The following is a 69,875-nucleotide window of genomic DNA, read 5'->3' on the forward strand; positions in this document are numbered from 1 at the left end:
ACAAATGAGGCTGAGTCCCAATCTTGTCGGCTTCAGGTGGTTTTGAGCAATGTATTTTGTCATTTTATGACAAGGGTGTTAGTCAACTAGATGGAGTTGGACCCATAGTAATAATTAAAAAAGTTGTACCTAGTTACTGTTGGTAAATATAGTACTGGGAATATTAATTATTTAATCTTTTTAGTTTTTTATTTTTTAAAAATTTTAAAATTGAAAAAACTCGACATATTTAATCTTGTATTTTACGAGATTTCCATGGACCTAAAATTGACAAAATGTGATATATTTGGTCCTGTAAATTCCGTGAAGTAGAGGACTAAACGTGCCGAGCCTTCTCAATTTTGGGATTATTTTTGAAAATACTGTAAAATAAAGGACTAAAGGCATCGAGTTTTTAAAATTTCGAGATCGTTTTAAAATTTTTGTATAGTTTAAAGAATTAAATACGTTGAACGCCCTATTTTATAAGATTAAGAATGTAATTTTCGCATATAGTAAACTTGGGCAGGTTGGGTGGGAGTAAAATATATTTATAGTTGGGTGGTAGGGTACAAGGACCCAAGTATTTTTCATGGGCCAAATGTGTAATTTAAGATATTTTATGTTCTTTTTTAATTATTTTTTATTCAATTGTACTCCGATTTGATACAAATGACCAGTTATACCCTTATAGGACGAGCGACGATCTAACAAAATCAGACATAAATAATTCAAATGAGATCGGAGGTTGAGCACGATCTAACAGCAAACCAAGTTTGTCGTGATTTAATTATACAATATATACCTATAATGTCTTACCCTAATGGTTAAAGTAGAGGTTCCACGATCAAGTGATGAGATCGTGGGTTTGAAATCCCATCAAATATATTACATTATGTAAATTTATTATAACTTATTTCACAATTTTTAATTATAATAATGATGTATTACATAATTTATTAAAATATTAATGTAATAACATAATTACCACTTGTATTTACACAAAATGTATAAGGACAAAAAACGAATGATGGTATATTGAGGTAGTGAATGAATGAGTATAGCATTTAAGTTTACATGGTTGGTGATGGTGACAATGTGAGTGTGTCCACATCAACCAGGTTGGCTGAGGATGGGGCATTTGTTTTTGGCTATGTGAATTATTGTCTTACCTAGTCACACTAACATTATTAGCTTATATATATGTTCAACCAAAAAATTTCATTCTACCTAACTCATAAATTATATGTATTTTTTTGAATTTAATTTGCAGAACTGTATATATAAATAGGGGTAATATAGACAGAAACTTAACAACTCATGGGGTCTATGTATTTAATACCATAGAACAATCAATTGCCAACTCTATTCAACAAGTACAATCACTCTATCATCTACAATTCCTCTACACTATGAAAATAAAAATCTAAGGATGGAAAGCAAGACCCTCAAAATTTCAGAACCAAATTATTATTGACCAAATTATTTTTCGTACTTCTTTTACATGCTAATATATGTGAAAATGTATATCGTCACATTTATAAGGGTTGGTTATAAAATTATTGTTTGACGTGTAATAAGTCAATTGAAGATAGATATGAATTTTTAGTTAACTCATTTGTAAATACCAATAAATTTAATAAATTCTAATTAACGAAAAGATCTGTTTGTTACATAAAACAAATATTACGAATGCTAGATATAAATTTTCAAATTAAAAGAAATTTACGTGTAATATGACGTGAGGGCAGTGCACTGCAATGATCCCATTTTGTAAATGTATAGCAACTGGGTTTTGTGGGGTTGTAGAATTAAGATGTGTGAAGCCTAAAAGGCTGTTGGAAGTGGGGGAGAGTGGTTTGTGTAGCCCCTGGGATTGATCTCCGCCTTCTGTTTCTTCCTTTGTGCATCATTGCACATTTTTCTTTTTCCTTTTTTTAAAGTAAATTAATTCAATTTATTGGAATATTAATGATGTAATTTCTCATTTAGTATATGAAATTCTTTTTCAATAAATTTGTAGTTACTATAATTGAAAAATTGAAGGGAGATAGGAAGTTGAATGTTTTGTGCAATTAATGAGATGTGAGACAGAGCAATTAATCACTTACTTAAAATAATAAACATAATTGATTGTAGGTCAGAAAATAAGAGATTAGGGTGGCAATTAATTAATTAGAGGCTAAGCTGCAGTGAGTGAGGCTACTGGCATTTATTATTTAATTAATTAATTTAAATATATAATAAGTTGGTGGTTAAAAGTTGACAATAGGGACAGTTAACTAAAGTAATCTGACATGGAAGCTAATTGAAAAAACTCAATTAGAAAAACACCCAAAAACACAGAACCAAACCCCAACTAACGCCCGTTAACAAGTGGACTAACGGCCGTTTCCTTGCACGGGCTCGGCGGCAGGCTGCTCCTCCCTGTCACCACCAGTCGTTGCACGAACCCACTCACCCTCTCTCCATTGCTCTCCGCCAGCAACCGCTTCCCGCCAAACGGCAGCGATTCTACTCCTTTCTCCGCCAGCACCTCCTCCGCTCTCTCCGCCGTGCCGTTGGCCTGCGGAGTAATGTTGTTAAGCTACTGATCGCATTCACATCACGGTATTAGTAGATTGTTTTTGTGATTGTAATGTAGTGAAATTACCTGAATTCTGACGTAATCGTTGGGGTTCCAGCAGAAGGCGTTGCCGAGCATTTGGTCGATGGTTTCGGAAACGCCGTCGAGGACAATGCCGATGGCTGATGCGGTCGAGAGGTCGCCGCTGCGGTTGAGCTTCATCCTCGACGGACTGCTCGATGGTCCATTGCCGATTGACAGCACCAGCAGATCATCTACAGAGGTTACAGACGGAAAATCTCGTTTGTTGTGCAGAACGTGAGTAACGGCGGCGGCGGTAGGGTTGTTCATTACGAGTCCGCCGTCCACTGCCAAGCAGGAGGTCTTTCCATCGGTGGAGGTCAGCTTATATGGCTTGAACATCGACGGCGTCGCCGACGTGGCTCGAATGACTTTCCAGAGCTCGAAGTCGAAGCTCGGCGTCTCGGAAGCGTCTGCTCGAGAGAAAACAAACGGCGCCGAGCTGTTCAAGTCGAAGCAGGGGACAAGGAGAGGCTTACACGTGTCCTTTAGGGTTAAAAACTTGCCGTCATCTCTCCGGAACGCCTCCTTCAACACTTTGTCCATGCCCTTGCCAGAAAACCTCATTCGCCGGCGGAAAACGCCGACACTTTTGAGTTTGAACAGCTCCATTTGATTTTCCGATAGGAACTTAACAGCGTCTCTTGCGGAGAAGAGCGGGCGCCCAGAGCCGTCATCAGCGACGAGCATTGCGGCGAGGAGGGCGCCGATTCCAGTGCCGACAACAATATCGAAAAAATCAGCGATTCGAGCGTTGGAATCGGCAGTTTTGGCTTGGATCTGGTCCTCCAGATGTACCAAGGCAGCTCCTGCAACAATGCCGGTAGTTCCACCACCGTCAATGCTCAAAACACGTGTTTTCTTACCTTCACAGTGGTACAGCCACTTCTGCTCCAGCTTGGAGAAAATCTCCAGCGTCACCTTGCTCAACTCCATTGACACGTCTCTGACTCCCACAACACCTCGTTCACGGAGAATACCTAAACAGCAAAAAAAGGTGCGGGGCCAATATCTTCAGGGCAATATGAAGAATTAGGAAGAGGGGTTCTGCAACAGAGTAGTAGAGTAGGAGTACATAGGCAGCTCCAGCTATAGGTAGGGGAGAGGATTACTGGGAGAAAATCCGTGAAAAAGCGAAATGTCACGCTTTATCACTGAAGCACATTAATGGCGTGGAAGTGCAAGGAAGAGCACGCAGCAAGTGTATAACTGCGCATTCTCTGTGCAGTGTGGGAGGGGGGAAGAAGAGTAAGGGAAAGGGCAGGTTACGTGTGCTCTATATATACGCGGCTGCTTTTTAGCTTAACGGGATTCTATATTTATATATATATAATAATTGGGAATGGGGTTGGGGGGTTAAGTGTAGTGTACTTACATTATGGTGTGCTGTGTTGTACTTGATTTCTTGGTTTTTTAATTTTTTTATTTTTTAATTTTTTGCGCTGTTTTGTTTTTATTCAATTAATTACACGCGTTTTTACTGTTTGGTATTTTTACTACCAAGACCAAGTGACTCCAGCCTCCAGGTACGGCGTTTGTTTTTCTGGGTATGCACGTGCCATCCTCCCACTTCCCCACTTTCAGAGGAAACCCCACCAAAATTATTTTATTATACACTTCATTTTAACTTACATTCCTTAAGAATTTTCTAATAGTATTAGGGTAAATCATAATCAACTTATTTAAAATTTATCATAATTATAAATACTTTATTCAATCGTTCGAAAAATATGTATAATAAATTATAATGGGCTATCTTGAAAATTTATAATAGTTATAAATACCTCACTAAAATTAATTTTCGTTCAACAAATATTCCTTTGTGACAACGCGTTATAAGAGTATTTGTTATACGATCGTTAATCCCAGAAAATATTTGTGATTTTTGAACAACAAAAATATATTTATAATTATGAAAAATCTCATTAGAGTTTGATGTAATTTATTCTATATTATTTTATAAAACTTTAAAAATGGGAAATAAGAGAAAAAAAAATAAATTCACTTAAATTGAGCAGCACAGGGAGTGTGAGTGTGAAAAAGCTTTTCAAATCAAAGCCATAAAATCACAAACTATAACAATGTAAATTGTGTCACTGTAACAAATCACAAACAAGGCAATGATAGAATCGTAAGCATCCCAAGAGAAGGTGCATCTAAAATATAGGCAGAAGGAAATTAGGTGAAACATTGCAAAATGTCATTTTCTTGGCCTCTTACTGTATCCGCTTACTTAGAGGTTTAGCATGACTTTGCCTTTCACAGTTTGGTAAAACAACACGCCTGACAAGATACAGCAGAACTGGCAACGATCCAAGCATACGAGCAGCCATGCAGATCTCAGCACATGTGTTAATTCCTTGCCCAATAATTCTTCCTTTCTGAAGCAGATTTATCACAAACATTGCAGAAAAGTAGAATCTAATAGTTGATGCATTTTCACATTTCATCTTCATTGTACCCAATGTCTAATACAATCATAACGATTGCAAAAAGATAATCTGTTACAGACCACCTATATCAGTTTTATCATACAAGTAAAACATTTTAAAGTCATCGCGAGCAGGGACTTCACTGATAAATACGTTCCTTGCACCTTAGGAGAGGCTCAGCACATCAGGAGTCGGTAAGTCATGTCCTCACAAACAAAATCAACTCAACTTGCAGTAATTTTCATTATGTAAAAGCTATGCTGGTAACTTTGTAAGTGCAAGCCAGTAGTTCTTTTAAACTCACATAAGCTTTCTTGGCGGCAGGCTACAATACTTTGATGTTGAGGTTCAAACATTATAATTGAAAAATGGTGCACCTGCCTCCTGCATTATATGCCTATTGTCCCAGGTTAGAGTTAGCAGCTCTTGTGTTCCCATGCAATGCTTACTTTCACCTCTCGTTCCTAGTAGGAGGAAACACAAAAATAGGGATTTCCATGTCAGAATATCATAAGTAAGAGAAACAGAAAACACAGGTAATCACATCAACTTACTATTTGCAGAATAGAGCATATCCAAGATTTATCATTTTCCTTACTCAAGAGGTTGGAGGTTTGGCCTTGTTGGCATACTTTCCGAATCTTTTGACAACCTCAGCATCAGATAATAAATCCCACACCTGGAAATAATTAGTCAAGATGGTATAATTCTTCATGTGCTTTTCATAAGAGAGGAGCAAATAGCACTTCTAGAAAGGGAAAAGGAAAACAATGAAAACAAGAAACCTCGCTCACCTCCAATTTTCCTTTGGAGCCTCCAATTGCTAGAGTAAAAGGGCAATCTTCGGAGAAGGAAATGGAAAAAACAGCTCCCTAACAATCATTATGCTATTATCAGTTCACAAGCAATTTAAAAATCATTCATTAATCTTTCACTATTATCATTCCTCCATGTCCATCCATCGACAGAAACGCAAGCAACCAAGGAAACTGCCCCTTAAAGCGTTAATAATCTCACATGCATATTAAAGAAGATATGCTCACACCTTGTGAACTATTATCAATGCCATATTCATCAATGGAATGTAAGTAAGCAATATAATACTAAAAAGTAACAACATACAGCTTTTGGATTTTTGGAAGCAATGCATGATGGCTGGTTCGATAGGTCCCAGAGCTTTATCTGCAGTGAAGGGAAGGGTCAAATGACAAAATCACCTGAACTTGTGTAGAAAACACATTAAGATGGATGCGACTAATAACTGAAAGAAACTGAAGAGAAATAGGAGATTACCATCTTATCCATGGAACCAGTAGCGAGAAGCTGCAATAAATTTACAGTCCCAAGTGAGCACAGAATATAGTATAAAACGTTCAAAGATAAGAGATGAGAAATAGATTCATACATTTGGGACTGAGCTATTATATGCAATAGTGCTAACTGCTTTGTCATGTGCATGGAGAGTGAAACTTGGCTTAGGTGGAGATGATAAATCAGAACTTGCAGTACGGATATCAAAACCAGTAACCATGCCGTTTTCCAGACTGACCTGAGAATACAATTAGAGCAACACCACTTGTTCAATACTTTACCCATGACACATGAAAATGTCTGCGCATTTGGGAACTTCCACTTTGATAGAGCTCCAGGTCTTGCTCATTCAGCAATAAATTAGTCAAAATTGACAAAAGGTAAAGCACAAACCACAAATGAATGCTCTGTGTGAGGATCCCACGCCAGGCTTTCAACATCAGCTGCAACTGACCATTTAAATCCACTATGTGAAGGTAACCTGCCATCTTTCTGTAATGACAATAAAATTTGCTATTTAATAGATTTAAGAGAAAGTAGATGTAGAAAACAAAGAAGGCGTGTCAAACTGTACAAGTAACAAGAGCAAGATGAAGGCCGAGTACCATAACAACAGAGTGATCAAAAGACCCACTGAGAAGAACTTGGGGTGCGAAATGATTCCAGGCAACTGCTTGGACCTGATGTATGCATAAATGATAGTTCTATCACATCACTGAAACACGGACTCACAGAGTCTTAAAAACATAAGTTACTGGGTAAACCAGATTTACACGTGTTGCTTTTGCAAACCTATTCAATGAAGATATATCTTTACGTGCCAGCTTACATACCAATTTCCCGTGTATTCTTGTAAACTTAATAGAAATGACTGATAAGTATATTTTTCAAAGCCTTATTGCATCTCTTCAATGTGAGATCTGGATCCATGCTATCGGCATGAAAGCCTGAATCTGAACAATTTTGTCTTATCTATGCCTCTAGCACAAGTCTACCACATACATCCTTCTTAGCTCAAGTCTAATCTCACATGAACGTAAAATTCAAAATTTTGTTATTGTGTGGGTGTTGGGGGGGGGGGGGAATACATTTCGCACAATAATGAATAATCCAATTATATGATATGGATACAATATTTAGATGTAACTTCATGCAAGATACCACAGATCAGTCTCTCAAACAAATCTTACCTTGTCTGTATGGTTCTCCAGCGTTATATTACATGTTTCAGTTGCCACATCCCAAATCTTAACCAACTTGTCTGCACTTGCACTTGCGAGTATATTCCTGAGCAAAGTCATAATAGAAGCAAGAAGAGAGAACATTAATTTCAAAACCTCCTCTGAGCAATTTATAGAACATCTAAAGAATTCATTTTACCTGTACTCTTTGTTCCAATCAAGTCCAAGAACTGAATCAGTGTGACTACCGTCCTTGTATTTAACAGATCTCTATTTATAAAGAAAGAAAAAGAGCATGTAACAAGAAGAATATACATTGTAAACTTTCTGAGATATATTTCAACTTGCAATACTGGAAGTAGACAAAAGTTACATTATCATGTTATCAAGCAAATTACCAAGCATAGAAATCATTATTATCCATAATATCCTCAAGATGAATACTCTCTCAAACACCATAAGACACCCAAGCTCCCTTCTGAACCAAAATACACGACTCAAGAAACAAATGTCATTCATTCTGTAACAAGCTAAGTATGTAGTAAAATACAATGACTGTAATTATTAAGAAACCGGTGTCGATTGAGAAGCAGAAAACCCTAAATAAACACCCTAAATGCATGGAATGCTATACCGGAACAGCTTAGCTGCAAGGCATAAGACTAATATTAGGATTTTAACCAATGTTTACAACACAACTAAAAATTAGAGAAGCAAACCTTCTTTCCCTTTTTCTTCTTCTCAATAATGCCACCCAATGTAGCAGATGGCTGGACTTCATCCATCTGAAAGCATCAAATTTTGGAGATCAAAAGTTCATCTCATGCAGAAACAATCATCAAATAATAAAAAAAGGCCATAAACTACATACAATGTCAAGATCCCATATCTCAATTGCTGGCTCCATTGAGCCAACAGCAATGAAGTTGCCTATTGACAAGGAAATATCACTTAATGAGATCACATCATTCAAAAAAAGAAAACATTAAAGATCATGTAAACCACATTGAAATAACACACATCTGCAAGCATGCCACTGAATGTATCTTGGCCAATTTTTTCAATTATTATCCTCAAAGTACCAGTACCAGAAGGGGGGGGGGGGCAGAAAAGAGGAAAAAAACAACTTCTTAAGCTGTGTGAGAGACCACCTATCTGAAAAGTTCAGAGTAAACATGCATTAACTTACCTCTTTCTCCACCTTTAAGAGGACAATCAAGCCATGCTGTGCAAAGCGGAAATGCTGGGATGACAATATCGTGATGTACATACATATTTGAATCGCCATCTGTAGGGTCTTCCAATATCCAAACCTGTTAATCGAGATTGACTTCAAAAATCAACAACGGGCTAATATTGAAAAGAACCTTGAACTAAGGGAGTAGAACTCCTTATTTATGCTTACCTCAATTTGAATGTAAGAGAGTATTACTTCTTATTAGGGAGTTAGAACTCCCCGTTGTACATATCCTTTGTTTTTCATTTAATGTAGAAGGGATGGGGACCCCAAAAAGCTTGCCCTACCTTTTAGTGGTTTTGTTAAAAAATAAAAAGAATACATAAACAATTACATGCCTCCAGATGGCTGACATCATCCTCATTCCGAGCACAAACTATGACTGCGTCCTCTGGTTTTATAGTGATATCCTCTTCCTCTTCAGAGTCATCCTGAAAGAGTTAAAGTGATGAACCAATTCACAATAAAAGCTCAAAAGACAGAAGGTCAAGAAAGAACAAAGGCAGCCAACACTATAACAATACATCTGAAAAATGATAACTATATTGATGCCAATATATGGTATGACTCAACTCACTTCCTGATCCTTCAAATAAGGGTCCATGTCATTACTGGGATAATATAAGTTGGCAAGACCTGAGCCAAACAACTCGACACCTGATTGCCATAAAAAAATTTCATTCAAGTTAAGAAATTCTCCACGCACTAAGTGAAAGATGTGTATAGGAAGGAGTGAAACAGAAATGAAATATACCATCATCCTCTTCATCATAACGATCCATGTCTAGCTCTCTCAACGTGTCTGTCAAGCTGTCAGTTTCAGCCATTGAACTCTTGGAAGTTTTTCCAAGTGCATCAGCAGCAGATAATGCACGAGCAAGTTCATCATCTTGCTTGAGTGCATCAACATTCATATCTTCACTATTTTCCTCATTTTCAGTGCCCTCACTGCAATTACAAGCCAATTACACTTCAATAACTCTTAAAACAAAGAAGCAGTCCAGCTCTTCATTTCCATGATTGACCATTTCTCCATGCTTGGCCTTTTCCACTAATGTTCTCAAAGATGTAAACATTAAAAAGACCTAAACGGTTATTGTTTAACATTAAAAATAGGGTAAATTACAACAACCTCCCTGAGGTTTGATATAATTACGAATACCCCTCGTTGTTTGAAAAATTACCAATACCCCATTGATTTTAACGACTGTCTAACAATTAGCCAAATCCATTAGGTTTCCATCAATTTCTTGTAGTGAACGACCAAAATACCATTGTGGATTAAAAAATTATAATTTTATTTATTTTTTAAATTTTTTTGATTTTTTTAATGGACTAAATGGTAATTTTTTATAATTTTTAAAATTTTTCCATCCCCCCCTCTTAATTTTTTTACAAGTTTTTAAATTTTTTTAAAAATAAAAATATACTGTAAGTGCAAAGTTGATAATTTCATACATCCATCCAAGAATTACATAATTTCATCAAACATCAGAGGGGGTATTTGTAATTTTTTAAAGAACGAGGGGATATTCGTAATTATGCAAACATTAGAGGAGGTTGTTGTAATTTACCCTTAAAAATAACATGCTAGAGTGTTCGTGATAAAAATAATAAAATAAGAAAGGGTCTATAGAATGATTGAAAAATATAATAAGCTCATGGCAAACTGGCCAGAGTACCTGAGCATAAACATTTTGAAGTAATTTATTTGGCTTCTAAACTTCTATACTAAAATCTCAGAATATAGACAAGATGTTGAGAATAGAAGAGCACCTAGATTCTAATACTCAAACCAGAAAAGCGCAATAAGAAAATGCAGGCCCAGTAGTAGTGCTAATAATTAGAAATAGCATCCAAGGACACTATGCTAATGAGACTTGAAAAAGAGGTTGATAAAGAAGGAAGGAAAGTATAGGGAGACTAAAGTCTAACTTTATCTCCAAGACGCCACTCTTTAAGATCTCTTCAATTTCTTCTTTTGATGGAGGCTCAGCTGCAATAGGTACCGACTTTGAGGCCCCTTTTGGAACCCAAGAAACGGCTGCTATCATTCTCGACAATGACGCCTATCAATAGGAAAACTGAAAGAGAACCATAACTTAGCAAAGCAGGAAGAAAAAAGAATCATACTGAAACCTGTACATACTCAAACTGCTAGCATAGGCACAGGTCATGAAAATGCACACATTGCCCACTAAATTTTACCTCCTAAACAGAATACTTCATCAAACAAAAAAAACAATTCCCTTAAACTACTCTATTAATGCTCTACAAAGTATATATTTAGGCATACTTGCATTGTAACAACATAACATTTAATTATTTCATTAATCTAAACGAATATCAAAGGACTAGAGAATTTCACGAAATGCAAGCACAAAGTCGCACATAATGAAAATTCATTTGAAGATGTGAGGATAAATTAAAGAAAAGCTAAGCTGCAAAGATTGAAAAGAATTACAGAACCTAACAACATAACCCCTCAGTTCCGTCTATGTAAGTTCAGGAATTGCTCAAACAGGCCCAAAAAGAAAAGAAACAAAATAATATTAAACATGGTCCCATTCGCGAATAAAAGGCTTCGTTACTACGATCAATATCCTGAAATAAGCAACCCACCGAGTATTTTTTTCACAGACAAGTGCATAAAATTTTTTGATATGTTTTATAAACATGTGAGAAGATGAATTCGCAGAATTTCATATCAATAGCGCATATTATATGATCATCAGCGTATATGACAGATAATCATACCGTAGGAATGCCTGCATAAAGCAGATAAAACGTTTTCAACCAAGAATTACAATGAATAACACAATCAGTCAATTCACTTGCAGCAATAAATACAGGAAAAATCGAAAGATTACCTTCAAATTACGAGGTCTTGAGAGATTTCAGCCAGAAACTGGAGTGGCCAAGCTCAAAAGCGCGGGTTTAACCGAATCAGTGAGCAGCTGATCCTTAAACCCTAGAGGAGTTAATCACCGAAAGTTGAAATTGGGCCGGGTGCGTGTTTGTACTCCAAGGAGAAGCCCAGCCCAATAGTTCCCAAGCCCAAAATAAAAAAATATTGAAGCTTAAAGTTGGACAGTCACATGTCGGGCTAAAATAGTTGGTTTCCGAAGAAAGCCCAGCCCATTTGTAATTGGGTTAATACATTTTGGGCTGTTCTATTCGATAGCTTAAACACCCCGTTTAAACATATTCATACCGAATTTGCCATAGAAGGCCTCGATCTCAGACCTGGGGCGAGAAATGCTTTTGATTGAACGAAGCCAAGGGGCGAATGGGAAATGCTTTAGGGAACAACCAAGTACCATCCGACAGCCTTAAAGAGTGAAAGAAGCTGGTATTCATAAGCGGGACGACAGCTCAAAATCGCACATTTAGCTTCTCAATTACATTTAAGTCCCAAGGAGCAGGAACTGTCATTCTAACTCTTCTTGGGGGATTCCATCCAGAAACACAAAGTTTATGGGTGAGTGATATGGCTCATCATCATTTAGCTATTGCATTTATTTTTCTTGATGCTGGTCATATCTATAGAACTAATTTTGGGATTGGACACAACATCAAGGATCTTTTAGATGCACATATTCCTCCGGGCGGGCGATTGGGATAATATAGATACATATTTTGTTCTTTGCAAAATTACATGTATACTCCTTGAAATTGTAATTATAATTATGAGGAGAAATTCTAACTCAGATCGGGACCTGCATTAATTATATAGCAAGTGCAATGTATTTGTATGGTTGGTACACATTTTAGGAAAAGTGATCAATCACGTGACAAATATATCACGCTTGCTCTTTGATTGATTTGATTTGGCTGAACCTGATTCGGGTAAGATAAATTAAGAGTACACTCTTTATTTAGTGGCAAAAGTTTATACAAGCACCCATTGAGATACATTATGCTAACACCTTCTCAAGGGGCAAACCTAAAATTTTGAAATAGACAAAGAACATTTGTATTTGTACATTTAAATCACGTATTCGATCTTTTCGATTCTCTCTTAGTTATCACTTCTCATTTGCAACCACGTCAAACACTCTGTCATCTCAAGTTTTAATGCAAACTAACATCATATCGTCCTTACCTTCTTGCACATCGACTTCAGCTCATGCGTATAATATATCATTCTCCATTACAATACATTCCATACCGATATAATCCCATCTAAAGAGACATGAAATATATAATTAGGAGCAATAAAATCAAGAACAAAGAAATCATTATACCATGCGAACAAATCAAAAGGCAAAATTAAAGTACTCGATGTTCCGATTCTCTCATAGATATCACGTCTCACAATCACAACTTCTCATCTAGTCTATAATGACATTAGAGTTTTGGTCGTCTCATGGTTGACATTCCATATCGATATAATCCCATGTAAAGGGACACGGGATAGATTAGAATATATTCCTAAATGGACACAAACTATGGATGAGGAATTTTGGGTAAGGGTAGGGTCAATACTATACCCAACCCTACGGCTATAAATACGAAACAAGGGAGACATCAAAATTCATAGAATGAGGAAGAGATGCTTTACATGAAGATGAAGAGTGTTGACTAGTAGCCAAGAATGACTTGCCTGAATTTTCACAAACCCTAAATGCATGTTTGATCTTCTTTTGTAGGAAAGTATAGGCAGTCATTACTTGGCTATGCTGACAACCTCTTCTCTATCATGTTATGTCCTTCTCTTCCATACCTTGATTACCTCTTACACATGTGGTAGAAGTGGCTGCAATTTGAAGAGAAGGCCTTCACAGTCAGAATGTGCTGCTGCTGCAAGAAGAGTTGCAGAAGAAATTGAAGAGATGAGTCATGCAGTTAATTAATTACTGCTGCCAAAAGGTTAGTTCATACATATGATTGGTAATATTGTTAGCGTGGTCTTAATTTTGCACATTTTGATTTCTATTATGAACTATTGATATGTTGTCTAATTCTATATTTCAAGTTGGATTATATACGTGGAGCGGGTTGCGTCAATTTTTAGATAGTTTTTTTAGTTCAATAAAGTGTCTCAACTCGATAATTATTAAATCGCATTTTGAGTTTTAGTTGGGGGTGGGTTGGACCGATTTCTGCAGTCTTTCATATAGAGTCAATTGCTGTACAATTAAATAAATTTTAAAGTTCAACTGTTTTAAATACATAAAATTTGCAATCCCAAAATGTGTACAATTTTATGCTAGTCACTAGATTTAATTTTAATGACAAAAATATTGCAAGTAGTTGTCAAGTTTACTGTTTTGGCCCCCAAAAAATCTAAATTTAAAAAAAAAAAAAAAAACCCCCCCCCCCCCCCCCCCCCCGAAAAGTAACTTTGTTTTACCCCATTAACCTAACATTGGATCCAATACGTTAGACTTTTCAATGGGTAAGCAATACCCAAATCCAGACCCATTATGATAGTTATTACCGGTCCAAACTTGTACGTATCTAATATTTCTACATTAAACTTGAAACTCGGACCCATACCTATTGAAATAAATTTGGGTATAGGTAGCGTCTATACCTCGAAATACCCATGGGTATGAGTATTGGTATGAGTAAAATCTTAATATGCCAAAATTGCATTTTTATTCATTAACTTGAAATTATTAAATTTGTAAATTTTTTTCTAAATCAATATGACTATTTATATAATTAAATTTCAAATAATTATTTTGTATTTAATTAATTTATATCAATTAAGTATTAATTTATTAACAACATAGTAGAATAAAATTTGAAGTCAAATTTGTCGATATATTTTACTATAAAGTGGCCTTAAAATTAATATATGACATTATTAATAGTCATGGGTATTTTTACCTTGGGTATTTTTGCCATTTATGTTTAATTTGAAGGATTATATCAAAGATTGGGGGTTGGAGGGTAAGTAAAGGTTTTTTTAGTTTAAGGAGGCAATTAATGAGAATGGCATACTTTTAAAAGTATAAAATATATTTAACCCTAAAAAAGTATCATAATTTTATTGTTATTGCCTTGAATACTAATTTATGTTTTATCACAACTTGCGTATAAAAATATGGCGAATTCTATTATTATTATTATTATTATTATTATTATTATTATCATCATCATCATTATCATCATCGAGTTTGAACGCGGGCTTGGTCTATGTAAATATAAAATTAAGGAATAATTACACTCCCTCCGCTAAGGTTTGATGTAATTACATGTAAACCCCTTGTGGTTTAAAAAATTACATCTAACATTCCCGGATTTGTTTCCTTCTAACAAATAAATCCATGCATTAATCAAAATTCACCAAACTTACTTATATTAACAAAAAATTAGAAAAAAATCTATATGAACCCTAATTGACTTATTACTGACTTATTGTAGGTCAAATAAATCTTTTTATGATCAAATTACCCTCATACGTCTTCATGCGTTAATGCACATGAGGAGGTATATCTTTTTTGTTATAAGGATAGTTTAGTCCAAAAAATTATATGACTTGCAATAAGTCAGTAAACAGTCAATCGAGGGTAAATATCAATTTTTATTCATTTTGTTTTGTTAATATAAGAGAATTCAGTGAGTTTTGAGTAATGGAGGGACTTATTTGTTAGATGGAAGCAAATCTTAGGGATGCTAGATGTGATTTATTCAAACCACATATGGTCTACATGTAATTACACCAAACCTCAAGGGAATGGAGTGTAATTATCCCTAAAACCAAAGCTAATTGTTGAAATACACTTTTTTTGGGATAATTACACTCTCCTCCCATGAGGTTTAGTGTAATTAAATGTAGACCCTCTGTGGTTTAGGAATTATATCTAGCACCCCTAAATTTTACTTTCGTCTAACAAATAAATTCCTCCATTGGTCAGGATTCACCGAATTTATTGATATAATAAAGAAATTAAAAAAAAAATCTATATTAACTCCTGATTGACTTATTACTAACTTATTGCAAGTCAAATAAATATTTTTATGATCAAACTACTCTCATACATCTTCACGCATTAATGCATATGGGGAGGTATATCATCACTGTTATAAGGGTAGTTTAATCTTAAAAAATTGTTTAACCTGCAATAAGTCAGTAATCATCCAATCAAGGGGAGATATCAATTTTCATTCAGTTTTTTTTTTTTTTGTTAATGTTAGCAAATTCAGAGAATTTTGACTTTGTTAGACGGAAGCAAACTTCCTGAGTGCTGGATGTAATTTTCCAAACCACAGAAGTTTATGTACAATTACACTAAACCTTAAAAACGGGAAGTGTAATTATCCTTTTTTTTTTTTTTTTCTCCCATTCAAGACCAACTCAACTAACCCTTAGGTCATCAACTACGGTGTGGTTTGAGTTGAGATGATGGATTGGGGCGACATGATGATTTTATTGAACACACATAATTATATATTCTGAAATATCAAGCTAGATAACACATACACATGAGATAGAAAAGCTTATTAAGAATTTTTTTTGATTCAAATAGAGTTTGATTGCACCAAATCATTACTTAATAGGTTTGTTACATTTGTTAGGTAAATGATCGTTTTTTCTAATTATACAAATTATATGAAGTGTAATTCGTCACTGTGTAATTTAATTGAGAAAGATCAAATTTGATTTAAATAATTTCTTTCATTAAAGAAAAAGATTTATGGATAGCGAATTCCTTGCTAAAATGTGAGATGTAGTCATCATTGTGGTTGTTATAGGGGTTCCTACGTCTGCATTGCAAGAAAATATAATATTAGTGAAAAAAATATTAAGTGATAGTTTTAAAGTTATCACTAAAAATATATATTAAGCGATAATTATTTTTATTTTGTCACTATATAATTATTAGTGACAAAAATTGTGTATAAAATTATCATTAAATACAATTAATGACACATCTATAGTAGTAACTTAGTGACAACATAGTATAGTGATAACTATTATTTTATCTTTAGATCTTCATTATACATGTGTTACTAATTGTATTTAGTGACACTTTGTGTATATTTTTCTGTCTAAATTGTGCTAATAGCAATTTTCAGAAAATTATAATAATTATTAAAATCATAAAATTCATTATTCTAACAAAGTAAACATTCTTTCACTAAATATGTAATTAGTGATAATATTAAAATTCTCATTTGATTTTATGTCATTAATCTTCAATCTTTCTGTAGTGTTAGTAATTTTTCACCAACTGTGCGATATCTCCTACACCAATTAGCCAATCACTCAACCTCCCAAGCCCTCGTATTTAATTTAATTTTGAATTAGATTTAGCAAGTCAACAATATTCACAACATAAGCATTGCATATAAATTATAGGAATTAACACCAACCTTGCATTAATCCTCAAACAAGAATACAATGAATGCGTCAGACTTGCAAACACAACTCACTGTGCATCTTTGCAGGCCAAAACAATACAAAATTGTGCAGTGAATAACCCTTAACTGCTGGGTCAATCAGAATAATCCAATCAAGTGTCCGCTTAGCGCCAAGTGGATGGCGGTTGTCATGACAGTGGACGATAACAACTGCCTCTCACAAATCCAGGCCCTTCTCAAAAACAATCTGGAACTGCTCAGTACTCACTCATCATAATTACCAAGCATAACTGCTAGTGTATATTCCAAAGAATGATTCTCAAGACAAGGTGAGAATTTGAACATTGTGGTTTTCGTGCTTTAAAGGTTGTATCTCAAAATGAGTGTAGGGGTTCCAATATTGTGGTTTTACACTATGGAGAAGTGTGAGAGCTAATATTGTTACCTTGTTCTATGCATATCGCAGAAAGAGAGAAAGAAAAGAAAAGAAGAAAAAGTTGACAAAGGAAAAAAAAAGCAATATTCTTGCCATAAAAAAAAAAAAAGCAAAATATCTCCAAAAAGAAATAGCAAGGCATAGTTCAAGAAGTTATCAAAAGAGTATCAGGAATTGAATTGCTAGATAAGTTACTCTTGAGAATCTTGATTAATTGTTCACTCGATTTCTTGGTGCTCTAATTGAGTTTATTGGAACTTAACCTCCTTATCCAAAAAATTCCTACCCCCAAAACAAAATTCCATTATAACCAAAATCAAAGACATTTTTGATTTACGTGCACTATTTTAAAGTGGCGGAGATGTGGTGTATAAGCAAGCTTATAGTGAAGCATTATTATAGCAAGTACTGAGAAAACACTCAAGCCATATGCACTCGAGAGAATGGAAAGCGGTTAAAAAAAATCTAATTTTAAATGATTGATTTTGATGATAGTCATTGTGTGAGAACTTGTTTGAAAGCATGATGAATTGTCTTTACCATGAGATGTGTTATTTCCTTTTGCACATAGTTACAACTCAAGATGCAACTCTATAGGCCAAAACAATCAAAATCGTGCACTGAACAACCCTCAACTGCTGAGCTAATCAAAATAAGAAATAAGCATCTCATCCGTGTCAAGTGGACGGTGGTTGTCATGACAGTGGATACCACAAATCCAGTCTTGTCTAAAAAATCATCTAAAACTACTCAGCCATCGCTCATCACAATTGCTAACGTCAGTCAGTCCTGCGCGCATCTGTCGTTCCTTGAACGCACGCCCACAAGCCATCTGTTGAGCTGTTGTACCCAGGGATCCAATTTTGTCCATTTGGAGGGACAATGAATGAGTTATCTTCTCAAAATACTTAATTAATATTAATCCTTCTTTAATACAATTAACAAATAATAATAATAATCCGGTCTACTAAATATAAAATCGAACCAAATTATCAAAACCTGATTTTTTTTAAAAAAAATTAATGTAAGATCAATCCAACCTACAATTACCTTGCTAATTATGGTACTATTTGAGTAGGAACGATCGATTGGAATGGTCCTGCAATTTTGTTAGATAACCCAAAAGGGAACTCTCACTGAGTCTTGCAATTAAACATTTGCCAATCCTTTATCAAAATAACCAACTTCTCCTTATATTTAAGACCTAATACGAAATGAGAATGGTTTCAATCAAAACGTAATTTGTGATAGCACAAACACTAACCAACCAGAAAATTATCCTACCCAAAGCAAAATAAGAAACAAAACAAAAACTAATATTGGCATTAGTTTGGTAATGCAGCCAAGTGCCCATAATAAAGGAAAATCAAGTACTCACTGATTCCTCAGCATCTTGACAAAAAACAAAGTATAAATTACCGCTATTTTCTTATTAGATTTGATATAATTATAAATATTTTTTTATTATTTAAAAAATTATAAATACCTCATCAAATAAAAAATTATCATGTAGCCCCTAAATGGTGAAGTTAAATCGCTACTTTATCCTTATTTTAAAAAATATAAAAAACTTGAGGGTGCATAAAATAAATTATTCTTAGAGAATATCAGTCCACAATTTTTTTATAAAAAATTCAAAAAATATATTAAATGATAATTCAGTCAAACCCCATCAAAGTGACTGTAATACAAAAGTGGTGTTAATTTGAGTTTCGTCATCAGACTCATCACCCATAGCGCATGGGCCATAGGTAATAAGATTCCGATAAATTGTACGAGAATGTGCTCTTATCTTACCTGCTGATGTAACTTGCTTGCAAACACAGTTATTCATCCCAACTTCATTTTCATAAGCATCAGTGCGCCAACTCCTAATATGGACCATCATTTTTGTTAAGGATAATTATGTTTACAGTCCCTACTTTTGATGTAATAATACAAATTATTGCTGTCTTTTGCATAATTATAGAAATCAAATTCATAATTTTCGGTAAAAAAAAATGGCTTGAAAATGTGAAATATCGATAATCTCCCAACTGATAAATCCTTTGGGGAAAAAAAACATAAAATAAGATGTAAATTCTTTTTCTTGTGTACATATTTGCTTCTAGGGGTCTTTATGTAATTAAAAAATATTAGAAGAGGTGTCAGAGTAATGTTTATTCGTCGAGAGATCAATATGATCTCATATAATTTTTTTTTATTTATTATATCAATTTGTAATCTAAATGAAAATTTCATAACATTATGCTTTATATTCTTTACAAAATTTCACGTTAAAATCTCCATATTAACTAGTAAATTTTAAACGAGCCTAGCTATCCTATTTTACCGATTTTCTTTCTTAGAATCTCTATATAAAAAGTACACATTTTAATAATTAAAATATATATGAGGATATAAATATTACTCCGACCCACCCTCTGAAATTTCGTAGTTATGGAAACAACCCGCGGGGAGCATTATGGTCCAAGAAAAATCATATAAATGTCTGATCGAGTCAACATGAGCATATGAGCATTTTAGGATTTTCAAGAATATTTTCGGTTGAAATTAGTGTTTCGAGTCGGAAAATAGAGGGGTTGTCGGTCTAATGATATTGATATTTTTTTAAGTGCATGTATGATTATATAAAAAAATTACGATGATATGAGTAATTACACTAAAGGAGTATAAATGTAAGTTTAATTATCCATTTATTTTTAACACAATACTCAGTCACATTTGAACTCAAAACCTTCAAATCTCGGTGATCTCATTCCCTAGGGACCGAATGACGTGGAAAGTCTTTTCATTTATTTATTTTTATACCCATTCACCTAACACAAGCACCCATCTAAGATTCAAATAGAAGAATTTTCATACCCGAACCACAGGACCCGCCGGGAATGCATGACGTGGAAAGCTTGGCAGTTCCTTTTGGCGCATGTAAGGTGTAATAAAACGTCGGTTTATGAGAAAGCATCAAAGAAAAGGAAGATTCCATAATTACAGTTAAGAACTGAAATTTTTTTATTATAAATTAGTGTTATATCTTATCTTAAATTTTATACACACAACAAAATGTATGTGTAATGTGTATTTTACACACTGACACCAATTGATAATAAAAGATTCGACTGCATAACAAACACACACTTGTTGTTTTGTGCCTTTAGGTTTTATCTTAGTTTGTACTTTTGCTTTCGTTGTTTAGGAAAATGTTAACAAAGTGAAAGGTTTTAAATTTCCATACGTTTCCATTGAAATTATAAAAAGATGACAGTTTCGAAATTATCGAGTTTTCTTTTCAATTTTTCAGTTGAGTTTTTAAAAAAATTTCTTTCTTCCTAATTTTTTTAGCGAAATATTTATTTGATACAGTTGGACATTGAGTTGAGTTTGTGGATTTATGGCCTAATATGAATCCATATTTGATATAAAGTTTGAAGTCTTTCAACTTAATGCTGAGATAAAGGCTCATTTAGGGTAATGCTATTTGATCGAGTTTGTAGTCTCCTAAATATATATTAGGATAAGAACTCTTTTGGGATAAATCTTTCTCGAAATAGAGTTTGAAGTCCTCCAGATGTATATTGGATAGGGATTCCTGTTAGGAATAGAGTTGAGTATACTGATAAATAGAGTACATCGTTGTGGTCAAAGAAACACAAAAACACAAGAGAGTGATGTCACGTATGAGATCATAACACTCTCCTGAAGGTACTCTTTCCAAGTAGTCTCACTCTCTGTATAACTCTATATTTTTATGTGGAGTATCATTATAGACTCCTTAAATTTCAAGTCTGTAAACGAGTGAGTAATTACTCTGGCAGCAATCCATACGCAGCGCGTGTTCGTAGTTTACACAACATTCAAAGCAATATCCAATGTGGAGATGTTCATAGAGTGATCTTCAAGAAAAGTGTTCGTGATCCAATCAATCTATGGACTTGTAGACGAGTCGAATTCAGAGATTTGAATCGTTGTACTTTCACTGCTAAAGAGTAAATTGACCCATTATATACTTACATAAATAATTAATCTCTGTGCACATAAATCATTTATATACGGGAGACTATTTACTATATATGAATTATTCATATATATTCTTTTTCTAACACATACTTTTATTCAGAAATATATAAATTCTTAGGTCACGCAAAGATATTTCATATTCGATGATAATCGATCCAATATTATGCTAATTAGTAATGTTATATCTATATATCAATGTCATTATATTTAATTTCAATAGCAAGTACATAAAATAATAACCCCGAATACATATATAATCATATACTACATGAAAATAAATTACTTTGCTAATTAATTAGCATAAATAATAGAATAATAAACATTTAAATATTATTTTTACGACTATTACGTATCTTGTTTTCATTAATTTTACAATTTTTCTGCAAATTTTTAAAATACTTTCAATATTTATTAACTCGAAACTCGTGTTATCCAAAAACAAATTGAATACTTATGTAACCAACAACATAATAATAATGTTGTAGCTTTTTGGTCTCAATCTTTGCGTTTTTGTTGAAGCAAATTAGGAATCAGTAAAACTCATTGTCTCAGTTTTCTTGAAAGGATTTTAAGATACAGTGTACAAAATAAACTTCTGTCTGAATTATAGCAAGAGGAGGAGAAAGTAAGAGGTACGAATTAGCTTTCGCCCACTCATTACACTTCACATCATCATACCATCTTTACTATTATTAGAATACTTTTATTTATTTATTTTTTTCAAAAAAGGATTATTAGAATAGAAATTTTAATACTTTTTTGATAGTGTCACAATTACCACTTCATTTTTTAAGTTTTGATGTAATTATACGTAAATTTCTTGTAATTTGGGAAATTATATCTAGCGTTCATGAGATTTGTTTTCGTTTAGCAAATAAGTCCCTCCGTAGATTAAAATTCATTGAATTTACTGAAATTAACAAAAAATAGAAAATCAATTCATATTTACTCCTGATTCATGACTTATTGTTGATATATTACAAGTTAAATAAATTTTATTATGATCAAATTATCCCCATACGTCTTCACATTTTAATGCATGTGAGAAAGTATTTTCACCGTTATAAAGACAATTCAATTGAAAAGATATAAGAATATCTTTTTTTCCAAGAATCTTTATTATAAATTGCATTTAACCCAATGAAAAAACATCTCAGCAAGGGGAAAAGACAGAGCGGCGTCATTTTCATGAGTTTGGGTTCTACCATGCACCCATTCGTGAGAATCACTTAGGAAGTCGGTGCTAGCATCTGTCTGCTCATTAAACCCCCACCCCCACCCCCACCTCTTAATATTTCTTCCTCGCTGCTCTTTTCTCAGCAACCGAGTTGCAAGAAAACAAACGGTTGATCAAGAAACCATGTCAGTAATTGCTTCCCACACCACCTCTCTCCTCCGGTCACCCCCTTCCCCCGGCAGTCTTCCGGAGAAAAATCCTCTTCGTCTTTCCACCGCCGGTGAATACTCCTGAATCTCTCACACACATACGCATAACTACTCCATTTCCATTTAATCAACGGTTAAAATCAAAACAGACTCATCATCAATCATGGTCATGCTATCTAGTTGTTGCAGGTGTTTTTCTTCCTCGGACTTCACCGGTGATCACTTCCCTGCAATATCATGCAATTCCCGGAGGCGGCCGTACGTACCCCAATTAAACAAGATGGAATTACAGTACTCTTGCAGGAATTTGTGTGTTATTAATTTCCAAGACCTAATTAAGTTTGAATTAAAAAAATCATGGATATTACGTATGATCGATGTAGACTGAGTAGTTGTATGGAACTGCAGGATACATAGATGTGATTGAGAGTGGTGAGGGAGTGATGAAGTGGAAGAAGGATAATGTGGAGAATGACAGAGATAAAGTGGGTACTTGGAAACATTCCTTTTTGCTAATTCTCCTGTTCCCACTTCCCCCCACTCATCGATCGTATCAATCTACATTGCCCTTTTCTTTTCGCAGATATCAGATAAGATACGGGAATTAGTGGGGGTGATTCGATCGATGCTGCGGTCCATGGATGACGGGGAGATAAGCGTGTCGCCCTATGACACCGCGTGGGTGGCGCTGCTGGAGGATATTGGCGGCGGTGGAGTGCCGCAGTTTCCTTCCAGCATCCACTGGATTTCCAACAACCAGCACGACGATGGATCGTGGGGTGACAGGGACACCTTTACGGCTCATGACAGAATCATCAACACATTAGCATGTGTGGTTGCTTTGAAATCCTGGAAATTGCACCCTGACAAAACCGATAAAGGTTCATCCTTTTCATTACTATATATATATATTGGCTTAATTGAAATTTTAGTTGTATAATTATAATTATTTGCCATTTTAGTTATTTAATTTATTGGGGTTGTAAACTAATTTTTCACTTTTTTTTAGTTTTGTGATTCTAATATAAAGTTGATCGAAAAGTAACGAATGGATTAAAAGTAACGAATGGATTTCTATGGTCATGGCAACTTATGCCACGTCGCTTTCTTTTTTTCTTTTAATATCAATCACTCCTTGTCATATATATCGATCTAATTCATATAATAAGACGTGGTTCCCTATTTTTTAAACCCTTACATGCTAATTTTCTGGTGAACTTTGAAAATTATGATCGAATTTGTCTTGAAATTGTGAAATTTAAAAAAAATAATAGCTAATTTACAACTAACACGTTGCAGGATTAAAAATGCCAAAAATGTATAATTAAAAAAATTAAAAATACAATTGAGTCTATATATTTTCCAATAATGATTTTCTTTTAGAAAATAAAGACGTAGTCTTAATTAACTCTCACAAAATTTTATGTCAATTTCTTTATAAATTTCAAGAAAATCAATACGACGATCATATAACAAAATAAAATTAATTTGTCTGGATAAAATCAGATTCCAACTGAAAATTCTCGAACCCATTAGTGTTTGGGTAGGACCCACAAAAAGTATTTATATTGTAGAATCAGGTAACAAAGTATTTGTAGCATCATATTAAAAATACTTTTTATTTAATTAACACAAATAATTTTGATTAAATTTACAGGGATATCATTTATTAGAGAGAACATTCACAAGCTAGAGGATGAAAATGAGGAGCAGATGCCAATCGGGTTCGAAGTGGCGCTGCCATCGCTCATCGAAATAGCCAAAAGCCTGGGCATCCACATTCCCAATCATTCCCCAGCCCTGCAACGCATACACGCCCGAAGAGACTTGAAGCTCAGAAGGTGAGACTAATCATTATAATTACTCTATCTATCAATTTAAAGAAACATAAAGTAATATTATTATAATTTATCTGTCGAGTAATTAAATATAATTATTTAATAAAGATAGGTCGAAAAGCAATCAAAGCAAAATTTCTTTATGGAAATATCACAATGTTTGGATTTATTTTTGAGGTGTTTTCCTTGTGTTTGGTGGAAATAAAAATATAAAGATAGAGATAAATAATTACATATTAGAGATAGTGTGTATGAATGAATTTATTTTTAAAATAATTTAAAATAAGTGTTGTATGTTTGATTGTATTTTGAAAGATAAAAATTATTGTTCATTATTAAATTATGTCTATGTTTAATGTTGTGTTGTGTGGGAGACAAAAATTACTGTTCATAGTCAACTTATTGCCAAATTATGCCTCTTTTATATATATTTATGTATGTGAGTGTATATAAATGAGATAAAATACAAGATATGATCATAGTGTTTGGATTTGTATTTTGAAATAATTTAAAATAAGTGGTGTAGATTTGATGTTGGGATTTCTGAGACAAAAATCACTGTTTATTGTCAAATCATATATCTTTTATATATATTTTTGTAAATATGTATATATATAAATATTGTATGTTTCATGTTGTACTTTTTGGAGACAAAAATTACTGTTCATTATCAAATTACGTCTCTTTTATATTGTACACATACAAGAGTATATACATTTAGAAAATTAAAAAACAAAAAAAAAACACATAGATAAGGTATAAAAAACACAAAAATAAATATTAAATGTGTTTTATTCTCAAGAAATGTCAAAATATAAAACGAAACATAGTGAATGTTTTTATATAAGGATAAATATTAAATATGTTTTGACCCATTCTAAAAATTAGTCGAAAATGAAACCAAACTTAGTGCTTTAATTGTGTGGGGGTGCGATCCATAGGATACCATGGGACACATTGCACAGAGTGCCCACCACTTTACTGCACAGCTTGGAAGGGATGCCGGGCCTGGATTGGCAAAAGCTATTGAACTTACAGTCTGCTGACGGCTCATTCCTCTTCTCTCCATCCTCCACTGCCTTTGCTCTCCAGCAGACCAAGAATGAGAATTGCCTCAAATATCTTGCTGACATTGTTCAAAAATTCAATGGGGGAGGTGAAATTGCATAAACTAATTCAGTTCTATTTAAAGAAAATATTTGATTATTTGTTTTCATTTCTTTTTTTGGTTTAGTTCCGAATGTGTACCCTGTGGACTTGTTTGAGCGGCTCTGGGCCGTAGATCGCTTGCAGAGGCTGGGAATTTCGCGGTACTTTCAACATGAAATTGACGAATGTATCGATTATGTTCATAGGTACTGCACTCTTGTGCCGTATATGATTAAATTGTTACTAATATATATGTATATATGTATATATATATATATGTTTTTATATACTATGATTATAAATGCTATTGAGAAATTTCAGATACTGGACGAATAAAGGGATCTGTTGGGCAAGAAACTCTAAGGTTCAAGACATTGACGACACGGCAATGGGGTTTAGGCTTCTGAGGTTGCATGGTTACGATGTTTCTACTGGTAAATATATTATATTTTTTGTAAATCAAGAACATTGGAAACTAGCATTTCAAATGAGGAGAAAAGATATCATTGAAAATTACCATGCACGTGCAACATGATAGTGTGCATGTACTTGAATATCACCTTGTGTAGTGCGAGGGGCATCAGATCTTAGTGTATTTTGTGTGGGTTAATTGGCAGATGTGTTCAAGCACTTTGAGAATAGTGGAGAGTTCTTCTGCTTCGTGGGGCAGACCGACCAGGCTGTTACTGGAATATACAACTTGTATCGGGCTTCTCAGGTTATGTTTCCCGGAGAAGACATACTTGCAGATGCAAGAAAGTTCTCGACCAAGTTCTTGCAAGAAAAAAGAGCTAGTAATGAACTACTTGATAAATGGGTTATCGCCAAAGACCTGCCAGGCGAGGTATGTTTATTACTTACTTGACTTAATATGTATGAAATTTTAATCTCAATTTATTACTTTGTAAAAGGAAGAGTTGTAGTGAAGGGAGATATTTTATATATAAACTTGTGTGTGTGTGCAAATGAAAGTGAGATATATATACGACAATTTTACTGAACAAAAAAGAGAATTCAAATCCATCACACGATTAAATGAATTACACTTTGACTTTAGAAAGATTAATCAATCACCTATTAAAATTCTATAATAACAAAACTAGGAGATTTATACTTGACTAATTGCATTGTAAATGGAATAATAAATAAAACATATACAAATTTGACGTTTGTACAGAATTAAGCAACTTTCAAGTTCGAACTTTTGGCTGCTGTTTTGCATTGTTTTCTTAGTGGGTCAATGTGTTTATAGAACAATTCAAAGAATAGAAAGAAAGTTGATGAGAAATTAGAATAACAGGTGGGGTATGCACTAGATCTGCCGTGGTACGCGAGTCTACCTCGGCTTGAAACGAGATTCTTCTTAGAACAGTACGGTGGGGACAACGACGTTTGGATTGGAAAAACCTTGTACAGGTACTTTTTCTACTATTTCATTATTTTTTTGTATGGGTAACTCCATATATTTAATAAGAAAGATAATTAAGCCACATAAAGTTTTCTCATGTGATTCGGACCTGAAATTTTAACTCATATTGAGGTTGGCCGGATTTGAACTAATTATATAGCAAGTTCAATGCCACTTACCGTGTGATTGGTATGTAGTTCATGAAAGAGTGACTGATCACACCACAAGTAAATCAACTTGCTCTATGATGGATTTAGTTTGGTCGGACCTGATTTGGATAAGAATTTTCCGACACATTTTTTGGCAAAATGCTGAGACAACATCATGTGATATTTTAACAAAAAAAAAAAAGGTTTGATACAATACATGATTTATGGATTTTGCGTCTCTTTTTCTCATATTTAAAGAGTGAAATTAATAAGAATTTTGATTAATTATGTCATTATTCATATATTCAGAATGCCGTATATTAATAATAACACCTATCTCGAGCTGGCGAAATTAGACTATAACAATTGTCAGGCCCTACATCAGCACGAGTGGAAAAGTATTCAAAAGTAAGGAATTTGTTATTTTTTTAGTTATTTTTATGCTTATAATGTAACATTGTTCGCGATGTTTTTCACTTATTTATTTTTGTGGGATGCAGATGGTATAAAAATTGTGGGCTCTGGGAGTTTGGGTTGAGTGAAAGAAGCCTTCTTCAAGCTTACTATGTAGCTGCAGCCAGTATATTCGAGCCAGAAAAATCAACAGAGCGATTAGCTTGGGCTAAGACCGCGGTTTTAGTGGAGACAATTGTATCGTATTTCGACAGGCAACAACTTTCCAGGGAACAAAAACGAGTCTTTTTTAACGAATTCAGACATGACAGCATTGTCGGGGATGCAAATGGAGTACGGTATGTGTAAGAACAAGATAATTGTCAAAACTGAAACAAACTTTCAAAGTGATTCATGGTATAAATAAAATATATGTTATTGATATAGGCATAAAACAAGAAAGAGTTTGGCGGGAATTTTGATTAGGACTGTGAGTCACCTGTCATTGGACACACTATTAGCGCACGGCAAAGACATCTATCAAGAATTGTATCATGCGGTAAAATCCTCATCTGCAGCTAAACATGGCAAAACTCATTGTCGTATCTTTAGTCGCCTTGTGATATGTTAGTCACTCAATCGTCAGCTATATATTTTTCACTATGGTAGTATGTGTGCAGTGGGAAAAGTGGTTGAGATTAACATGGGAAGAAGGATATGATGATATGGGGCAAGCTAGAGACGCAGAGCTTTTCGTGCATACCTTGAATCTAAGCAGCGGAAAATGCAACAATAGAGTTTTAGTTGAATCAGTGTTGTCCCATCCCAAGTATCAAGAGCTCCTGCAGGTCACTAGTAGAGTCTGCCACCACCTTCGCCTGTTTCATAACCGAAAGGTAGCTACTGCTCATATTTTACAGATTTTAGGCTGATTTTCCTTTCCGCAATTTCCCTGACGTTTGTTTATGTTGAATCAAGGTGCATGAGGGCAAAGGGTGTGTAGGTGACATGGGAGGAGGCATCACCACTGTCCAAATAGAGTCGGACATGCGAGAACTGGTGAAACTAGTACTGCTCACCCAATTCTCTGGAGATTTAGATTATAGTATCAAGCAAAACTTTCTTGTAGTGGCTAAAAGTTTTTATTACACTGCGTATTGTAGCCCAGGAAGTATCAATTTCCACATAGCTAAAGTGCTCTTTGATAGAGTAATATGCACATGAGATGAACTCATCGATCACTCATCATAGTGGAATTGATTTGATTCTTTAGTACGAATCTCTTGATTAGGTCGCCGTTTGTACAATCGAGACAAATGCTAATGAGTCAAAAGTGATAAGACAACTATGCCTACGGGGTGTTGGCTACTATGTCACTAGCACAGTATGTGCAATCTCTATATGTCACCTATAAATGGTGCCTTCTATTATGAGATAAATTTTGGGAGTTTAATTTTGCATTTTTGTTGAAGCAAATCATGAATAGGCATAACTCACCTCTCATTGTTGTTAAATGTTCTAAGATGGCAAGTGAGGAGTAATTAATTCTTTTTTTTCTATTTCTTTTATTAAAAAGAGATGTGAATAGTGGAGTGAGGTTGTAAAGTTTAAAAAAAAGTTTGATTAAATTTAAGTTAATTTTATATTGTTAAGATATTAATATTAAATTATTCTTTTTTACTTTTAGATAAGGTGGTCGTTTGATATGGTATTAGAGTTGGATCACACGGGAAGTTTTGGATTCGGATCTCATTGTCTCCTATTTATAAAAGAAACGTTTAACATGCATGATTTGCATGTGGCGGAGGGGGTATTAAGGTATTAATATTAAATAGTTTTTCTTCCTAGCAACTTAAACTTTTAGATGAGTTGGTTGTTAATAAGCATCTACTCGTCTTTTCAGAGTTCGAGTACCATATATATGGGTATAATATAGTCCACTTTAATAGTAGTGCGTTATTTCATTGTTTTCTTTTAATATATTCGTTGATTTAGAAATTGAGTATTAAATTAGTATTTGAGTTTGAATGTACTGATGATGTAGACATGAATCATCAGTAGCACCACAATAGTAGAAGGATCTTAGTGAAAATCCTAAAATTACTGAGAACTAATTTACAAAATAGAGGTTAACAGGCTGATTCTCAAGTCAGTAATTGAATTACTAAGAAATAAATAGATTTGGAATCATTAGAGACAATGGTGAAATAAATATATAGAGTGCTTAAATATGGCAATGTAAGCTAAAATGAGCTTGTAGGGTGCAGAAAATGAACAAATGTCTATCCTTGTTGTATTGTGATAGATAAGTGTAAATAGTTTGAGTTACCTCTTTTAAGTGCAACATACTTCTATTTATAGAGTGATTCAAAGTGAAATTCAAAAATCGGTTATAACAAGCTGCATGTCAAAAGAAACCTACAGATGTTAGCTAACTAACATGATTTTGACTTATTTAAAAAAGTTATGATAATTTGAATAGACATTGCCCAGTCAACTTGAAAATCTAGGAAGTAGTTACCAGCTGCTTGATTTGGCTAATAGGGAGAGTTAGCTGAAAAGTTTTCAGGGTGACGTAGTCTTTGATGTGGATTTACGATGTGTCATCCCCACTAGCTCATGAGTAGGCTTGTTAAATAAGGCCTTGCTTTCAAATCCTGCCACATTAGTTTAATTTGGAACAAAATGTGCATGATAGCTTTTGTTGTTTGGGATCTACAGGGTTGGATCTGTTGGACTGATAGGTGGCGGCCCACTCCTCATATTATAATTTGTATCGCATTTTAATATATATATATACATACATACATTACGTATACAAAATTTATAATTCTCCGATCACCCCCCTTCCCCTCGGAGCGGTCTTTCGGTGCCGTTGCATGTTCTCTGAAGAAGCTCTCTTCCTCTTTCTCTCGATGGGTGAATTTAATTTTTCCTTTTTAATATGCACTGTACGGCGGGAAATGCATTTTTCGTCTTCTTATCTCTCGTTTTTCAAACTCACTAATGTGTATTGTGTAGAAACAAAAAACAGTATTGTTGGAAGTCCAGTATTCATAAGAGTATTGATTAAGACAATGATCAAACAGTTTTCATTTACAGGGATATTATTTCTCAGGCAGAATATTGACAAGCTTGAGGATGAAAATGACGAGCATATGACGATCGGGTTCGAAGTGGCACTACGCTATTCAATAGAGTTGTTCCGAACATAAAAGATTGAGTAAACGTGGTAAAATGCATGGACTGGTAAAATATTTATGGCAGTAATTTACTTGAATCAATCACATCAAACGACTCATAACATTGAGCTCCTATCTTACTAGCATGTACTATTCATATAATGTCATGCAAGTTAGTTTGAGCATCCTAGATAAATATAACCACCACAAAAAAACAAAAAAAAAACTTTGTTATCGTTGCAATTTTCTGGATGGATTTTGTATAATATCCGTTGCCGAACTATTTCCTTTGAAATTGCAATAAAAAAAAAAATTCATGGCTATAGATACTAATGCTATAGTTGCAACAATGTCCGATGCCAAAAATGTTATTTCAACAATGTGAATAAGAAGTCTAATTATTCCAATATTCACATATCTTCATAATGCCCTATGTTAATAACAACGACTATCTTAAGCCAGCAAAATTAGAGTACAACCATTGCCAGACCCTGCATTTGCATGAGGGAAAATGCATCCAAGAATAAGAAACTTTTTATTTTCTTTAATAATTTTTACTCTTAAGTAACATCATTATTCGAAGATTTGATAAACTCGTAATTGTCATGACTTGTATTTATTTATTTTTGTGGGGTGCAGATGGTGTACAAAATGCAGTTTTGGGGGGTTTGGGTTGAGTGAAAGAAGCCTTCTCCAAGCTTACTACATAGCTGCAGCCAGTATATTCAAGCTAGAAAAATCAGGAGAGCGGTTGGCTTGGACTAAGGCCATGGTCTTAGTAGAGACAATTGTGTCATATTTTGATTGGCAACAACTTTCCAGGGAACGAGAGCGGGCCTTTGTTAACGAATTCAAACATGGCAGCATTGTCAGGGACTCGAATGGAGGACGGTATGTGCAAGAACAAGGAAAATCAATAGCTGGATAAATTTCAAAATCAAATCAATATGCATGTAGGCATGTAGCTGAATGATCATTGACATTTGACAGGTTTAAACCAAGAAAAAGTTTGGTGGGGATTCTGATCAGGACTGTGAGTCAGCTCTCATTGGAAGCACAATTAGTGCACGACAAAGACGTCTATCAAGAATTGAATCATGCGGTAACTCCAAGACTTTCTTTTATGCTGTTCTTGAAAAATCCTCAGTAGCAGCTAAAATATGGCAATTGATCAAGATTGTATCTCCATCGGCCTTGTCATAATTCACGCACAAGCTAAAGCATAAAACAGATAAAAATATAAGATTTATGTGATTCAATCAAGTAGGTTAATATACCTGTGATCGTGAGAGAGGGAAATATTTTTATTTTATCGAAAAGAGGCATCTTGACATTGAGCATAGGACTTTAAGACACACTGCATCAATTATAGGCACATAATTCTTATAACCTATAGACGATTATCAACTAATCGCAACTCGAAAGACTTGTTTGTACCCTATAAATTCTTATAACCTATAGACCATTATCAATTAATCGCAACTCAGGAGACTTGTTTGTACGTTATAGAGTATATTTCACTATCATAATATCTCTGCAGTGGCAGAATTAGGTAAGAACATGTAAAGAAGGAAATGATGATCATGATATGGGGAAAGTTGGAGACCCAGAGCTTTTCGTGCAGACCTTAAATCTGAGTGGCGGAAGGAGAAGCAACATTAGATGAATTTTTGTTGTCCCATCCTAAGTATCAACAGTTCCTATAGGTCACTAGCAGAGTCTGCCACCACCTTCGCCTGTTTCATAACCGAAAGGTTAGCTATTGCTGATATTTTACAGATTTTAAGATGATTCTCTTGGTAATTTCACTGATGTTTGTTTATGTTGAATCAAGGTGCAAGAGGCTGAAGGGTGTGTGGGTGACTGGGAGGAGGCATCACAAACTGTTCAAATAGAGTCAGACATGTAAGAACTGGTGAAACTAGTGCTCACCCAGTGCTCAGGGGATTTAGAATATAGTATCAAGCAAAACTTTCTTGCAGTGGCTAGAAGATTCTATTACACTGTGTATCGTAGTCTAGGAACTATTAATTTTCACATAGCTAAAGTGCTCTTTGAAAGAGTAGTCTACACATGAGCTTATTATTTATCACAGTGGAATTGGTTCTTCACTAAGAATCTCTTGATGTACCAATAATTTTTAGGCACGTTGTAAACCAACGACTCGTCTAGGGCTATGGCATCTACGAGTGCAGTTGTCTCAGTTGGTTTCCATCAGCTAAATTACTGATCTTTCTCATGCAAGAAATTATGCCTTTCCTATTTCGAAAATACAAAAATCTCCCTTCGAAATTCTAATCATTAAAAGTGAAAAGAATTTAGAAAGAGTGATATGTTAGTTGATAAAACAATATAAAGTGGTTAGCATCAACAAGAAATATGGCATTGAAAAAACCATAAAGAGGTTCCATGACAGAAGTGGATTGTGATCAAAAGATGAGAAATGGGGCCTGAACCATGATGAAACTATGGAGTGAGGGTTTTTCATTAATACTTGTGATTTCATCACCAATAATCCTAGACCAATGAATCACAGAGATTTCTAAGAAAGTGCCCCCAAACACCCGAAAATCAAACAAGTGATGAGTCAAGAGTGTTGGACAAGCGAACTTTGGCAACGGAGTGTAGGCTGATGAGCTTTTCAGCCATGGAGGATACTTCATATCACTGCTATGCCACTAGTACAGTATGTGCAAACTCTACGTGTGTCTCCATATAGTTTGTGTTGTCCTAGCGGCCAACATGAAATATTTCATGGAACCCACGTCAAGATAACATTCTTTTAGGGAAATCAGTGGTGTGCGTTTGAGGTTTCTCACAATCAGAAACTCAACTGTAAGACAGTATAATCATCTCCAGGCACCAATTAACGGGATGATTAGCAATAGCAAGCTGCCGACATGGATGAAAACAAAAAACCTGAAATCCTACATTTTGATCGTTATCAGTAGCAAAGGACTAGAGCAAAATCGTATCTGATATTTGCGCTTGAGCCTTCAACCAAAATTGTGGGTCGAACTTGCAATTCTTTTGGAAACTTCTACTTTTTTGCATCTCTAATTTATTCTACACAACTAGAGAATCTACACAACTAGAGAACCTGGCATCAGTTCAGGTAAACTTATGACCCAACTCTAGAATCAGTTTATATATCATGCATGTAAAACAGAAAAGAGCCACATTCTTGACCAGGGAGACAGAGGGATCTTCATTAGCTACGACGGCATCAATTTTACAGATGTACTATATAGTACGGCCTATGAAGTTCAATGTCCAGTTCTGGAGAAAATAAGAAACATACAGCATCAATCGATTCATGAAATAATGAAGCTGTAATGAGTCTAAAGGAATAGCTGCTTGTTCTTTTATTTCAAGAAAATTTGGAAGTTTACATAAGACGTTTGGATCCGTGTAATGGTAATTTCAGCCCCAATAATGGTAATTACAAGAACATGCCTGACAACATTATATTTCTGTCTGATTAAGAAAATCAGGCCTAATCATATTCAAGCTCATCTGGTGTAACTGGGCGCTTGAGAGGAATAACAGACTTCTTTTCCACATCCCTTGATAAAGCCTTCCTCATATCTGAAAAGGAAAGAAAAGAGCAAGATAAGACATAGATAAAAAAAGCAACACCGAAGGGCCAAAAATTGAAATTCTCAGTGGCATTTACAGAGCAACTCACCCAAGCCATCCTCCTCTCCAGAGTAATATCGAAGCACACGTCTGTAAACTACATAGCCAAGCTGCGGAAAAGAGAAAAGCAAAAGATGACAATAGCAGCTTCGTTGAATATGAAGGACAAACCAATGGAAATTATTTGAGTCACAAACTTCTTAAGAAGCAAACGAAGCAATAAATTATTCTCAGTACCTTCTCATACATCTTGATGGCAGGTGTATTTGAAGCTCTCACAAAAAGATCCACGAAATAAGCCTTATCACTACAAAGAGCAAGACTCGCTTCAGTATACAGAGCTCATCCAGCAAGTCTAACAAAACTAAAAAACTCACACATACATGAACTTCCTTCACCAACTTATTATGAAGATATTAGTATTAAGCTAAATCTTAAAGTTGAATGACACATGGAAATACTGATTAAAGCAACAGGCATATAAAGCAGAAACAGAAAGACATGTTCCAGTTTCACCAGTTTAATTCGAGCAAAAAACCCTAGAGACTCCTATCATTTAACACCAAATAGTTGACTCAAAGGTTGTCTAGAGTTCTTTCTCCAATTCATGCAATATACAGAGCAACAGTACACCATTCTCTTCCCGCCCTACTAGATAACAACGGACTAGAAAAGATAGAGAAACAGGAGCAAAAATGTTTGGTGACTTCATTCACAACTGAATTACGGAGGTCACTCAAAAAGTACACTTTTTATTTGAAAAACTGAGAATATAAACAGAGAAAAACATTAAAGAAAAAACAAGCTCCAGAGAAACAGTTGTGATAATTCCTGGACCAAGGACTAAGAATACAAATAGAACAAAAAAAAGAAAAAGGAAACAAGATCAAGAATATAAAAATTTGTAATAAGGAACATATGAACCATAAGAGATTGAGATCTTTGAAGATGGTCATTTAGATCATATTATTTTTCATCATGGCATTCCAAAAGTCTCAAGTTCCTTTAATTTTAGCCTTAAGAAGGGATAGTTGCAATGAATTAAAATTATGTCCCCTTACATCTTGTCGCCGATCTCCTCAAGTAGGTTCATCAGCTTCTTGGCTAATTGTTGCCTTCGAAATTCAGGAGCTACTGTTACTGCAGTGACATGACCATGCCATGACTCTCCTTGTCCTTCAACCTTTCCCATAACTGTAAAGTATCCACACATTATGTTCACATGTCAAACCAGAAACCAAAATAGGAGCAAACTTAGAATTCTGATGATATGAAAACTGAAAAGTAGAAACTTCATAAGCTCAATCCTACTGAAACTCAAGTGTCCTTGGAGTGACTTAATAGGACAAGTTTCTGAGACTAGTAGAAAGCAGTAAGTAATCTACGGTCTCATATTAAACATCAAGATAAGAACAAACATTTGGAAATAGTTAATCACATATTCCGCAGCTTTTGTGTAACAGAGTGAATGTTAAAGCCAAGTAATGTCAATGTCACTCAAAGTCAAGCCAAAAGAATGAGTCAAAAACTTCCATTCACCAGCTGCAGCATTTAGCCATCTGTATCAAAGAAGGTTCATGGCAACATTGTGCCTCATTTAAAAGTACACTCTAAATTTCTATTTAAACTAATTACAACTAGAAACGAATCATCTCTGGCATTATGTCTCCTGTTACATCTCAGGCATGGCAAGCAAAGGAGCCTTTGGAACTGTCACTAGTTACTAACCAAAATTTACATCAAAATGCATCATGCAGCAAAACCTAGACGAAGGAAAGTTCAATTGCAACACCATACCTTCTACCTTTAAATCCCACTTTTGAAGCACAAGTTTAGCAGTGACACCAAATTCAGAAACAATACACAAATCATCAAGCAATACAAAATCAAAGTGTACCAATTATCTGCTATTCTTGCAAATACTCAAATGGCAGTCTCCATTGCACTCACCGTGCTAATAACAAGAAGTTTCATATAGAACACTCAAAACCTATTAATGTAACATGGACGCAAAAATGAGCAGAAACATGAAATTTGCCTGTACAAATTAAACCACCACTAGGCCAACAGAGTACTAAGATGCTACGAAACACATCAAGTATACAGTAATCTGACATCGAACATTAAATGGAACCGAAACCTAGAAAATATACACATTATAAACCAGAATAGGGTAACCTACTGTAGCCCATTATTCGATTTCCTGGAGCTTCAGCAACGTGGAAATAGTCCGGCCACCGCGCCAAATAGGTCATATAGAACGACATGTTGAACTGCAATTTTTAGTTCAACAAAATTCGTCAATGGACATAGTTTTACAAAAAAATCCTCCAATACAAACAGGAGTCATGAATTTGAACAAATTAAAACAATAAAGAAAGAACTAACGGTTTCAGTGAGATGGTCAAGATTCACTGATGCGAATCGGAGGAGATCGTTGCAGCAAAACCTTCGAATAGTAGTCATTTTTATTCGCAGCGGAAGACTGTTTTCGTCTTCTTTTCCTTTTTCTCCTTCACGAATTTTTGACTGGCAGAAGGGCAATGTGGACATGGATGATTTGTAGTTGGGGCCCGACCCGAATCATTCGATCCGCTTCAATGGTACTCTAGATCTTTCTTGCCTCCTCGTATCTGTTTTTCCAATTTCTTTGTAATTATACATAAATTCTTATACTTTAAAAAATTATATCTAATATTTCTAGTATCTATTTTTGTCTAATAAAAAAATCGATTCATCACTCAAATTTATAAAATTTATCGATATCAATTAAAGAAAATCGATAATTACACGCCCCTCCACTGAGGTTTGATGAAATACATCTAGATTCCCTGTAATTGAAAAATTACATTTAGCACCTTTGAGATTTGTTTTCGTCTAACAAATAAATCTCTCATTTAGTCAATATTCATTGAATTTGTTGATATTAACAAAAAAAATTGAACAAAAATTGATATTTACTTTCGGTTGAATTATTATTGACTTATTGCAGGTCAAAGAATTTTTTTCTCCTAAACTCTCCTTATAACGGTGAAAATATACCTTCTCGCATGCATTAACGTATAAAGTATGAAGCTAATTTTGTTATAAAATGATTTATTTGATTTGCAATAAATCAATTATAAGTCAATCGGGGTAAAGATAGATTTTTTTTAGTTATATTGTTAATATCAGTAAATTTGATGAATTTTGACTAACATATGAATTTATTTGTTAGACAAAAGCAAACCTTAGAGGTGCTAGATTTAATTTTCCAAACTACAAGGGGTCTACATATAATTACACCACACCTCAAGGGAGGAGAGTATAATTAGCCCTAAAAAAATTGAATAAAAATCCAAATTTATTCTCAATTGACTTATTACAAATCAAATAATTTTTTTTCTTATCAAAGTATCTTTATGCATCTTCACGTTCTAATATATGTGATGAGTAGGAATTGGCATCGTGTCAGATAGTTTGGTTTGAGTATCCGAACTTTCTGGTAGCTATTTTAGCTACCTGATCCCAACTTGAACATTGTGCTTGTACTCAAAATTTTTTATTTTTCGTTTTAAATTTTTTTATTTTAGTTTTTACCATTAGCTTCTAAATTTCAACTTCTATAATAGATAAATAGTATCGAGAATGCATTCAGCTTGGCTTCCATGAGCAAAACGGAGGTTGTTTCGATGTCTTCTGTGTTTTCTTAAACAAACACTTTTTTCCTTTTTCTATTGTTAAATTATTAAAATTTTCTGCTTTAGTTTATAAACTATAAATTTTTAATATACTATTAACTAACTAATAAAAAAAGAGAAAAATAATACACAATACTAATATTTGTGATGTGTCAAAAAATCACACGAGTCCAATTGAATACGGACCAGGACCTTTTAGTTAGGCTGAGTTTTTCCCAAGCCTAATAAGAGAGGATTTGCAAAAAAGATGTCATCACTCAAACGCTCAAATTAGTGACAAATAGCAAAATAATAATGCTGAAAAATAAAGTATGAATGAAAATCGCAATGAGATATGATAAATGAATGCAAGTAAGAGGGAAACTATGTTTGAGAAATGGTCCGTCAGTGTCCAAAAAGTCGTCCCATATTTAAGGGAGTTGGACCTGATTTTATAGCTGAGTTCTCCAGCTTGGAGGAGGTTGTACGTCTAAGTAGATTGAGAGAGACAATTGGTAGAGGATAAGGAATCCCAAGATTTGGCATATAATTTTGTTTAAGTGTTCCTGTAGGTCTCCTGTTCCATCGTACTTTGAAAGATTTGATACTTTCATGCCTGTTGGACGTGCCTCGACTAAGATAGCGAGGCAAAAAAGGCTACATCTTGGTGGATCTACGACCAAGGGCAATCCTCATCTCCTTGAGAGGGTAGGGGCGCTAAGGGTTGTCGCGATTGGTTGGAGCTTCGCTCTTAGGTCTAGCGACTTCGGGTTGAGAAACTCTACTATTCACCTCCTCCCGCCTATACTCATCCCTCTTGAGAACCAAGAACAATTCTTGACTTCAACGAAGAGAATAAGAAGCGGGTTCACAGGGTGATGAGTAGCGTATTGAGCTACTATTTGTGCAACCACTCGAGTGGACGCATCATGGATTAGGTGTTAGTAAGGATTCTTGCATTAACTATATCATTGTTTCTTAAGGTGGAACACCTAAGGTGGGTGATTCTCTTCGAGATAGAGGTGGTGCTTCCTCACAAAGAGATAGGGCCTCCCCGTGTGGTGGAGCTTGTTCACGAGGTGATCGAGCCACCATTCAACATGACTTGCTCATGTGGGGTAGGCCCACCCCTTGAGGTGGGATTTGTTCACGAGGAGACTCTTGGCCACGAGATGGCAGGCTATCCCATTTAGTGTGGCTTGCTCACGAGAAGGTAGGGCCACACTAATAGTAGGGCTTGTTTATGGTGTGACTCTTGGCCACGGGGTGGTAAGGTCATTCCCTTTAGTAGGGCTTGATCATGGGATGGGAGTTGCCCTGCTTCATTCTCGTATATTTCATGGGCAGCGTCCACCCCCTGAACATTGCGAGTTCAAGACCTAGTTTGCATTCTTATTATCAATATAATATTTTTCACAAACGGCACCAATGATGTGGTTAGAGACTTAGTAAGTGATTTTATGGGAAAAATACCCTCAACATGCAACTACTTCCCAAGTCTAGTATTGATAGAGATAGGATTTTTTAGAGAGAGAGGTGATAAGTTATCTTATCAATGAATAGTGAAGTTGGTTTAAAAAATAATATATGGGGTATTTATAGTAGTATTGAGAGTTTTAAAATACGGTAGGGTATATGTATTTATAGTGTGGCTATTATGTAAAATTTACTTTCACATCCTTGAAAATAAGATAACATTACTAATATAACATCAAAGATGTTTTCACAGAACATTTTCTAAAATTTGATGTTAAAAAATATAAATACTTTATATTGTGTAAATTATAACTTCTGCAATCACGTGTTATTTATTTTTGTAAATTTGAACAAAATTATATGTGTTAGCCTGCATGCAAGGATAAATTAATATTTTTTTCTCGTAATTTCTACATGAAAAATATATGTCTATCTGTCTACAGATTCACCAAATCTCGTAATAAACAAGGTAAGATTTAAAAGCAGTTACCGTATATGGTGGTCTTTATTTTTTTGATAAATCATGTAGTTATAGAAGTTATAATTTACACAAAATAAAATAGTATGAACCTGAGTGGGATCCCAAAAGAACGATATTGATACTTTATCAACATTTAGAAATGAGAAACTCAACAACTCAGAACATCTAGCTCATAGTTCAAGGGGTATAGATCAGTACGAGCCTTACTGCATTCCTTGTCTTATTGGACTTCGGAATGCTCGGCTCGGGCTTGGTCTTGGCTTACAGACAGGCTTGCAGCCGGGTCTTCAGTCGCTCGCTCATGGATAGGTACCTATGAATGGGGATATTCCCGAAACTCACACAGAAAAAAGAAAGTGAGTTAGACAAAAAGAAAAGCAACTTGAACGAAAAAAGAATTTGTTCAATACATAATGGCGGAAGCTAATTTTGGTTGGTTAATCCGATCAGTTCATCGATGGTCGGCAAGTATGATGGTCCTAATGATGATTCTACATGTCTTTTGTGTGTATCTCACCGGTGGATTTAAAAAACCTCGCGAATTGACTTGGGTCACAGGTGTTGTTCTGGCAGTATTGACCGCATCTTTTGGCGATCAACAGGAAAGAGATAAGGAGCTGATAAAGTCAAAAAAATAAAATTAAAGAAAGAATTAAAATGATTGTAGTAGTATTTGAGTAGGTTGAATGTACAAAAATGGAAAATTGCCGCCTAATCGTGACATCATCTATTATTTATACACCCCACGCAATCGGCTATTCCGCTTGGCAGTAATATTGTGCGAGTGCCCCGGCCTACATTGGATAGTCGGACCCCTTAACGCAGTGACGAAAATACCCTCCGCACTCAATCCAACTTTTAACTCCACTCCGTCCACGGGAATCAGAGAAAACCCTAGCACCATTCCCCGATCCCCAATCTTTTCAACATCGCTGGACTGTGAAATTAGCGGAAACCCTAGCAGATATCATATTCGGCCATGGATATTCTAAAGCAGGAGTTGCTGAAGAAAAGACAAAGTCTCGCAGAGGACGTTGGCGGTAAGAAAGTCTTCAAGCGCTCCGAGATCGAGCAGAAACGCCTCCAGCGGCTGCGAGAAGAGGAAAAACGCGAAGCCGAGGCCAAAGCACTTCGTCAAAAGAAATTACAGCAAGAGCAGCAGAGTGATGATCCCAATTCATCATCTAACCCAAAATCCAATCCTGAAATCCCAAAATCTAAGCCGGAGTCATCGTCCTCCAAATCCCTAGTTGAAGAGAAAAACATTGACGATCTCAATCTCCCGAAACAAGAAGTCATCCGCCGCCTCCGCTTCTTAAAACAACCGGTGACTCTCTTCGGAGAAGACGATGAGGCGAGACTTGACCGTCTGAAGTTCGTGTTGAAGGCTGGATTATTTGAAGTCGATGACAGTGATATGACGGAAGGGCAAACTAATGATTTTCTGCGGGATATCGTGGAGTTGAAGAAGCGGCAGAAATCAGGGATATTGAGTGATAGAAAGAGAAAGTCGACGGAGGATGGGGGAGAGGATAAGGAGAGTGGAGGTGGGGATGAGGATCTAAGTGGGGATGGAGCATCCTCCGGGATGGATCACGACAAGGATTTGAAACGGATGAAGGCGAACTTTGAGGAGTTGTGCGACGAGGATAAGATTCTTGTGTTTTTCAAAAAGTTGTTGAATGAGTGGAATCAGGAGCTAAATGAGATGAGTGAGGCGGAGAAGAGGACAGCCAAAGGGAAGTCGATGGTTGCCACATTTAAGCAGTGCGCACGATATTTGAATCCGCTGTTTAAGTTCTGCAGAAAGAAGGTGTGTATTATGTCCAACTTTCTCTTTCTGTGTGTGGGCGCCTAATTTTATTTTAAATTCATGTGGAAATGATATGCTACCAGTGCTCCCTCATGGTGTTGTGGAAAATTATGTCAATGTGAACATATTTGTCTTCTTATCTAGGATTTGCTTTGGCAATCTTCTCTTTTAGAGCAATTTCATGGTTTCCAGAAGACTGGCTGAATGGATAATCTAGTGCAAGCAGTATAAAAAGAAGCTTAGTTCCATGTATCAGAAGTTTTATATACTAAAGAATTGGAATTCTATTACATTTATTAGATTGCTTTAAGAAGATTGTGATACAGATGTTAATTTGAAGGCATAAATTGATGTGATTGATCATCTGTGCTCATGTGCTATATGATGAATGGAGGTGGAGCTCATATACTGCATGCACTGGAACTTGGAAAGTTAGATTAAAGTGAGGAAGAAAAAACCAGTGTTTACTACCTCAGTTACTTTGACTTTTATTTTTCCTTTATTATTATTTTTAATATTTTTGGGCATCTCTCACATTTTGCTTTTTTAATAGTATCTGAATTGAAATATTAATGTGATGATACTCATCTAAATAATTATTGTATTATGGTAATTTTAGAATTTGAATTAGAGGTCATCAATTATGTGAGAACTAACTATAATAGTAATGCATTAGCAATATTTTCACGAGTTATCAATATAACATCATTGATTATGGATTATATGGAGATGGGGAGGATGAAGTTGAGAAAAGAAATGTGTTTTGCTTGAAGCGCTAGTTAACGTATTGATGTTCAAATGAGGTCAACCGTGTATGTCATTTTGAACATAGCTTACTTGGGTGATCCAGATTACCTCTAGACTGGGATGATTCACATTGTCTTTTTTCTCATATAGGTTCTTCCTGATGATATTCGACAAGCATTGATGGTGGTTGTTGATTGCTGTATGAAGCGGGATTACCTAGCTGCAATGGATCATTACATTAAACTTGCAATTGGAAATGCTCCTTGGCCTATTGGTGTTACTATGGTTGGTATTCATGAACGTTCTGCACGTGAAAAGATTTATACTAACAGTGTGGCACACATCATGAATGATGAGACAACCCGTAAGTATTTGCAATCTGTCAAGAGATTGATGACTTTCGCCCAACGACGTTATCCAACTATGCCTTCCAAAGCTGTTGAGTTCAATAGCCTGGCAAATGGTAGTGATTTGCAGTCACTATTAGCAGAAGAGAGGTCGTCTGGAGAGAAGCATCATTCTGAGGAGAGGCTCCTATTGATGCCTGCTACAAAAGATGACTAGTTAACATGTGTACATGAGGGGTAACAATTGCCCTGATCATTCTCATGTTCTAGCCAAAGTATACGATGAGTAACATGTGATTTTATGACGGAACATTATGTTCTTAATGTTGACTCTCGCTTTTGGTGAGAGGCTGTAAATGTAACCATTCCAGATGGCCTCTATGTTTATGTAGTTGATATGCTCATGTAAACATGAATTAGTGCTTCTTAAGAGTTGGTGAGCTGGGAGCTGTTTCTTTTTTAATTTGTGGCGGATGAAATTGATAGCAATTCAACATGTATGGAGAAAAAAGATTTCTAAGTAGCACCGTGCTGGCTAAACCTTACTTGGGAATGTAATGCTTAACCCCAGCTTTCCTGCGTCTTGCCTTCGCCAAGTTCTTGCGGTGTTCACACATGGTCGCATTTATATTAAATTTGTTTCATTTGACATCTTGTTTAATACTGAGGACATATGTAATTCTTGCCTGTGAAAAGTAATTAAGCTGAAAGGAAATCCCATCTCTTGTTCAGAAAGCTTGGTTCCGGAGGTCGAGGTCTTATTTAGCAGCCAGTTTGTTTGATTTCTTGGTCGAATAAGCACCCAAGAAAACAAATAATGGCAAGGTCCCGTGGGCTTATAACCTAGACAAGATGGTGCCAACAATAAGGTGTCCAATTGAAATTTTAATCCAAGAAGATTTACTTGTTTTTACGATGATGTATACATGCCTTTATATCTTTGTTTACAATGATGTATACATGCTCTTATAACCTGGGCCGAAAAGTTGTCCCTCCAAGATCATTGCCCAGTTTTCATACCATAGGTGTCTTCTACACCGCTTGTTACCTTCTTTCTTCGCTCCGCAATCATATCTGAATATGCCTGAGAAGCAGATCAGATAAAACTAGTGTTACTAATGCGTGCTTTAATTCTGGATCCATGAAAAGTGACAGATTAGAGCAGGTTGGATTTCGTGGGGATAGCACATTCTATTTTACTTCATGTTCAAGCAGAGCTCTTGTTTTCATATATTGTTTCCTCTTAACTTCATTGAATTTTCTCACTAGTACATAGTATTTTCCGATGAGAAGCGATGATCATACCTTTGGATAATGGTACAGAAAGACGTACCACCACAAGCAAATTACAGATGTTACCGCTGAGGTAACTGTTACTGAGTTCCAAACTAGCCAGCTACCGGTAATTATTACCATCCCGGTCAGTGTAACTGTCCAAGGTTGGCACCTGAAAGTGATAAAAAGAGGATTATCAATGACAACAGTTACATGCACAGCAATACGAAAAGGAAATCTTGCATAATGTGTACATCGAGTTCGTCTCTATCAATGGTCTCTCGGTCTTGGGAGTTAGAAACGTACTTTTGAAACAAATTTAAGGAAATCCCAGACAATGAAAACCTAATCATTTTATCTCGAACATGTTAACCGTAATAGAAAATAACATTGAAACATGTACCAACTACAAACGACCAATTTCACACATGGACAGGACGCCTTCCTTCAGAAATCCTATGTTTTGGATCATATCAATTCATACAAATGAGCTAAAGTAGTTGAGATGGTTTCACAAGGATTAAGGAATAAGTGTATGAAACTGACCATATGATTCTTGAACATGATTTAAAGTAGTTGAGATGGTTTCACAAGGACTAAGGACCAAGTGTATGAAAGTGATGATGTGATTCTTGGACATGATTTCTAACGTCTCGCTACTTGTTCTTGACCACCAACTAGGAATAGGATGACCAAAACATATAATCAAAATTGAGGGGATTCGTTAAAATTTTAAATAATATCTGACTTCTTGAACATGATTGCTAACGTTGTCTCACTACTTCTTCTTGACCCACCTCCAACTAGGAGGACTGGCCAAAGCATATAATCAAAGATGAAGAGATTTGTTAAAACTTAAAAAATTGAGAAAACTATAATCCCCAGTACATGGTGCAATTACGCGTAGATCCCTGTGGTTTAAAAATTAATATTTAATTAATCTAAAATTTGATTCGATCTAACAAATAAGTCTCTTTGTTAGTCAAAATTAACTGAATTTGCTAATATTAACCAAAAATTGAATGAAATTGATATTAAATACCTTCAATTGACTTATTACTAACTTATTGCAAATCAAAAATTGATATTTACCTACGATTAACAAAAAAAAATGACCAAATTACCCTCGGATACCTTCACTGTTACAATGATAGTTTAGTCGGAAAAATTTCTTGACCTATAATAAGTCAATCAAAAGTAAGTATCAATTTTCATTCAATTTTTTTATTAATATTAGCAAATTCAGTAAATTTTGTTTAACAAAGTGACTTATTAATTAGACAGAAGAAAATCAAATAAGTGGTGGATGTAATTTCTCAAACCAAATGGAATTTACGTGTAATTACCCCAAATCTAACAAAAGGAGGTGTAATTATCCAGACCTTAGAGAGGAGGGGGCGTAATTATCCATTAAAAATAAGTTAAGCTCATAATATCTTAATATTTGATCTTATAAACGTATTTCTGAAAAATATACTAAGCTCACTCGAACACCTCTTAGTAAAGGAAGCTGAGGACCGCAAACCATTTTGTCATGTCTAATTCATAATCCATCAACTGAAAATCGAACCGTGTCAAGCAGAAATCTGATATAAATTAATATAAAGCTGCGGGGCTCTTCATTCACATTTGGGTCAGAATTAGTAAGTCCAGAGTGCCAAAACCATTTCAGGGAAAAAATATCAAACACCTGGCGGAATTTCAGTCGGATACTCTCACCTAAGGGGAAAACACAAAGAACAAGAAGCAGAAGGCTGCAGTTTAGAATAACAAAAGAGAGATAAAGCAAACGCAACGCAAGTGATTACCACGCAGGCTTGATGTCCCAAACTGAGTCATACTCTAGGGACAGATGATTGAGGTATCCATCCATGTCTTCGACGGCGCCGTTTTCGTCGAAGAAAGCCGACTCTTGAACTGGCTCAACGCCATCCCTGAAGTCGCCCCTCACGAGGGTTGTCCGGCTTCTGGTTCTGCCCACATTTTTTGACAGTGAAGGGAGATTTGAGCTGGAAATAGGAGAAATTTGGGGTTTAATCCGCGGAGAAGAAGTAGAAGAAGATAAATTGAGAGAAATGGGGAAGCGAGGGTGACACTGAACAGCTATCATCTTTGGCGGTATTTGGAAATTTCTCTTTTCCTGATCAACTCTTTGATCTTAGAATTGAAACTTGGTAATCGAAATTGTAATTTATAAGTTTTAACATCGTTGAATTCTTCCCCTCTGAATTGGCGGGGTTGAAGCAACGTCACAATAGAAATATGTTTTAATTTTAAAAATATCCACTCAACTTATTATAATATTGTAAACAAGCAAATTATAATTTTATTAAAAAAAAATTAACAAAATTTATCTTTAAATATTTTTTGAACTACAACAATTTATTCCTTATATTTTTTAAAATAAAATAATTTATTTACGTAAATCGATAGCATTTTGTGAAAATAGGAATGGTCATTTGCATTACTTAACCTGGTTGGGTTTTGGAAATTAGTGGGGAAATAGCATTTTCAGCTCCATAAGTTAAGTCTTATTTTACTTTTGATTTCATTCATTATGAGATTAGTATTTTTAATCTTCTAATTTACAAAAAATAAACACTTTTGGTCCTCATTCACTTTTTTTTCTATTTTTTAACGGTGTCGCACATGCCTAATATGTGATCATTAAGTATTTTTGGTTGGAGAGAGAATTGGTTTGTTTTCCAACTTGTGACCATTTTCTAGGAAAAATATAATTACATTTGAGGGAAAAAAATAAATTTTGAAAGAAATTAGGACAAAAACATAGCAGTTTCTCTATTCTCCTACAAAAAATGAATCCATTCTTTCCATATTTTTATAAGTTGAAGTCAAGTAGAAGCAACACAAAAAATCATATCTTCCACAAGTGAATCAAGTAGGTCAAATGAAACACTCATATGCTATTATAAAAAAAGGGGATCAATCTTTCATCCAACCGAAAATACTCAACAACAATATGTTAAGTACATGACCTATATCATTAAATTATAAATAAATTTTGTAAGTTATGAGACTAAACATACTATTCTTATAATAAATAGGATCAAAAGTTATATGAATCTAAGTTATGGAACTAAAATATTATTTCTCCAGAATTGGTCAAAAGAAAATCTTGGAAATGGGAATTGGTTAGACGAAAATCTTGAAATTGGAATTTAATAAATCAGAATTATAATTAATATGATTTAACTCCCTTTCATTTTTGGAATCGGTCTCAAAACGATGTTAGGACTTGAAATTTTAAAATTAAGAATTTTAAAATTCTCCTAAAAAAAGTAGAGTTGGACTTTTAAAGCGAGTTGTTGTTATTCATAACAACTCAAATTAAAAAATATATATTTTACAAAATTTGTTCATGAGTCATTATCAGCTATAACAACTAATGAATATTTATGTTTAAATATTTGTGGAGTCATTATAGTTGATAACGTCTCCCCTTTTAATTCTGTTTAATTATTTGTAATTGTAATTATTTTATTTTGTTTAATTAGTGTAGTTGATTTTATTTTATTAGTATTAGGTAGTTTCCAGTTAATTATTTAATTAATATTAGTTATTAATTGTGAAAATATTTTAATAATTAATTATTGATTGAATATTTTTCAATAACAATATTATTAATTTATATTTAACATGTAATAATTAAAAATGTATTAAATATTTAATTAATTTTATTTATTAATATAAATTGAGAAAATTTTACATTTCAAAAAAAAAATGTAATCAAGTATTAACTTCATATTTTGTCGTTTACAACCCCACCTTGGCATATTACTTTGATGAGGAGATTGGCTTTGTTGGAATTTTTATTGGATATGAATTTATTGTCTTGTCCGTCTTATTTAAAATGCTTGTAGTGTGAATTTAAACATGACGAACACTGACACAGAGTAAAATTATGGCAATCATTGGCAATTAGAGGTTGGAAAGATTTAGAATATGTCATATTTTAAATTGTAATACTGCTTAACCGTAGATGCAATATTGAGCCTATATGCACTGCATCCCTTTTCAATGTGGGAGCAAGGAATTCCAAAATTGACTCCATTTGTCATATGAACATTCTCGTGTAGTAATTTTGGTAAGTGCGTATTACAGCACCTATCCATGATTAATTAATGAGGTGAATTGTTCATACTGACTGAATGGTGTTTCCGCATGCTCTACAGATTTTTCGGACCAACATTTGAACAACTTGTATGCATAGTCCGTCCACAGTTGATTTTTCTTAACATTGCAGTACTCTTAGTCATCCTCTCATGAAAATAAGACACAAAACGATTATAAGTCATTTCCATAATTGTTGTCACAGGCAGACGACGAGCTCTTTTCAAAACTCCATTGATGTATTATTAAATAAATTGAGCTTTTTAAAATTGAATTTTAAATATTTAATTTATTGTATATGTAAGTCATTGGTAATTACTCTCTAGACATGATATAATATGGGATTTTATTTTTTCAACACACATTTATATATAAACTTGGGTCAATTATAATTAGACCCCTCTAAAAATGTAAAATTATATTTTTTCTAAAAATATAAAATTATACTTTCTCTAAAAAAAAATTTAAAATTACACTTACACTCCTTCTGAAAATCTACTGTTTCTCCTTCCGTTAGAATTTGAGCAAAAAATTTTGATATTAGCAAAATCAATTATAAAGTTTTTTAATTTTACCCTTCATTTAATGTTCTCAGATAATAATTTTGTACTTATAAAGAGAAAATTATAATGATGTTAACCTCATCCTATATATGTATTATTATATTTGTCCCTTTATAAGTATAAAAAGATACATGAGAATGTTTAACGAATGATAAAATTGAAAATATATGTAATTTTTTTTGCTTACGTAATTATTTTTTGTCCAAACCCTAACGAAACGGTATCAGGTGTAAATGAAGAATTTTTTGAGGGTTGTGGGTGTAATTTCAAAATTTATTTAGAGAAAAATATAATATCACATTTTTAGAGGGGGCCTAAGTGAAATTTACCTTATAAACTGTGAACACCAACTGCTAGGGAGAAATTCTCTAGTTTGAAAACTGATTTATGAAACAATGACATATACTATCAAACTCAAACTCATGAAACTTCGGAAGAAAGAAGTTTGTTAGTCAAGGTGTACAGTAGGTCGGGCTAGCTTAGAACCAGCCACTACTATTTATGACTGATTCTATGCCTTTAAATGGACTTCAATTAGGTTCATTTATAAATCTAGGGTCAGCCCATGAACCGGCCCGATTGAGCCCGGACTAGGAAGGAATCAGGCCCAAATGTGCCTGTTTCATATTTATTTTTCTAAAAAAATTAAGATTTTCTTTTGAATAATTATTTAAATTTATGGTTGTATTATGAATATAATTTGATGAACAAACTTACAACAATAAACTCAGATGATATAAATTCAAAAAGAACTTAAAATAAATTTTAAAAAAAATAAATAAAGAGCAGTAATGAATTAAAGTACAAAAAATTTAGAAGTATAATAGTAAAGATAATGATTTTCAAAGTTTCATAAGTATAAAAAAGCTACTATAATAATCAATCTAAAAAAATAAAATAAAATTCATATGACATGCTTTTCTTATAAAAGAAAATTGCTCAACAGGTCCAACTTAGGATCAGGTGGCCTTGGGCCACTGTGTTAAGTTGGTCCAGGGTTTTAATATTTGGGACGGGCTCAGAACCGATCTAGTCCTAAGTGAGCTTGAGCTAATGCAACCCACTGTGCATCATGATTTGTTAGTATGCATTTACCCAAAGACGTTGAAAAAACTATTATTGTCAAATTTTATTTAATAAATTGAATTAATTAAAGAATTACTTTCCACCTTAAAAGTTTTGTATGCCAACTTCTATATTAAAAACAAAACAAGATTTATTTTTATAATAGTATAGCTATATAAAATTACAAAACATTCCCTATCAACACGTGATTTGACATTTATAATAAGTTTATCAAAATAATTTACTTTGAATATTTTCAAAAACACCGATAAATGCTTCTACACTTACCAATACAAATTTCAAGATTTTTAAAACCCAAATTTATTTTCCTAAAATTTTTAAAATCTACCGAAAAAACAACTCCAAACCAAGTGATAATTGTAATTGGTTGCATTTCTTGGGGATGGGCCCTGTTTGCAGTTATGAGGTCCATACAATTTAAAGCCCATTAGTGCAGCCCATATGTAGAAAGTTTAGCCCATGAAGGATCCTTCTTATTACAAAACCCTAGAGTTAATGCTTCTCCCTCTTAGAAAGCTGAGACGCCCTCGACCAGCAGGACTCCACTAAGCTCCGGAATAGCAGCGGCACTAGGCGACGACGCACGGCCTGAATCTGCTTAAACGACAGCGTAATTGACTGCGAACATTCTATTTCTTCTCCTGAATGTGAATGTGTTTATGGCAGTGCATTAGATTGATTTGGATTTGACCATCGTCTTTGGTTTTTGCAGAATATGGCGGACAAGGCAGTAACTATCAGAACTAGGAAGTTCATGACGAATCGTCTGCTCTCCAGGAAGCAATTTGTATGTAGTCCCAAAATTGTATTTATTTGGTGTTTTTTTACTTGATGGTAATGGTTCTTAATCATTTAGGTTCCTTTTGTTTTTGTTTGGTAGGTTATTGATGTGTTGCATCCAGGAAGGCCTAATGTTTCCAAGGTCTGATCTCCTTTAACCATTATTTTGTTATTACACATTCTTTATTCTGTTCACATATCTGTTTTATACGGTGTTATTGTAGTATTTAACTTCATTATTCTTACTATAACAGTATGATTTAGTTGAAGAAACTCTTACGCTTGTTGTAAGTTAGAGTATCTTCGTTTTTATTTGTTTACGAAGGTTGATTCAGGAGATATAGGCCATTATGAGATGTTTGGAAATATATGAGGAATATGAGTAGATGAACTGAGGAATCGGTATAATCTTAATTACATTATACTTTTCTTAATGTTTGGAAATTGTACTGTTTGTTTGACACAGTAATATTAAGAAAATCAGCTATGTGTTCGTTTTTTAATTGAATTTTGTGGGAAAATATGTGGTTTTTGTATAGGAGCTTTGCTGCCTGTTCTTAGTTGTTTCTGTTCTCGTGTAATTTTATTGCAGGCTGAGCTGAAGGAGAAATTGGCTCGGATGTATGAGGTTAAAGATCCAAATGCCATCTTTGTGTTCAAGTTCAGGACCCACTTTGGTGGAGGCAAATCTACCGGGTTTGGATTGATTTATGACTCCGTTGAGAATGCGAAGAAATATGAACCAAAATACAGGCTGATCAGGGTAATTCATCTATTTATTTGACTGCTCTTATTTATAATTGTCAAATATGAGTTAGGAAACACTTCTTGGTAATGGTATTCTCACTACTCAGCTAATCTATTTTTTTACGCACTATCTAGTTCAATAATTGAATCAACTGGTATATGTACTTCCTGCCCTCTTCTTTACTAAGGTTTTGTAATTTTCATGGAGTTATTCGTCTATGAGTTTCTTTTAGTTCCCTTCTAGTCTTCTTTCTTCCGTCATGCATACTTTGGTTTTCTGCTATCCTAGAGTTTTGTGGCAATCTGGAGTTGGTCCTTACGAGAATGTTGCCTCACTTTTGATTGCTATATGCCTACTTGGCTAGCGATTTTGCCACCATAAGTCCTACCAAGAGACCAAATGTTTGTAGAAAATATATCTAGTGTATTGTTTGCATTCCTTGTTCTCCGTTTTAGAACTTCTATTTTTTTGCTGCTGCTGTTGAATTTTGAAGATGATAATTCAAAGATGCAATTTACTGCTGCATATTCCTTGGTTTCTCATGGCTCTATAAAAGCTTACACTTGCTTCCACATTTCATGTATTTAACAATACTGGGTATTACGCTGTGCAGAATGGTCTTGATACCAAGGTTGAGAAGTCTAGAAAGCAGATGAAGGAAAGGAAGAACAGAGCAAAGAAGATCCGTGGTGTTAAGAAGGTAGAATTGCTATTATCTCTTTATCCATATTGCTGAACACCTTCTATCCAATTTTTTATGAGCTGGCAAAAGCCATTTCTACAGTTATTCTTCAAATCCTTGAAACAAGTAAACACCTTGATTTCAATTTCATTCATTGATCATGTTTTTCCGGTACCTGCAGACAAAGGCTGGAGATGCTGCCAAGGGTGGAAAGAAGAAATAAGTTTCTACGGATTTTGTGTTTCTGGCTCCGCAATCTATTGGAGATTATCATATGACACCAATATTTTTGCTTTACCTTAGGCTAGTTAAGCACTGTTCTTAATGTTAAAGTGGCACCACGATTTGTTGGACGTTACGACCTGAGTTTTGAATTGTTGTGTTATCACATTTATCATCCGGGAGAGTCGTCTTCTTTTCAATCTTCTGATATTTCCTTCTCAATTTTATATATTCAGATAAATATTAAAAATATCAATAAGCACTCGTTGATATTGCGTCTTAGAGCAAGATTACAGTTTGCTTCGGACGTTGTTCTCAGTCTTAAACACAGTAAAGTCTTATGAATGTCATGAAAGCTCGTTGAACGGGGTAGGAGGTATTCCCCTTTATCACTTTATTTTAATCTGCTGGTCCTATTGGACTACGAGTGCTTCACTAGTCGATATTGGATGTTCGATCAAATTTATTTTGAAATATTCTATTAGTTCATAATACTTGTTTTTAAAGTGCATAAGATGTTAAATTTGCTTTTAAAATAAAGTTTTTAAAATGTTTGTATAAAATAAAATGATAGGACGTATAAAAAAAATTGGAAAAAATGCAGGGCGTTCATTGTGATATAGGTAATGTGCATGATACTTCCTGTACTATAAAAAATATTAAATTACTTTCTTGTGAATTTTTTATTACAGCAATTAGACCTATGTGTGTCTAAGGTGTGCCACACAAGCCAATTTTGTGGCTGAGAGACCATATTTTTGCTGTATTTTGATAATTATGCCCCTCCATCAAATAAAAGTGTAACAACTCATCTGTTATTGCGATTCCTCCTTTTTCCACTTATTTCTCACGGTTTTTTCTCCAAAAAGAGAGAAAATGTCAACTCATTTCGAAAAAGCAAATCAAGAAAGAACACACAATCACTACATTTGAGATTTCCAACTACGTCTTTGTCATTACAAACAAAGCCCTCGAAAGGTAAGTTATATTATTGTTGCAGATATCAAGTTTGAAAATTTTTTCGTTGGTTGGAGCCTGAAAGAGCTATATGGGCACCTAGTGAGTTTCCTCTAAAATTTCATGCTCAAGTACGAAGTGGTGAAGAATTTTTCCTTGACTTTGATGAACAGTGGGATTCGGACGATGGTGAAAAAGTAATGTCAAACTTGCAGACTGGTGGATCTATTGGTGCTAATGTCATTGAAGTATTTGCTAGAAATGTCAGCTGGTGTTAGCAGTGTTTTTTTTATGTTAGTGTTAATTTTGTTGTTAAAATGAAGACAATGTAAACTAAACTTGTAAAACTCTGTTGTTTAAGTATTGACCTTTATTATAGTATATATGTTGTGTCATGTATTAATTTGTAGTATTTTAACTTTTTGGCATTTTTGTCATTGAAAAATAAAAGTGAATGTTCAAAGGCTGTTTCCACTTAATCTTTGAATATATAGAAATTGAACACAAACACTTAACACAAAAAAAAAAAAAAAAATTGACAATTGAACACTAACACTAAACATCAAGCTGAAGTTGGATTCCGAAAACATAACCTAAAATTGGATTCCAGAAACATTAAGTTGAAATTGGATTCCTAAATCTTAAATTCCAGAAACAGAAGCTAGAAATGTGAAAAAGAATTGAACAAAAACACTAAACAAAATTAATAAAAACATAAAATTGGATTCTATTAGAACATATTGCAACCTGATATAGTTTTCAGTGCCATATTACAAGTTTTGAGTGAAACCCATATCTACAAAAAAAGTAGGCCATTGAGTGCCATATTACAGACAAGTTTTGCCATATTACAGACAATTCTTCTTCAACGGTGAAGTTTCAAGTATTCTGAGTGAATTTTGCTTCTAGGGTTTGTGGTCAGTCGCCTCTCTTCCTCTCTCTCTCTCTTTAGAAACAAGTTCGATAATAGAAACCCTAATTTTGACATAGCAGTCCACCTTTTCATATATAAGGAGGGGTATTTTTATCTTTTATCCTTCACACCAATGTTTAGTTTGTGCAAGGAGACAGAGTGCTACATTTTTTAAATCACAGAGAGGTAATTTGCCTTTTTATTTATCACAGGGGAAAAATTTACTCTTTATTACTAACACAGGGTTATTTTGCTTTTAACCCTAAAAAATTATTTAGTGATAAATTGGAAATTTCTGTGGTAATAAATTATGTTCCATTATATGATAAAAAAAATTGAAAAGGTTATGTGAATACAGAGAGATCAGGTGTCTATAAGTTAGGCAAACGATAAGGTAGTTCAACTGATAAAATTGTATTGAATTACTATTCAAATAGCAGTTGCATGCGGTGCGGTAGCCACCATCGCAACGGGACATTTTAGAAATAAGAGTGAGGTAAATTGAAATTAACCCTAAAAGAATATGAAAAATACATGAGGCCATAGATTTGTAGGTCGGCAACTTGAGAAAGGAATAAGAGAGAAGAAACTTATTGTAATATTGGCAAATTGAGAAAGGAATAAATTTATTGTAATATTTGACAAGGGTACATTTTTAGTCCTATTTGTACCCTATATAATCAAAGTTGAAAAATCTAAATGGGCCAAAATCCTGAATTCAGAGCCCAGTTCACATTTCCAGTTGGGCCGAAGCTGTTCCCTAATATATGGACTGACTTCTTATTAGGGCTACATATATTTATAAGTTAACGTGACCAATAAATCTCCACATTAGGGTTTCGAGCTCTAGCTCTTCCCAACTGAAAGCGAAGCAGCCGCTCGACGGAGAATACCGGCATTCTCAGCAGCTCGATTCGGAACTCTAGCCATGGTATTTTTCACTTTCGGCCCGGGGTTTATGATTGTTTCCAATGATGATTTGTTTCTTCTAATCGACCGAACGATGTGAATTTTGCAGTCACTCGTAGCAAATGAGGATTTCCAGCACATTCTGCGTGTGCAGAACACCAACGTGGACGGAAAGCAGAAGATCATGTTTGCCTTGACCTCTATCAAGGGTATCGGCCGCCGTTTCGCTAATATCGTCTGTAAGAAGGCCGACATCGACATGAATAAGAGGTCTCGGTTTCCTTTCTCTGTTTTGTGGTGTTGTTTTATTTCACAGTTTTTGCTTAGCACCTAGCGTTACATGTTTTTAGATTATAACTATTGTTGTTTGTTAGTGGCTGTGTGATAATTTTCTCTGATAGGAAGAATTAAAGCTGTTATACGAAACTTTGTGTTTTGTATTTGTTCTCGATTTCGCTGTGTAAGTAATGGTTTGGTTTTTAAGCAGAGTGGGTTCATTGCATGTCTATATGTCCATGAGAACTATTTTTGTATCTGCAAGTGTTTGCTTTAGTTATTTATTCAGATATCATGCTGTTCCTTTTTCCCGTTGATTCCTGTTGGATGGGTATAATAATCTTTTTGCCAAAAAGGCTAATGTATTTGCTATAGAAATATTGTAATTTGTTTATGTGATCCTTAGGGGAACTTTGTTATAGCTATATTTGTTGGTTTCGAACCAACGACTTCATATAAGTTGTGAGGTAGCAGAAGACTGCCCGGAGCACACTCTGTGTCTGTGGATGTTAGAAATTTTCTTATTCGGAACACTGGAGACTTTTGGTGTTGGATATTCTTCTGTTGGCTATATTCTTGGTGGATGTAATCTAAAGTTGCTATATGTATGTACAGGGCTGGTGAACTTTCTGCAGCTGAGATTGATAGCTTGATGGTAATTGTTGCAAACCCCCGACAGTTCAAGATCCCAGATTGGTTTCTGAACAGGAAGAAGGATTACAAGGATGGAAAGTTTTCTCAAGTGACATCTAATGCTTTGGATATGAAGCTTAGGGATGACCTCGAGCGTTTGAAGAAAATCAGGTTTGACAATGGAGCTTTTCTCAGATTGTTATATTACTTAATCATATTTCTTGTATTTATGTTGCTCTGTCTTGATGTTTGTAGGAATCACCGTGGTCTTCGTCACTACTGGGGTCTTCGCGTGCGTGGGCAGCACACCAAGACCACTGGTCGTAGGGGAAAGACTGTTGGTGTCTCCAAGAAGCGATGAGCATCATCATCATTCTATATCATTATCATTGATAATTTTGTTCGGTCTTAGGCTTAAGGTATCACATTTAGTGGGTTTGATAATCCCTGGTGTTTTCGATTTGGGTATTCGATTACTCTTGCTCTTTTCTCATTTTTCTATTTTGTTGAGATTTACTGTCAAGTTTGATCCAATTTGTTTGGGAAGGAATGAGTAGGTTTTTGCACCCGTATCCTGTTTGTTCTGGAAAAGTTTTGATCTGAATTGATAGTATGTTTTTCTTTTCATCCTACACGCACCCGTCTACAGTTTGCGCAGACAGCCATTCCCTATGAGATAAGCATTTTGTTTCGTTTAAATTGAATTTTGCTTGCTAATACGGTTTTCTAATAGTGATGGAGTGCTCTGACAATTACCAAGTCTGTCGCGCGACCTAGTCTCTTACCCAGATTATCCTACCAGAGATATGTGCATCTCCACGACTCATTTTGACTTAGCTACTAGTATAAATCCTCTACACAGGCGGATGTTGGTGGTTCTTGGTGTCTTTCCTACCTGTTGTTCCACCTCATTTGCAGTATTTATAATGTTATTAACTCAGAGCTAGACGTTGTCCGTTTACCAAATAGAATGAATCACATCCCTGTCCTCTTGTTCTCCTGTCTTGCTATAATTTTAGATCTTCCAGAAGATGCACGCCAGAAGAGTGATTACTGTGATTTGTTCGGTATATGCATCCTCAATTCCCTGTAGGCAATTTGCTTGAGGAGCATAGAGAAGGCGTATTCTCATGTCGACCACGAACTTTGTTTAGTGATTTGTCATACTCAACTCATTCATAAGAATAGCCAATGTTAGAGCTGTTTCCCCGACTCGTGCAATGTTCCCTTCTGAATAGTTGGAAATGAATTGGATTGTTCACGAAGATGGAAATGAATGGGATCGTTCATTAATGTTCCGCCTAGTGCCACAAGTGCGCTTATATTTTCATAAGATGGAGTTTCCCCATACATTGGGCCTTACCACATTACAGAGATCAGACACAGAAGCTTCGTGCATCTTTGCATTTGTGCGTGACCAGATTATAGAAAGTCCAATTCGAGACGAGGCTATTAGCCCAGGGATTCTACTCAACGTGGATTTGTTCATTAGTCAGTTCAAAATACGTACATGTACACGCCAAATCAGCAAGGCACCCTACCTCCACAGATTTTGTACAACGCGTATGCAAGAAATGCCCAACAGAAAGCAGATGACTAGTCCCACCATCGCCAACCAAAAGACTTAGACAAACTAGGCACTTAAAAAAACTAGAGAAACTAGCAACATAACTACCACCCCAGTCTTCCGTATGAACATACAAAAACGCATCTTCATTCTTCCATCTCCACCTAAAAGTGCACACACCTTCACTGCTGTTCATTAAGCCGTGCTGCTGCCGCAACAGCAGCTGCCACGCCGCCTGGATGCGTGGCCAACTCGGGCTTGTTCCTAATCTCTGCCGATATTACTCCTTCTGCATCCTCTCTAGTCACCGGCTTGTCAACTGTCAGTTTGGCGGTTGCATCCTACAAAACATCAGAGAATCCGACATAAGCTACCACATGCTATCAGAAATAACAAGGTTGCATCCTACAAAACATCAGAGAATCCGACATAAGCTACCACATCCTATCAGAAATAACAAGTTTCAAGGCCGAGCCTGGAAATTACCACCAAAACATCTGCAAGCTTGGTCTTGTCCTCGTCCCGTGTAGTTAGGACATTACGCGCAGCAGCAGACTGAGCTTCTGCTGCTATGCCTCCATGGACCACATGGCCTAGTCCCGTGGCCCGAACTTCCGCCGCCTGTATCGCGGCAGCGTCACTTGCATCGATTGGCTTGTCTCCCGCGGAGAGCGCCGTGGCTTCCAGTGCTTCCCCGATGGTAATAGGGTCCATCTCCCCGCTCGTCGGCGCTGGAGTCTTTGTATCTTCTGTTGGCTGACCATATCGTCCCACTACCTGCACCCACCGACATAAAAGAGTTTTAGTATACTATCTCAGGAAACCAGTCCCTATTCTTTCTTTTATTTTTGTTGAAAATTAGAACTGATCAAGATGAATTCTTTTACTTGTCCGCCAATAGTTTCAGTTATGACGCGATAGCCACTGATGTCTGCTTCGGATACGGTGGCGCCCTGATCCATGACGATGTCAGTCATGTCCCCGTGGCCAACCACGCCTAGACGCTCGTTGATATCAGCGGCTGACTGCATTGAAGCCGCCGCACCCCCCCTAAGCGTCCGCCCCGGGACCTAGACGCTCGTTGATATCAGCGGCTGACTGCATTGAAGCCGCCGCACCGCCCTTAGGCGTCTGACCGAGTACGACGTTCTCTGCGGACTGCAGAATGGCGGCGTCTTGGGGTGCTACGGGTTGGGAAGCCAGTTTGCCCGAGACGTCGAATCGAATACATCACTTGATGGCTTCTGGCCTCTGTGGCTGTTCTTGACTCATTTCGTATGTATGGTATAAACAAACTAAGAAAGGAAGTTTGCAAGTAGATCTATTGATTCTCGCGGATTGGATTGCTTATATTTGGTAGAAAACAGAAGAGCGATGGGTTTGAAGTCTTATATTTATGTGAGTATGGAAGCGACGGACGGCGGTAGCGAAAGGGTGAGTGCAGAATGGGATGGAGAGTACACGTGCTGGAACTGCAAGAGTAGACATGTTACAAGTGTTGAGTTTTGATGCCCGGATTAGATCAGTGCCCTTCGGGTGGACTGCCGCTTGGCTGTATTCTATGCGCACCAATACACGTAGGCAGTGAAATAATACAATCAATTGGGCATTTACTTCAGTTGATGGGGGCCCAAGTTTTGCATCCGAGACCGGCAGATTTCAGTGTAGCACTTATACAATTCATCCCTCATCTTTAGCTGGATGATCTGTCACTCATTTAGTACCCCTGCAAATAGTCCGAAATGCCTCGTATTTTGAAGTTAAATTTACGTTGTTAAACTCCTACATTACTTTCATGACTAGAAAATTGGTGTAGCTAGGCATATTTACACTTTCTACAAACACCCAGGAAGATGAACTGGGGTGACTTAGGTGAGTGTTCTGTCTGAACTCCTCCTTTTGTTGGTTTATGGTGTTTTTTCTTCAATAATCGTTGAAATACCCACAAATCCCAATTTATGTAGCTGCGAATCAAAACAAAAATTCGGATCTGCGTGTTCTTTGTTCGGATTTGGTTTTGTTGTTGTGCAGAAATCTTGAGGAGGAGACGACGTAGGCAACAGATTAAGCTGAAAGGGTGGTTTGCTCGTTTGTAGTTCATAGGCTAGTTTATTGACTTTTTTTCTTCTTTTATTTTCTACAGATTATTGTGCTTCTTATGCAAAATTTTTATTATTTTATACAATGTAGCTTATTATGTTTGTTGGCATAATATAATGTTTTGCGTTAGATATATTTACATTTATTGTAAATATAGTTTTTATATTTATTTTTCATCGCATCTTGGAGAGTATTTTTTTTTATTTATATTGTCACTACAAAAAAAAATAGGATTTGAAACGGATCTCGTGATCGTTCCAAAGTCCGGGCTATACTGGAACAGACATTGGAGCTCAAGAGGAACGGGAAATGATCTATGACGTTATGATCTATATTTCCTATGTCTAATTTTTTTTAAACTGAAAAACCGTTTCAAATGGTTTTCAAAATAGCAGTTACAATGTATGTCCTAAGAACGTTCCAAATTTATAATGTTAAGCAATTGGAACTCTTTTTGGAACACATCAATAAAATTGGAAACGGTCGACCATTCCTCTATGTGAGAAAATTGATGTAAAAAAAATGACAATTAGTAAATGTGTCATAAAATAAGGTGCAATTTGGCACGATTTTAGTGCCCATATGGTCTAATATTACAAAAAAATTATTTCTAAGTTGGATTTCTAAATAAAAACTGTTGTATTACCAAGAATGTTGCATAATGTGTTCCAATTTAAAATGGTTCCTGTGTATTATTAATACTGTATACTAAGAATGTTTCAAAGAGAGTACAACGGCTATAATTCAAGTAAAAATCGATCCAATTTGTGATCCTAAAATTGTTCCATTTTCAATAATTTTAGTTCTTGATCTTTTTCTTGCAAATCATCAAGGATCAGATACATCCCGAACAAACATATAAAGAAAAACTATTCCTGAAAATAGGTAAAATTTCACTTTTGGTCCCACTAAATAGGGTCATTCTCACTTTTGGTCCCGCGCTTTAGGTGCTCAACACTTGTAGTCCCAAAACCCTAATTTTTTAACACTTTTAGTCCCACACCGTTAAAAACTGACGGAAACGGCACGTGACACGTCACGTGCCGTTAGTCAACTGGTATGGTCCATGTTGGTCAACAGCAAAATATCACTTTTGGTCCCACTAGATAGCGTTATTATCACTTTTGGTCCCACGTTTTACGTGTTCAACACTTGTAGTCCCAAAATCCTAGGGCCCGTTTGATTGTGTTTTCATTTTCATTTTTAGTTTCCAACATTTGGAAATAGGTAGAAATGCTTTATTGGTTTTTGTGCGAAAACTGATAATATATTTGGATTAGTTGTTTCCAAATATAGGTATATAAGTGTGAGAATGTTGAATATATGTATATGTATTTTTTATGTGACAGAAATTGGTTACAAGGGTTGACCAAATTGATTGAACATTTATGTCTTTTTCTATTCATATTTATGTATAGATATAAACATATATATTGTGAATGCCAAATAAAAATGTGAAGAATATACTTTATTCAATACTTTATTTAAATAAGTTAGGTCTAAATTAAATAAATAATTTAATATGACCAAGACATCAACAATATAATTCTGTTTATATTTTCAATTTCAATTTAACACCTTTAGACCCACTCTGTTACAAACTGATAGAAACGGCATGTGACAAGTCACGTGCCATTAGTCATAGGGGTGGCAGATGAGTCGAGCTCGCTAGCCGGCTCAACTTTGAGCTCGAGCTCATGTTTACTTGTTCACCGCTCGCGAGCTGGTGAATTTTTTTTAATTTTTTTTATATATTTAATTTTATATTTAATATTTGATCAGTTTTATAATCTAAATTGATCGTATATTATAATTATTAATCAATATCATATATTTTATTTTGAATAATAATAAATTATGGTACTTTTATTTATACATTTAATCTTTATACAAAAATAAATTCAATCAATAACTTAGTAAATTATAATATTGTTTATAATTAAAATTATTATTTAATATGATATATATAAACTTTATGTTATATTTTAATATATATTTGTATTATGTTATATATTTTTAAAATTGACAAGTAATTCACTTATAATTTTTTATTATTTATAAATTTATGTCAAAATTTAGTAATTTTTATGAATTAATCTAAAAATCATAATAATAATAATAATAATAATAATAATAATAATAACAAAATAATAATGATGATGATGATGATGGTTGAACAATTCTGATTATTATTTTTATTAGATATATAATAAGATTAAAAAGTTTAATCAATAATTACGATATCTTAAAATTTGGGCACCTAATTCATACGAAATTTAAATATATACAAGATTGTGTCTATTAGATCATATCAGACGGTATGATTTAAAATCAAATGGCCTGATTCAACGATACACCGTCTTGAATGATTACTCTTATGTTTCGATATCAGATGGTTTGGGTGTGTTTTTAGCATCTTGTTTAATTTTTTTCTTGGGTTTGGGTGTGTTTTCAGGGGACAATGATTTGTTTATTTCTTGTTGTTGTTGTTTGGTTTTATAAAAGAGTTGTAATGTTGTATGGAAGACCATTATTGATTAGCAAAATTTCTGAAAAATTTTGTATATAATGTTGTAAAATTCCTCTGATTCCCACCTCTATTCTTCTGCAATTTCTAGAACAAAATCGAGCTCGAGCTCGAAAATAATTTATCGAGCTTGAGCTCGAGCTCAACCTCAGTGAGCTCGTCAAGCTCGAGCTCGAGCTCAAACAAAGAACCCTCTCACACTCAGTTTCTTTTTCCTTCCCAGCCTCATTCATGGTGGCTCTTAGGCCTCTCTGTCTCTCTGCATTTTACCATACCAGTGGTATTTGACTGAGAAGTTGCAAGATTTGGTCCAGAGGATGACTCAATGAACACAGCTCAAACAAAGAACCCTCTCACACTCAATTTATTTTTCCTTCCCAGCCTCATTCATGGCGGCTCTTAGGCCTCTCTGTCTCTCTGTATTTGCATTCTTCTCACTCTCACTTACTCTGCTTCAGATGTTGAGTTACTTTTGATGAAGATTAAGCTTTCACTGCAAGGAACCGTCGAGAACTTGTCGTTGTTGTCCTGGAATGTCTCAGTCCCACTCTCCATTAGGGTTTTGGGAATTTAAAAGTTAGAGATGGTCAAAATAATTGACCGTTTCTAAATCCGCTCCAAGCAAATTAATTTTCACGCCTAAATAAAAAGTGGAGGAAAAATCACATCTAGGAACGGTTGTTATTTGACCGTTCCTAGATGAATAAAAATCAAATCGTTCCTAAATGTATAAATAACCATTCCTAATTACAATTTAAATGAAATTGTTCCTAAATGAATACTCCAAACTGTTCTTAAATATAAAAAAAATCTTTGTTCACTTCTCGGATACGATATCTCAACATCCGCGAGCCTAATTAATTCCAAGTTTAAACACATAACAATATTATACATATGTGAATACATCTAGTAGTCTGATGTAAAATCACAAGGTTTGATTGACAGTTTGCATAATTTTGAACCTTGTTGATTGTGAATCAGATACTAGATCTCACCATCCGTATAATAAAAATGTCCAAAACTTCATCGAACATAGTATTTTGTCATTTTAATTATATGCAATGGTCTGATTAAAATTTTAACAGTCGGATTAGGCGATCCAGTATAACTGTATAAGATGCTATTTACATCTATGTAAAACTAACAATCTTATATATAAAAATATACTTGATGTTATGAACATGTATCACTTTAATTCAAAAAATTATATGTTTGAATGGTCTTAATTAATTTATGCTCTACTTCTATCTGATCATTAACATGTGTGGAATGATATTTTTTTTATTTTTTATTTTTTTTATTTAAAAGGGAAAAGAATTTTGGCACAATATTAGGAAAGTTTTTATCTTTTTTTAAATATAGGAACTGTAATCTAAATATTCACTAAAAATGATATTGTTTTTGAATTAAACAACATCGTTTCCCGTAGTTAGGAATGGATATAGAAACATTATAACCAATCGTTTTTAAATAAATCAAGAATCTGACCAATGCACATCAACTGAAACGACGTCGTTTTGTCTATTAGGATGGGTTTTGGAACGCCTTTTTAAAAATTTGATTGTTCCAAAGGTCGTTCCAAAATTTAATTATATAAACAACACTTAACAGATTTTTTTTCTTCCCCTTCCTCCTCTCTCTCTCTATATGTGCCGCCGCTTTTTTGCCTGCCCCACTATTCTCTGTCCGTTAGCCGCCGTCATTCGCCCTCCCTCCCACTCTCTCTGATCGAAGGTTGGTTCACTTTTTGTTCTTTTTCCTCATCCCCCATTTCTTTCTTACAATTTCCCCCATTTTTTGAAAATATTTTCCAAAATATTTTTGAAATATTTCAGAAAATATTTTTAGAAACGAGTTTTGAAAATATTTTCAAATTTTTTATTCTATTTTTTTATTTTTTATTTCTTGAAAATATTTTTGTTTTATTCAAAAAAAAATTGTGTAAAATTTTCAGAAAATGTGTATTTTCTGTTTTTTTTTTCAAATTTTTTTCTAAAATTTTTCCGAATCCAAATATGTATTTTATAATTAAAAATAATTTTCAAAAAATTAAAAATAATTTCTTAAATTAAAAAAATTTCTGAAATTAAAATATTTTTTCCAGAAATTAAAATATATATTTTTTTCTAAAATTCAAATATTTTTCAGAAATTTTTCTAAAAATATTTTGAGAAATTGATATTTGCATATTATTGTGTAATTTAGGGAATATTTTGTAATTTAAAAAATTATTGAAAATATTGGTATGTAATAATTGCATAAATTTGTATTTTCTATAATTACTGTGTAATTTATATTATAATCTGTAATTTTTTAATTATTGTGTCATTGTCTAATTTCTGAAAATATTGTTTATTTTAGGTCGATCATTATAAATTACGAGTAAGTTGTAAAGATACTAAAAATAAAAATATTTTTTTGAAATTAAAATAATTTTTTAGAAATTAAAATAATTTCTAAAAATATTTCAGAAAATATCATTCATTTTTAGAATTCTGCATATTCTTTTACAGAATTTAATTTTTTTTATGAAATTAAAATACTTTTATGAATTTTTCAGGATTTAAATTTTCATATTATTGTGTGATTCAGAGCACATTGTGTTTTTTTTTTGTGTAATTAGGGTATAATAGTTTAATTTAGGCAATTATTGAAAATATTATTCTGTAATTATTGCTTAATTGTATAATTTCTGCGATTATTATATAATTTAGATCATAATATGTAATTTTTTTATAATTATTGTGTAATTGTGTAATTTAGATCATGTTGTGTAATTTTGGTAATTATTGTGTAATTGTGCATGTAATTTCCGTAATTTATTGTGAAATTTGTGTAATTGTCACAGTTGACTGCCTCCGCTATCGCCCAGCACAGCTTCTAATAGATCCCCTAGCACAGAATGACGTTGAAATGGACGACCTGATGAGGAGGGTTTAAATTAGATTTTAATTTTTTTTAATTAATTAATCGAATAATAATAATTTATACTAAAATAATATATTTTTTCTAATTCTTCATGATGTTTGTTACATTCTATTTCATATCTATTCAATTAATTAGATTCATAAATATAATTAATTAAAATTTTATTAATTTAATTAATTATTTATTATAATTTATTAAAATACATAAATTAAATTATTTATTAAATACATAAGTTAAAAAATTTATAAAAATTTAATTAATAAAATTAAAAATTAAGAATGATTTTAGTAATTTTAAAGAAAACAAATCTAAACAAAAAATCATTCCTAATACCAACGCTAAAACAATTTTAAAGATGTATTTATAAATAAGATTGATCATTCCTAAAATAATTACAAAATATTGTTCCAAATAAAAAATTGACCATTCCTAATTCTATTTTGAAATTTGACCTCCAAACAGTTTCAATAAGCATTCCTAAATACTTTGAAAAATAATAGCAAAAATACACAATTGCAAAAGCACCCCTTTGCTTTTAAGCTCAGTTTCAATTTAGTCCTTTATGGCGGTTGGCAAATTGAAACTAGGTAGATTGCATTATAAAAATATTTATACAATTGACAATAATTTAATTAAATCTTATACATAAACATAATGGCAAAAAGTATAAGCACTGAACATACAAATAAATACATATTAAATACTGTGATAATCTTAACAACGTAGTTGAAGGTACTTGTATAGTTGTTTGATTGTTGCACATAGACATATATACGACATATGATTGAAATGTCTTCATATGTATTTCATCTTTATCTGACTCCCAAAAAGTCTCATCACTTCGGTATATGTTTTTCGAAAAAAAAAAGACGAACTTTCATTATTATTCATTTTTAATAAAAGAAAATTTTTGTTAATTCTTTTTTAACACCCCTTGCCCCATAGAAATATTGAATATAAAGAGGCATTTTGGTTGCCACGGTGATTTTGAAAATGAACGTTTAAATGCCCCTCAAAAGTAAGTAAATAGATCCGAAATATATAAAATGCAGTTAATCCTGCTGTGGCCCAAGCTATTCTTGTGAAAATCGGCGAGTACAACCAACTCTCATTAAGAATTTCATCTTTTGACCAAAAACAACCCATTCAGTGACTTTGGCGCTGAACGTTCCCAAAAACGAATGGGGTCGGGTCAATTCAATAATAGATGTCTTTTGGCATTCCACCCTTCCTTCTCCTTTCAGGACCTATCCGAAGAGAATTCAATATTTCTTGATTGTGAATATCTAAACTGGTTGTTCGTGGTTCAAAAATTCTTGTTTGGCAGTTCATACCATCCATACATAGTGTTTTGATCTAAGGTTCCAATTCTTCTGTGTTTCAGCAGTAACATATTGTTCCATGGAGCTAAGGTCCAAAATATGAAAGAAAGAAGTGTTTCCACCACTCTACCACCCAGTCAATTCTGTTCAACTTAATATCTCTTTCATAGCCACATAACTTTTCACTTGTTAAAGTAGTTCAACACATTGTTATACGTTGAACAGATTGTGGCACCGTCCGTGGTATTTCTGTGAGTCCTTAGAATGAGATGATGCCAGAAAGGATTTGGACTCACTTTCATCCTTCCCGTTCGTAGCCCAAGGGACACTCTTTTTATGAGGTGTTGCAACAATCAAGGGGTAGTTCATACTTTATAACTCATACTTTTTGAGTCGATTTCAGGAAAAAAAAAAAAGAATAAATAAAAAAGAGTGGCAAAGTGATAGAAAAAGAAGTCTGATCGATTTTTTAGTCTATTTATAAGAGGATTATATGAAAAATGTAACCTATTCTTTCGTTTCTTTGGGCCACTGGCCATCTGCCGGGAGTTTCGGATTTAATATCGATATTTTAGCAACAAATCTAAATCTAAGTATAGTGATTGGTGTTGATCTTTTCTGGAAAGGGAGTGTGTGTGAATTGTTTATTTCAAGAATAGGCTAGATCCAATCCATAAATAAAGGAAAATTTTAGTTTGGATTTGGCCCAATCGAATCAAAATCAATATATAATAAATACACTTACTGTATAATTAATATACAATTAAAAAAAAAACAACCAATAGCGCTACGAAATCCAATCGGGTTGTCAATAGCTAATTTTTAACCCGTTTCATCAATAAATCTAACTCTACTAGTGTTGTAAGTTTCAGACAAGATTACGGAAGCAGAATAATGCACATCAATACATCATGACCAAGACATGGATTTCGTGTTTTTTGAGGAAATATTTTCCACTTAATTATAAAAGCGTAAACTTCTTCGTATACATAAGCAGAGTAATTTCTGAAACGTGAAGAGAAGCATGGAAAAGGTAAACAGTAATTTCCAGTTTTACAGTAGCAATTTTCATCCATTAGTTATAGTCAAAATCTCATTTAGTCCTTTAACTTTCTAATATTCTAAAAAAGTTCTCTAATTTTTTAAATTGTTCAAATTTGGGACATTAGTCACGAATTTTATCCAAAGTCGCTGAATTTTGAAACGCCACATCAGATTCAGGTATCAGTTTCCATCGACTTTGGACAAAATTCAGTTTTTAGTATTCCAAAATTGAACAATTTCAGAAATTAAAGGACCTTTTTAGAATTCTAAAAACTTAAAGGACTAAAACGAAATTTAGCTATAGTTGGTGGACCAAAATTAAAGATTTAATCCTTTACAGCACGAGAACAAGCCTCCGTCCTCCAATATCACCCATGTCATCCTCCTCGGCCCCACCATCCACTTCCTCCGCCCCCTTGGGCACCGTCACCACCAGCTCGCCGTCTTCGTATGTAGCGGAGGCCAGCTCCGGCAGCATGATTGCCGGAAGCCTAAACCGCCACAAATCGAGCTCTAAATCAGTTCCCGACAAGTCAACCACGCCGGTTCCCCGTACAACCACCTTGGTAACCCCAGGGTAAATCTCGACCGTATCGGCCCAGACCTCACCGCTGATGTCATCGGTAGCGGCGGTGAATCTGAGGCAGTCGGAAGTCTCGTCGATTGACACGTCGGCATCGGAGTGAAAGGGCAGCTCTAGAACCTTCGCAAAGATGTGGGGCAAACGCCGCAGTTTCTTTCCCCGGCAGCTGTTTGCCTGAGCTAGCAGCGAGACGAGGTTGTAACGCAGAGCGATGTTGGTTTGTCTGGGCAGTGGGTGAACCTTCATCTGGAGCAGAATTGGATTTTGCAGAACGGAAAGATGAAACCCAGAAGCAAACTGAGACAGAAAAACCCAGATGGAATTTTGAAGCAGAGATTTGATTTATCAGGAAAACAATCAAGAAACTCTGATGAAATGAAACCACAAAAGAGAAATTGATACAGAGTTCAGAATTTCCAAAGAAAGCGACTAAAAAATTTTGAGGTAAAGAATTAAGAATGGATTGTTGAGAGAAGAGTGAGAATTGAGTAGTGTAAGAAATGCGATTAAAAGAGCGTGGAGTGGAGAAGTTCGTGTGTAAATTCCTGGGTTTTGAGAAGGAAAGAGACAGAGAGAGAGAGAGAGAGAGTAACCAACAGTTTGCAAACTCGACGTTGCTCAATTTTCTCTCTTTTTCAAATAGAAATGATAATTAATTATATCAATAGCAATAGTTTAAGTGATATAAAAATTTAATTAATAAACTTATATTATAATAATTAAGAAATAAGAGCAATACGTAATTAATAAACTCACTTTATAACAAATTAAAAAAAAATATAATAAAATTTAATTTATAAAATTTCAACTTTAATTATTACGCTAACGACCGTAGTGGTCCTCAATGTTGCCCTTCTTTACTGTGGCATTTATAGAGCTTTGACTTGTGATTTAGTGAAATATTCCGATTTATCTTGATTTGGTGGATTTTCTGATTTTTTATTTTCAATTACATTCATTAAATTAATGAAGTACATCAAAACTAATTCAAATTAAATAAATAATTATATATAAAAAATACTGTAGAAATAGGCAAAATTTAATACTATTATTTTTTTTGACCATTATAGGATTTTAGGCCCCGACGTCACTGTTAGAAACAAAACCTCATTTATTGAGCGATTATGTAGTTAATGATGTTGCCGTGTGTGTTATGGAAGTTACCCTTTTCCTACGTATTCAATGATTTGAATGTTGGTACTTTGAGTCAATTTGTAAATTTGAATATATTATGTGGATAAATAGGGTGGCATTGTCCTTTCGATAATATTTTATACAAATTTACTTTTAAAAAAAACTAATATATATATATATTTATATATTAATTACGAGCAATCAACATGGAAATTACATATTACTTCCTCCAGGATTAATAATGTCATTTTCAATACCATGCGATGAATAGT

At 34.4% G+C, this 69,875-nt stretch overlaps 10 protein-coding genes across 14 annotated transcripts; 4 read left to right on the forward strand and 6 right to left on the reverse strand.

Annotated features, from left to right (window-relative positions):
• On the reverse strand, positions 2,232-3,925 carry LOC105165292 (probable inactive patatin-like protein 9). Its single transcript, XM_011084258.2, has 2 exons — positions 2,633-3,925; positions 2,232-2,545 (listed from the first exon to the last, which is right to left on the reverse strand). Exons 1-2 carry the CDS (start codon positions 3,560-3,562, stop codon positions 2,339-2,341), a joined length of 1,137 nt encoding a protein of 378 aa, XP_011082560.1. The 5' UTR covers positions 3,563-3,925; the 3' UTR covers positions 2,232-2,338.
• LOC105165293 (periodic tryptophan protein 1 homolog) lies at positions 5,036-11,792 on the reverse strand. 2 transcript variants are annotated; one of them, XM_011084260.2, is made up of 18 exons: positions 11,658-11,792; positions 10,723-10,871; positions 9,542-9,735; positions 9,365-9,444; positions 9,126-9,218; positions 8,740-8,863; positions 8,422-8,480; positions 8,270-8,335; positions 7,750-7,820; positions 7,560-7,656; positions 6,975-7,049; positions 6,763-6,861; positions 6,464-6,607; positions 6,352-6,381; positions 6,181-6,240; positions 5,853-5,930; positions 5,657-5,737; positions 5,036-5,522 (listed from the first exon to the last, which is right to left on the reverse strand). In XM_011084260.2, exons 2-17 carry the CDS (start codon positions 10,839-10,841, stop codon positions 5,657-5,659), a joined length of 1,470 nt encoding a protein of 489 aa, XP_011082562.1. In that variant the 5' UTR covers positions 10,842-10,871; positions 11,658-11,792; the 3' UTR covers positions 5,036-5,522. The 2 variants fall into 2 exon arrangements, with proteins under 2 accessions (XP_011082562.1, XP_011082561.1); XM_011084259.2 differs by having other exon boundaries at positions 5,613-5,737.
• On the forward strand, positions 22,708-29,158 carry LOC105165295 (ent-copalyl diphosphate synthase, chloroplastic). 4 transcript variants are annotated; one of them, XM_011084261.1, is made up of 15 exons: positions 22,708-23,013; positions 23,123-23,200; positions 23,351-23,427; positions 23,526-23,823; positions 24,600-24,783; positions 25,722-25,936; positions 26,015-26,135; positions 26,251-26,363; positions 26,547-26,773; positions 27,230-27,345; positions 27,796-27,894; positions 27,987-28,238; positions 28,327-28,438; positions 28,560-28,775; positions 28,858-29,158. In XM_011084261.1, exons 1-15 carry the CDS (start codon positions 22,917-22,919, stop codon positions 29,101-29,103), a joined length of 2,451 nt encoding a protein of 816 aa, XP_011082563.1. In that variant the 5' UTR covers positions 22,708-22,916; the 3' UTR covers positions 29,104-29,158. The 4 variants fall into 4 exon arrangements, with proteins under 4 accessions (XP_011082563.1, XP_011082564.1, XP_011082565.1 ...); XM_011084262.1 differs by having other exon boundaries at positions 23,132-23,200; XM_011084263.1 differs by lacking the exon at positions 27,796-27,894.
• Positions 34,398-37,249, reverse strand: LOC105165296 (N-terminal acetyltransferase B complex catalytic subunit NAA20). The gene is made up of 6 exons (XM_011084266.2): positions 37,089-37,249; positions 36,883-36,973; positions 35,762-35,894; positions 34,938-35,007; positions 34,750-34,810; positions 34,398-34,649 (listed from the first exon to the last, which is right to left on the reverse strand). The coding sequence occupies exons 1-6, from the start codon at positions 37,164-37,166 to the stop codon at positions 34,558-34,560; spliced, it is 525 nt and encodes a 174-aa protein (XP_011082568.2). The 5' UTR covers positions 37,167-37,249; the 3' UTR covers positions 34,398-34,557.
• On the forward strand, positions 41,069-43,802 carry LOC105165297 (pre-mRNA-splicing factor 18). Its single transcript, XM_011084267.2, has 2 exons — positions 41,069-42,129; positions 43,027-43,802. Exons 1-2 carry the CDS (start codon positions 41,296-41,298, stop codon positions 43,438-43,440), a joined length of 1,248 nt encoding a protein of 415 aa, XP_011082569.1. The 5' UTR covers positions 41,069-41,295; the 3' UTR covers positions 43,441-43,802.
• Positions 44,091-46,728, reverse strand: LOC105165298. The gene is made up of 3 exons (XM_011084268.2): positions 46,307-46,728; positions 44,529-44,670; positions 44,091-44,307 (listed from the first exon to the last, which is right to left on the reverse strand). Exons 1-3 carry the CDS (start codon positions 46,606-46,608, stop codon positions 44,224-44,226), a joined length of 528 nt encoding a protein of 175 aa, XP_011082570.1. The 5' UTR covers positions 46,609-46,728; the 3' UTR covers positions 44,091-44,223.
• LOC105165299 (40S ribosomal protein S24-1) lies at positions 50,742-52,918 on the forward strand. The gene is made up of 6 exons (XM_011084269.2): positions 50,742-50,888; positions 50,991-51,065; positions 51,159-51,200; positions 51,651-51,821; positions 52,420-52,506; positions 52,670-52,918. The coding sequence occupies exons 2-6, from the start codon at positions 50,994-50,996 to the stop codon at positions 52,709-52,711; spliced, it is 414 nt and encodes a 137-aa protein (XP_011082571.1). The 5' UTR covers positions 50,742-50,888; positions 50,991-50,993; the 3' UTR covers positions 52,712-52,918.
• LOC105165300 (40S ribosomal protein S18) lies at positions 55,390-56,970 on the forward strand. Its single transcript, XM_011084270.2, has 4 exons — positions 55,390-55,511; positions 55,599-55,759; positions 56,381-56,569; positions 56,654-56,970. Exons 1-4 carry the CDS (start codon positions 55,509-55,511, stop codon positions 56,757-56,759), a joined length of 459 nt encoding a protein of 152 aa, XP_011082572.1. The 5' UTR covers positions 55,390-55,508; the 3' UTR covers positions 56,760-56,970.
• LOC105165301 (late embryogenesis abundant protein D-34) lies at positions 56,971-60,080 on the reverse strand. Its single transcript, XM_011084271.2, is given in 4 exon segments — positions 56,971-58,306; positions 58,452-58,742; positions 58,853-58,962; positions 59,036-60,080. Coding segments are annotated over 4 exon segments (762 nt in total). The 5' UTR covers positions 59,238-60,080; the 3' UTR covers positions 56,971-58,147.
• Positions 67,770-69,083, reverse strand: LOC105165302. Its single transcript, XM_011084272.2, has one exon. The coding sequence runs from the start codon at positions 68,713-68,715 to the stop codon at positions 68,221-68,223; it is 495 nt and encodes a 164-aa protein (XP_011082574.1). The 5' UTR covers positions 68,716-69,083; the 3' UTR covers positions 67,770-68,220.

This window comes from Sesamum indicum, linkage group LG6 (genome assembly GCF_000512975.1).
Source record: "Sesamum indicum cultivar Zhongzhi No. 13 linkage group LG6, S_indicum_v1.0, whole genome shotgun sequence".
Lineage (NCBI taxonomy): Eukaryota > Viridiplantae > Streptophyta > Magnoliopsida > Lamiales > Pedaliaceae > Sesamum > Sesamum indicum.

Excerpts from the sequence above, each read along its gene's own strand:
- LOC105165292 (XM_011084258.2), bottom strand. The coding sequence starts at position 3,562 with ATGGAGTTGAGCAAGGTGACGCTGGAGATTTTCTCCAAGCTGGAGCAG. Across the intron at positions 2,546-2,632 it reads ACGATTACGTCAGAATTCAG|GCCAACGGCACGGCGGAGAG; the intron begins GTAATTTCACTA and ends ATTACTCCGCAG.
- LOC105165293 (XM_011084260.2), bottom strand. The coding sequence starts at position 10,841 with ATGATAGCAGCCGTTTCTTGGGTTCCAAAAGGGGCCTCAAAGTCGGTA. Across the intron at positions 7,821-8,269 it reads AGAAGAAAAAGGGAAAGAAG|AGATCTGTTAAATACAAGGA; the intron begins GTTTGCTTCTCT and ends CTTTATAAATAG. Across the intron at positions 7,050-7,559 it reads TGGAGAACCATACAGACAAG|GTCCAAGCAGTTGCCTGGAA; the intron begins GTAAGATTTGTT and ends TGCATACATCAG.
- LOC105165295 (XM_011084261.1), top strand. The coding sequence starts at position 22,917 with ATGTCAGTAATTGCTTCCCACACCACCTCTCTCCTCCGGTCACCCCCT. Across the intron at positions 28,239-28,326 it reads GGGGATGCAAATGGAGTACG|GCATAAAACAAGAAAGAGTT; the intron begins GTATGTGTAAGA and ends TTATTGATATAG. Across the intron at positions 28,439-28,559 it reads ATCAAGAATTGTATCATGCG|TGGGAAAAGTGGTTGAGATT; the intron begins GTAAAATCCTCA and ends GTATGTGTGCAG.
- LOC105165296 (XM_011084266.2), bottom strand. The coding sequence starts at position 37,166 with ATGACTACTATTCGAAGGTTTTGCTGCAACGATCTCCTCCGATTCGCA. Across the intron at positions 35,895-36,882 it reads AAATCGAATAATGGGCTACA|TTATGGGAAAGGTTGAAGGA; the intron begins GTAGGTTACCCT and ends GATACTTTACAG. Across the intron at positions 34,811-34,937 it reads CCATCAAGATGTATGAGAAG|CTTGGCTATGTAGTTTACAG; the intron begins GTACTGAGAATA and ends TCTTTTCCGCAG.
- LOC105165297 (XM_011084267.2), top strand. The coding sequence starts at position 41,296 with ATGGATATTCTAAAGCAGGAGTTGCTGAAGAAAAGACAAAGTCTCGCA. Across the intron at positions 42,130-43,026 it reads TTAAGTTCTGCAGAAAGAAG|GTTCTTCCTGATGATATTCG; the intron begins GTGTGTATTATG and ends TTTCTCATATAG.
- LOC105165298 (XM_011084268.2), bottom strand. The coding sequence starts at position 46,608 with ATGATAGCTGTTCAGTGTCACCCTCGCTTCCCCATTTCTCTCAATTTA. Across the intron at positions 44,671-46,306 it reads TGGGACATCAAGCCTGCGTG|GTGCCAACCTTGGACAGTTA; the intron begins GTAATCACTTGC and ends TATCACTTTCAG. Across the intron at positions 44,308-44,528 it reads TTCTGTACCATTATCCAAAG|GCATATTCAGATATGATTGC; the intron begins GTATGATCATCG and ends TCTGCTTCTCAG.
- LOC105165299 (XM_011084269.2), top strand. The coding sequence starts at position 50,994 with ATGGCGGACAAGGCAGTAACTATCAGAACTAGGAAGTTCATGACGAAT. Across the intron at positions 51,066-51,158 it reads TGCTCTCCAGGAAGCAATTT|GTTATTGATGTGTTGCATCC; the intron begins GTATGTAGTCCC and ends TTTGTTTGGTAG. Across the intron at positions 51,201-51,650 it reads GAAGGCCTAATGTTTCCAAG|GCTGAGCTGAAGGAGAAATT; the intron begins GTCTGATCTCCT and ends ATTTTATTGCAG.
- LOC105165300 (XM_011084270.2), top strand. Across the intron at positions 55,760-56,380 it reads GACATCGACATGAATAAGAG|GGCTGGTGAACTTTCTGCAG; the intron begins GTCTCGGTTTCC and ends ATGTATGTACAG. Across the intron at positions 56,570-56,653 it reads GAGCGTTTGAAGAAAATCAG|GAATCACCGTGGTCTTCGTC; the intron begins GTTTGACAATGG and ends TGATGTTTGTAG.
- LOC105165302 (XM_011084272.2), bottom strand. The coding sequence starts at position 68,715 with ATGAAGGTTCACCCACTGCCCAGACAAACCAACATCGCTCTGCGTTAC.